The sequence below is a fragment of the Oncorhynchus mykiss genome, chromosome 7 (genome assembly GCF_057628025.1).
Source record: "Oncorhynchus mykiss isolate SJ-2025 chromosome 7, ASM5762802v1, whole genome shotgun sequence".
NCBI classification, from domain to species: domain Eukaryota; kingdom Metazoa; phylum Chordata; class Actinopteri; order Salmoniformes; family Salmonidae; genus Oncorhynchus; species Oncorhynchus mykiss.
The window spans coordinates 4196167-4268053 of NC_143028.1; the positions used below are offsets into that span (position 1 = coordinate 4196167).

At 44.4% G+C, this 71887-nt stretch overlaps 2 protein-coding genes across 3 annotated transcripts in view; one reads left to right on the top strand and one right to left on the bottom strand.

Annotated features, from left to right (window-relative positions):
• Positions 1–1086: 1086 nt before the first annotated feature.
• On the top strand, positions 1087–32014 carry LOC110495521 (transmembrane protein 131). Of its 2 annotated transcripts, none has more exons than XM_090239876.1 (35): positions 1087–1340; positions 2562–2623; positions 3849–3889; positions 11127–11195; positions 13048–13168; positions 14056–14172; positions 14576–14779; positions 14938–15088; positions 15422–15478; positions 15625–15795; positions 15912–16020; positions 16182–16335; positions 16615–16785; positions 17211–17321; positions 17534–17668; positions 18151–18255; positions 18531–18617; positions 18730–18958; positions 19061–19314; positions 19956–20065; positions 20236–20302; positions 20400–20554; positions 21296–21438; positions 22041–22227; positions 22378–22563; positions 22822–22980; positions 23106–23515; positions 23717–23996; positions 24458–24582; positions 24758–24922; positions 25117–25402; positions 25653–25777; positions 27700–27891; positions 30002–30162; positions 30909–32014. In XM_090239876.1, the coding sequence occupies exons 1-35, from the start codon at positions 1217–1219 to the stop codon at positions 31197–31199; spliced, it is 5514 nt and encodes a 1837-aa protein (XP_090096002.1). In that variant the 5' UTR covers positions 1087–1216; the 3' UTR covers positions 31200–32014. The 2 variants fall into 2 exon arrangements, with proteins under 2 accessions (XP_090096002.1, XP_090096004.1); XM_090239878.1 differs by having other exon boundaries at positions 1115–1340; positions 20236–20287.
• Positions 32015–63715: 31701 nt separating this feature from the next.
• The window catches only part of LOC149982218 (sodium/potassium-transporting ATPase subunit beta-233-like), a 12370-nt gene continuing 4198 nt past the window's right edge, over positions 63716–71887 (bottom strand). The window contains exons 2-6 of the mRNA XM_090239879.1: positions 69667–69795; positions 67692–67847; positions 65753–65937; positions 65446–65529; positions 63716–65170 (exon numbers count right to left, since the gene is read on the bottom strand). Of these exons, the coding sequence (XP_090096005.1) occupies positions 64910–65170; positions 65446–65529; positions 65753–65937; positions 67692–67847; positions 69667–69795 (815 nt within the window). The 3' untranslated portion in view covers positions 63716–64909. The remainder of the gene's footprint in view (positions 65171–65445; positions 65530–65752; positions 65938–67691; positions 67848–69666; positions 69796–71887) is intronic.

Below are 71887 nucleotides of genomic sequence, written 5' to 3' on the forward strand. Positions count from 1 at the left end.
TAACCCATCACCATCCTGTGTCTCCAGCAGTGGAGGCTGCTGAGAGGACGACGGCTCATAATAATAGCTGGAATGGAGCATAATGGCTGGAATGGAATGGTATCAAATCAGTCACTCAATTCCAACCATTGTTATGAGCCGTCCTCCCTTCAGCAACTTCCACTGGACTCCAGGCAGTTGTTTATTCTATTGTGTTGTGGGTAAACGCAACAATAATTGCTAAACCCATGTGCATTTCTAATTGCTTAACCATCTTTCGCTTCACTCCATTCACACCACTGGGTCCCTGATCTGCCCTACTAACTGTGCAGTTGTCAAGCTAGAGGAACACCTTTGTGTCCTGGGGGGCCTGTCTTATCTCCCCTATGACCCAGCACTAGGGCATATGGACCTTGCACGGAAAACAATTGGCCTTATATCAGCAAAACAAATTGAATGTCTGCATGCTGATTGTTGCTCCCTTCAAATAAACTCAGGGAAGGAGTCACAAATGATATGAGGTACATTTACTTTAGTGTATTAAAGTCTGTCATACATTATAACTTGGATTTGATGGTGTCATTGGGTTATGGTGTCATTTGGGTCATACAAATATATTGTGAGTGTGTTTTCCCCCATTCTCGCTAATTTTATTTTGGGATATTGAAATTTGTTTGGGAAATTATGTAGCATTGCTGCCCTCTGGAGTTTAAATGTATTATTCCACTTGATCTTCACCCAACAATTTAATGAAAAGTAAAGCGTAAGGATGATAATCAGATATTCATAATTGATTAGTAATGCCTAACCTGTGTCTATAAATTCCTGTCTGTCATGTGAACTGATAGAGATGGTGGCTGCTAAGAGAATAAAGACACGTTATACATAGCGCCTGTCTAGTCTTAACTAAACGTTAAACATTTAACTGCTATAATAAATAAGAGAGAAATGTATGAAGGCTGGAACTGCTGATAAAAAATATGTATGAACATGGAACATAACTTTTATGTATGTTGCATTTGAAATAGAAAATAGAAATGAAGGATGTAAAAACACTAAAACGTGTGATAAGGTCGAGTGTCAAAGACCAAAGTACTTGCTCTTGTTCTGTTGCCAAGTGCCAACTGCACCGTTCACAGTGTCCACAAAGTTTCCTCGTGTCACTGCTTGCCAGTTCTTGCGCTCAATGTTTATAGCTAGGAGCACACGGTCATAGTGATGCAGTCAGAGCAGAAGAATGGCGCAAGCAGAAAGAACACCGAGTTTCCTCCACTTGCCAGTGAAGGGAAAAACGTCTTGTTTCGGATATCTTCGGGTTTTATTTTTTGCACTTTTTCATATAGCTCAGGCAAATAAACAAGGTTTGTATTTTTAGTTGTCATTTTTTCCGCTACATTTAGCCAGCAAGTGTACTATTGCTAGCTAGCAAGCTTAGCTACCGTTAACGACCTAACGTTAGCCTGTGTTCAAGACTAGAGCCAAAGTGTCCAGGTGATTGAGGGGGTGTCGGCTTGTATTTGGACTGGCTTAGTAAAGGACATGGCTCAATAGCTAAATGTAATACTTGGTTGCATTATGACCAAACTAGCTAGCTAATATATTCACACATTCCTAACCAGTCCAGTCGCTTCTTTAACGTATCGGTAACGTCGTTAGCCAAGCTAGCTAAAGTGGCCCTTGAGATATCAAGCGGTAACGTTAGCTAACTAACGTAGTTAGTTCAATTGTTTTGCTAGTTCCAGTCATGTTTCACTAAATATCCTGAACTTAGCTAGCTAACGTAATCATTTTGGATATCTATCGCTAGTCCTGAGTAACTTGTAATCAACCTTCACTAGCTAACGTTAGTGCTTGTCACACTGGTTTAGCTGTTCTTTTAAACCAGGAAATAAGTGGTATTTTTAGTTTGTCAAGACCGACAAGTTCAAGTTAATTTATTTGTCATTTACATATAAGCTACACATTATATACATCATGGACTGGAGTACAGTGCAACGAAATGCATACTCATCATAGGTGTACTCATTTACCAGGTTTGCGTTTTTTCTTAGTGGTTTGCTTTGCTAAGAAGCTAACGTTAGCCATTCTCTTAACGTTATGTTTCATACAGTCAGAATTAAGCCCATTCCTCACTGGGATTCAACAACACAGTAGCTAGCTAGATGGCTACAGTTGTTTAGGGAAGCATTCGTCTGCTAGTACACCTTCCCATATCCAATTAACTGTAACTTTGAAAAATAAAAATGCAGCCTATAGCTAGGGTGAAAAGGAGAACTGTTTCCACCAGCAGTTTCTATGTGTGAAGCAGTGGTGGGTTGAGTTTAAATGCCACAGTTGAAATGCTTCCTGTCTAAAGTATGGCTGTTTCCTGCATTGCTGAACATAATCATGACATGTTTAAGGAATGCACTGAAAATGGGGACCTATATGCACACTTAACACACCCTACCAATAGCAGAGACATGGATATTTTCATCTGTTTTCTGCTCTGTTTACGGTTGTCAAGTCAACTCTGCCACTTCCTGCAGAATGTAATTATGGAGGGGTCTTTTAATAACTGTTGACAAATTGTGTCTCCACAGCATTCATCCAATCAGACACAATCTTAGAGGTACTTCACTTTGGTGAGGGAGGCCTCTTGCAGGTAAGACATTGTTTCCTTACACTCCCCTCCTAGCGACCACAGAAAGGCACATGACCCTCCCTATGCAACATGCACAGCTTAACACACTATCACGCTACTATGTAGTTACTCAGTAAACACGAGGTGAATAGCAGCCTGTGAAATCAAGTATAATCGCTGTAAAAATTAACATGAGATCAGTATCTTCTCAAAGCTGTAACTTTCACTTTCTCTGCTATATATATTGGGTAAAACCAAGTAGTCTGTGTTTAGCCTTTATCAGGTTTCTTGGTCGTGTGCTGTTCACTGTTTCAGACAAGACAAACGACAGAGCGGACTTCTTTGAGATGTCCAAAAGGACATTATTGACAGTGATACTACCCAGATATCATAGTTTACAAACATGTCACTGTTATAGAGGCTAGCTAGCTCTGGTCGGCCCGGCGGGGTCAGAACACTGTCCATCCCACATGTCACTGCTCTGAAAGTCAGTCACCCCTCCTCTCTCCACCTCTGTTCACCTGCGCACCTCGCCTGCCTGTGCTGATTGGCCTTAACAGAGCAGTTGAGGGCTCAACTCATTTAAACCCCCTGTGGAGTGTTTGCATAGTATATAAACATCCCCTCTTTATCTATGATCAAATAGGCCTAGAATTGCAAAAAAGTTGAGGGAATGGTAAGAAACAACAGGTAGACTGCCACCACTTCACATGTTAAATGGGCCTAGATGAACAAGGGCAGTAGTTGTGTAAATAGAGATGCTGCATAAATATGGCCAAGGCCGGTTTGATTGAAGGAGGTCCATAGTCAGAGACGTTAATCTTTTGCTGGTTTTGATGCTTGAATCACTGTAGTGCAAAATATGATTTTTCAATTAGCAGTGAGGTGACTATAGAGTTAATACAGCACATTCTGAATCCAATGCAAATTGGGCACCAGTGTTGTGTTCAATTGATGGGTGTTCCACCTTTGTGGTGGAAACGCATCCGTTTGACTGCTGTTATAAAATAAAACGACATCATCATGTCAGAACTGCTCACATTTGCATGCACCAGCACGTCTTACTTATTTGCCTATGACTTTCTGCATCTAGACCTGGTTTGTTTGTTCTGATGATATCATTAGGGGTGGGATAACTTTCTTTTTGTTCCTATGTTTTGAGCCATGTCATGTCAGACTAGAGCTATGAAGATCGCCTGCTGCTCATCTGATGGTTACTTCACATGGATTTTTCTTTGTTTTACAGATAGAGCCTGACCTTCACCTGGCTTCATATAATCAAAAAAGGTATGATGTATATATTTTTTATTATCTTTGAATGCACCTATGACTCTCTGAGAGAACTGTATATGTTGTTGCAGGCCACAATGACTGTAATCAATTAATTCATTAAACGTCCTTATGTAACACCAGTCGCACCTAGACTCTAAATAGGAGGGTAAACCCTGGCATTAGAATCACATCTCTACTCAGCTTATCTATGGCTGCTAGCCAATTCCATATGTAGCGGCTTTGCTTCGTAGGAGACTGATCCACTGTTTGCCACACCTTGTTCTCATTTCCATCAACATAGTCATGCTCTTGGAGGTGGGGCTGGCTGCTGGGAGGTGGAGCTGGTCGACTGGCTGCTGGGTTTCACTGGAGGTAGACAACGGGAGGGTGTGGGTCTGTGTGTGTCCTAGTCACTATGGAGACAGTGGAGGGATGTTAAGAGTTTTCAGGAGGTTCAGTCAGAGCCCCCCTGCATCAAGGCAGTGTTAGGATCACATCGGGAGGGGACTGGGTTTACATAGCATGTGGACAGACATCATCGTGAAAAGAGAGAAGTGGATTCCATAAAGTCTCACCCTGTGAATACGTTACCCCTTTTAGACCTCGGTTGTGAAGCTTTCAGCCAAACTAGGTGGCAGTTCGCTACACTTAACCTTGGTGGCATTTAGAAGAACCGGTCTGAAACATGTTAATCCTCTTGAATAATCAGTGTGTCCTGCCTTACATTCCTCAGGCCAGGTTAACCGTCACCCTCAGCCAATGAGGTTCCTCCAGATCAGAGGCCTGTCTCTTTCCTTAAGTAAACACACACAGGTGAACTAAACAGGCTTTCCAGGGATTGTTTGGCAATCTGTGTGTTTCTGTGCTAGGGTCACAAAGTAACTCAATCTGCACAGTGCACTCCACACAGGCGGCACACGCCCATCAGGCGGCACACGCCCATCAGGCGGCACACGCCCATCAGGCGGCACACGCCCATCAGGCAGAAGTACATGTGGCGTGACATAATAAGTCGGTCAGATCATCATGAGAACCACATCAGAAAACATGGATGGGGTGGAAGGCCACAGTGCAGCACGTCATCGGGGCGATTGTCAACATCAGCAGGGTATCTTTCCCATTACGTTGTGTGTGCCCTAGGTCTGTTTTGGTGTAAAAATCTATTTGTGTAAAAATAGCTAAAGCACAGGCCTTGGTTACGATATTTGAGTGCTTCTCTCCAGGGCTTTAGTGGCTCCTTTAAAATTAATCTATTTGGTCTGAGTGTCTCGCTCCACCCTTTTCACTCTCTTTCATCTGCTCTGAAAAGGACAGACTGTTATGGTGGATGGGATCATGTGAGTTTTAGTAAGTTTCACAGAGGGATCTCCTCTCAGTATTTACTATTTTGTAGAATAATAGAGAATGTCAAAACTATGAAATAACATGTGAAATCATGTAGTAACCAAAAAAAGTGTGAAAATAATCTAAATATATTTGAGATTCTTCAAAGTAGCCACCCCTTGCCTTGATGACAGCTTTGCACACTCTTGGCATTCTCTCAACCAGCTTCAACTGGAATGTTTTTTCAACAGTCTTGAAGGTGTTCCCACATATGCTGAGCACTTGTTGGCTGCTTTTCTTTCACTCTGCAGTACTCATTTGGGTTGAGATCGGGTGATTGTGGAGGCCAGGTCATTTGATGCAGCACCATCGCGCTCCATGGTCAAATAGCCCTTATACAGCCTGGAGGTGTGTTTTAGGTCATTGTCCTGTTGAAAAACAAATGATAGTCCCACTAAGCGCAAACCAGATGGGATATTGTATCGCTGCAGAATGCTGTGGTAGACATGCTGGTTAAGTGTGCCTTGAATTTTTAATAAATCAGTGTCACCAACAAAGCACCATCACACCACCACCTCCATGCTTCAAGGTGGGAACCACATATGGGGAGATTAGAGGTCGACCGATTATGATTTTTCAACGCCGATACTGATTATTGGAGGACCAAAAAAGCCGATACCGATTAATTGGCCGTTCTATTTTTATATTTTTTGTAATAATGACAATTACAACAATACTGAATGAACACTTATTTTAACTTAATATAATACATCAATAACAAACAATTTAGCCTCAAATAAATAATGAAACATTTTCAATTTGGTTGAAATATTGCAAAAACAAAGTGTTGGAGAAGAAAGTAAGAGTGCAATATGTGCCATGTAAGAAAGCTAACGTTTAAGTTCCTTGCTCAGAACATGAGAACATATGAAAGCTGGTGGTTCCTTTTAACATGAGTCTTCAATATTCCCGGGTAAGAAGTTTTAGGTTGTAGGTTGTTATAGGAATTATAGGACTATTTCTCTCTATACCATTTGTATTTCATTAACCTTTGACTATTGGATGTTCTTATAGGCACTTTAGTATTGCCAGTGTAACAGTATAGCTTCCGTCCCTCTCCTCGCTCCTACCTGGGCTCGAACCAGGAACACATCGACAACAGCCACCCTCGAAGCAGCGTTACCAATCGCAGAGCAAGGGGAACATCCACTCCAAGTCTCAGAGCGAGTGACGTTTGAAACGCTATTAGCGCGCATCCCGCTAATTAGCTAGCCATTTCACATCGGTTACACCAGCCTAATCTTGGGAGTTGATAGGCTTGAAGTCATAAACAGCAGAGCTGCTGGCAAAACGCACAAATGTGCTGTTTGAATGAATGCTTACGAGCCTGCTGCTGCCTACCATCGCTCAGTCAGACTGCTCTATCAAATCATGGACTTAGTTATAACATAATAACACACAGAAATACGAGCCTTAGGTAATTAATATGGTCGAATCTGGAAATTATCATCTCGAAAATAAGACGTTTATTCTTTCTGTAAAATACGGAACGGTTCCGTATTTCATCTAACGGGTGACATCCATAAGTCTAAATATTCCTGTTATATTGCACAACCTTCAATGTTATGTCATAATTACGTAAAATTCTGGCAAATTAGGCGGCCCAAACTGTTGCATATACACTGACTCTGCGTGCAATGAACGCAAGAGAAGTGACACAATTTCACCTGGTTAATATTGCCTGCTAACCTGGATTTCTTTTAGCTAAATATGCAGGTTTAAAAATATATACTTAGGCATTGATGTTTATGGTTAGGTACACATTGGAGCAACGATACGCACATCATCAATTATATGCAACGCAGGACACACTAGAAAAACTAGTAATATCATCAACCATGTGTAGTTAACTAATGATTATGATTGATTGTTTTTAATAAGATAAGTTTAATGCTAGCTAGCAGCTTACCATGGCTTACTGCATTCACGTAACAGGCAGTCTCCTCGTGGAGTGCAAAGTAATCAGGTGGTCAGAGTATTGGACTAGTTAACTGTAAGGTTGCAAGATTGAATCCCCCGAGCTGACAAGGTAAAAATCTGTCGTTCTGCCCCTGAACGAAGCAGTTAACCCACCGTCCCTAGGCCGTCATTGAAAATAAGAATGTGTTCTTAACTGACTTGCCTATTTCACCTTTATTTATTTAACCAGGTAGGCAAGTTGAGAACAAGTTCTCATTTACAATTGTGACCTGGCCTAGTTAAATAAAGATGAAATAAAGGTTAAATAAAGGTTTTAAAATAAAATAAAAAGTTAAATTTTTATTTTTTTATCTGCCAAATCGGTGTCCAAAAATACCCTTTTCCGATTTGTTATGAACTTGAAATCGGCCCTAATTAATCGGCCATTCCGATTAATCGGTTGACCTCTAGCGGAGATCATCCGTTCACCTACTTTGCGTCTCACAGAGACATTGCGGTCTAATGTCCATTGCTTTTGTTATTGACCAAATACTTATTTTCCACCATAATTTGCTAATAAATTCGTTAAAAATCCTACAATGTGATTTTTCTGGATTTTTTCCCCCTCATTTTTGAAGTGTACCTATGATGAAAATTACAGGCCTCTCTCATCTTTTTAAGTGGGAGAACTTGCACAATTGGTGGCTGACTAAATACTTTTTTGCCCCACTGTGTGTGTGTGTGTGTGTGTGTGTGTATATATATATATATATATCTCACACACACACGTTGCCAAAATGCAATCTGGATAACTATTTTTAATCCTATGTTGATAGGATTAATGTACCAATTATATGACAATGGAACAATACACAACATTCATATTTTACTAACTTACAGTTCATTTAAGGAAATCGGTCCATTGAAATAAATTTATTTGGACCAAATATATGGATTTCACCAGACTGGGAATGCAGTTGTGAGGCTTGTTGGACGTACTGCCAAATTCTTCAAAACGACGTTGGAGGCCGCTTATGGTAGAGAAATTAACATTAAATTCTCTGGCAACAGCTCTGGTGGACATTCCTGCAGTCAGCATGTCAATTGCATGCTACCTCAACTTGAGACGTCTGGGGTGTTGTGTGACACACTACACGTTTTAGAGTGCCCTTTTTATTGTTCCCAGCACAAGGTGCACCTGTGTAATGATCATTCTCTTTAATGAGCTTCTTGATATACGTCAGGTGGATGGAATATTTTGGCAAAGGAGAAATGCTCACTAACAGGGATGTAAACTAATTTGTGCACACAATTTGAAAGAAATAAGCTTTTTGTGTGTATGGAACATTTCTAGGATCTTTTATTTCAGCTCATGAAACATGGGACCAACATTTTATTTTTATGTATTCATTCTGATAGACCCTAATAGCAACCGCTCATATTGATGCCAATGGAGTCCCCTCACGCCTCCCTCTCTGTTCACCTTTGTCCTCTTAGTTGACTTGATTCCTCTCCATTGTTTGTGTAAACATCCGTAAGGGCAATTACGTTTATAGCTCTCTTATCTAGAAGTGTTGGGTTAAACCAGTGCTTAGATTGGAGGAAGTTGGTATAACCCAGTTGAAGGAAGTGATGTCCCAAAGGTATAGAAATTTAATATAATTATAAAATGAAATGGAATGGCACTGAATGGTCTCTCTGCTTGAAGAGCAAGGAATTCAATTGAGAGATCAATACAAATGGAAAGCAAGGTGGTGAATGGAGTTTGTAGCGGAAATGTACGCTGTTAGTTATTGTGTGCATGTGCCTTTTTAAAGTCTGACTTGATAATGAAGGTCAATGTCCAGACTCCAGGGCAGCATGTGTGTATGAGGATGCAGGCAGTGCTAAGAGCCTTATGTTGTGGTTATTGTCTGGTACGGCTGCAGCCGTACTACAACGGAGTGTCTGGTCTACTGTTTCTAACAGCTGAGATGCTGTGTTTGCTCTTCGTCATTAATCTCTGAAGATTTTCTCACAAATGGTTTGTCAAGACACAACTTTTCCAGCACTACAGATTTAGCAATTTAGCAAAGTTCTGCTTTGGCTATTTAGATCAGTTTCGATTAAGTCATGGTTAACTTTTATTTAACTAGACAAGTTAAATATGCAAGCCTGGCAATTTTCCTTTCACTTTGACTTGAGGTTTCTGTCCACAACACCAAGGTCTGATTGACCACAAAAGCATGCAATAACACCGCGGCTTATGTATTTTCTCTCCAAATGACGAGTTGTGTTCAGCTTGTAAATAGTAGTTATTCATTGTCTAGTCAGCATCGTGTTGAGGCCAAGATTATATTTAGTAACACGTGGTTAATCTGTTTTCTGCTTAATTTTATATTAGCCTTTCTCAGTTTTATTTTTGTCTTTCCGTTGCTTAGGTGTCACACCAGTTATTATATATAATGCAATAGGTGTCTCATGGTTACACCTCTTCTGGCTAGCAGCCAGTATCATTAGGTTTCTTTTACATTTCTCTACAATATGCAGAAGATTCATTATCAGATATACTTTATCCCCTGGCCAGCATTCAGCAGGTTTAAAGTTCTCTAGACAATCTCTATAATATGCAGAAGAGACTTTTGCGTTGCTTAGTTGGAACAGGAAATGGCTTGTGGCTTTTTAGTCACGATGCTGACTGACGATGCATCTGTTCCTTTTTTTATAGTCTAAACTTCGCACCTCTCCTCCACCCACGGCGAACTAACACCGCCAAGCCTCCCATCTATCTAGCTGCTGACATTGTTTTTTTAAGCATTCAGTCTATCAGAAGTTGGCCAATGCATGCCACGCAGAAAAGCCATGTATTTGCATTTTGAAACCTCAAGAATGTAGTGTTTGATTGGCTGTTACACGGTGGCCTTTTTCAGTCAGTCAGTGGCCCTTTTCAGTCAGTCAGTGGCCCATTATGACCATTAAACAACGCATGATGTGGCTTTGTTTGTACTCTGAAGCTATAGGGGGGAAATTACAGGGAATCTACCTCTGTTTACATTATAAATAATATGATCTACAATTAATATAAGCTGAACACCGTCTGCATTGTTCGCCACCTGCAAATGTGTGTTCAAACACAGTTATAAACGCTGCAAAATGCAGGAGTGGAGGAGTCATTCTGAGAGAGGTCTGGTTGGTTGTAGAGCTCCTCTGTAAACACACACACAGACAGAGGGGTGTGTGTGATTTACCCAGCTGAAGGTCAATCTCCTACAGCGACATTAAGAGCATGTGCAGTTCTTTTCCACCTCTCTCTCTTAGAACACACAAGACCACAGTAGGAGCACAACTAAGTTCTAATGTACAACTATGACTTCATAGAATTCATCTGTATTCCAAGTGTAGGCCTTGGAATAATAAAACATATATTCCTTGTTGTACTCAAATTTAAGAAGCAAATGAGTTCCTGACGTTTCATAACATCGGTCATGGATCCACAGCGACACCTTGCCTGTGTGCTGTCGGCTTATACGTGTTGTTCAGTGAAGTCATACTGTCTGTGGCGTGTGCAGGGAGCGGTTTCCCTTTTGGGTGCCTTGTTTCTCATGGAAAGATCTTGTTTGTCTGAGCTGAATACACATGCAATGACATCTGTCTTAATGCATATCTCTGACTTCAATTATCTTTGCAAAAACTTTTTTTTTGTTGAAATTACTATGTAGTCATAGTCAGTCAAAATGATATAGGGGAAACAACCTTGCATTAGATCACTTGTTTTTGCAAAGCAGGTTTGGCAGGTTTCCTGTCTTGTTTTGGCGGTTACCCTGAGCTTTTACATGTTAACCTGATTTGCTTTACACACACAAGCTTTTATTTTTTTTATATATATTTTTTTACATGTTACACAATAGGAAGTAGGACTGCAGCATGGATGAAAAGTTGTCCTTGTTTCCCTTCTCTTCCTCACTATGGTTCCTCTTTTTTTCTCCCACAGCTCACCCTTACAGAGAGGGAACAGCAGGCCCATACGCTTTGAGCCGCCAATGCTGGACTTCCATGAACAGTGAGTTAACTTCCTCCACCTACAGATACACCTGCAAGTATCCTAGCGCTTAGAGCGTTGGGCCAGTAACCGTGAAGGTAGCTAGGTCGAATACCCAAGCCAACAAGGTCAACCATCTGTCTGTGCCCTTGAGCAAGGCACTTAACTCTAATTGCTCCTGGGTCGCTGTTGATAATGGCAGACCCTGGCCGTGACCCCACTCTCCGAGGGTGTCTCACTCCACTCTCCGAGGGTGTCTCGGGGAGAGTTGGGATATGTAACAGAAACACATTTCCAATTCACACGTGTTTAACATAGGGCTGGGCGGTAGACTGTATTTTACTATATACAGGTATTTATGCACAGACCGGTTTGGGTTCTTATGTTACCTTCTATAACTATTTGAATGTTTGGTTTGTTAAATGTGATGTCCATTTTTATAGTTTACTCCTCTACTTGAGTCATCCCTCTCCTCTCTCTCTCTCCATGCTGCTTTCCACACAGACCTAGTCCCACTCCCTGTCACTCAAGGAGCTCATTTGTTGCTTGACCACGACACTTTCGTTCAGTCTGCATGGTCAACGCGGCAAATGCAACAATGTTGATGACGATGTTGCCACTTTGATTTGAATATAAATCCACAAGCGTTCTATAATTACATTATTTGTTTGTTTCTTACATCTGCAAACAGCTAGTTTGTATTTTCTTAGCAACTTACGCTAAATCGTGTTAGCCAGCTAATAAAAGTACTGAGTCAGAGCAAACGTAGCTAGCTAATACAGCCTGATACCAGTACTGGTGGAGGCTTAAATCAGCATGTTGTTTGTGCAACAGTATCTACTAAATCAAAGAGGAATAGGCTAATAATGAATATGTTGGCTATATGAATACAGATTTAATGTAGCCAAAGATTATAGGTTCCCCTAGGAAACACTGACCATCACTTTGGTTCCTACCCTGTCACAATAACTTGTCCATGGCATTTTCATTTAGTGTCATGTCAAACAACACTGTGTTCAAAGTGCCCACTATTATTTATATTCTAACTATAGAATTATAATAAACATTTCCATGATTCCAAAAGTTTACCCAAGTGTTTTGATCTAAATCACAATTGCAACATTTGGTTAAAAATAAGGCCTAGTATTTTTGCCCATGTCATGGCAGTGTGGAAATGATCTCAAATGAGTCCAGGAAATGCGGAAATTGATGGAAATGCAGGAAATAATTTTAGGTTGAAGTTGAATTGAACAGTATAAAACAATCAGAATGGATAAAGACCCATTTGAAATCATTTAGAATGTATGTGTTGCCACCGTAGGGTGTCACACTACTCATAAAGCAAATGTAGAACTTTTATTAATCAAAAACATTATATACTGTCAAAAATGTGAAAAATACCACTATGATATTTTGGCCATATCGCTCTGCCCTTGTTTAACAAGCATTTCGCTACACCCGCACATAACATCTGCTAAATATGTGTATGCGACCAATACAATTTGATAATATAGACTTGTACATGTGTGAAATGGGACAAATTCAACCATCAACTACTCTGTTTATTTTCTTCCTGTCACGTTGTTGAGATGTACATTCTGTGAATCACCCTCTCAGATCATTTGACAACTTGGCATTGATACTTTTTAAACGTGCTCTTATCTGCTAGGTATTTCCACAGTTAAGAGAAGAGGCCTCCTGGAGCATGATCGTTTTATCAACATCTGTTAGGAGAGACAAGGAAATGGAAATCAACCAGATTTTCTTTGAGACTCCATTTGACCCCATTAGGCCTATATGTTTCTGACGGCTGTGTTTCTGACAGCTATATGTGCGACAGCTTTCACAACACTGTTTCTCTTCCTGTTCCCAGGCCTGTTGGAATGCCAAAAATGGAGAAAGTTTATTTGCACAATCCTAGTGCAGAGGAAATAAGCTTGATATCTATATCAGCAACAACTGCACATTTTCATGCATCATTCTTTCAAAACAGGGTGAGTAGCTAATAAGTATAACCCCATTGCTGTGTCCCATTCCACAAAGATGCAGCATTTCAAGGCAGGACGTCAAAATTGGCGTGTCACATTCCCAAGGCACCTTAAAATGCTGCCTACCAATTTCATCTTAAATGTCAGTTACCTACTGAGGAAAGTGCTACCTACATAGGTCCTTTTGGAGCAGGCAGGTAGGCAGCAAGCTTCCTTTTGGTTTGGGACACAGCCGACGTCTCCTGTTCTACAGGCATACGCACGGCTTGTTCAAAAGCTGAAAGACTAAGCCCTGTGTTTGTCGGTGGACAGAGGCTCATTTATCCGGCCATTCCGATTCCCCTGCCTGTCAGTCTGACTGACCATGTGACCCGGCTGTTATGGGTATCATGTGCTGGTTTTGTACTTTTTGAAAAACAAGAGGCACGTGCTCAACTGTCAACATTCCGCCATGTTGGGCCTTTTAACTGAATTGTGAAACTCATGACAGCTCTGAATCCAGTGCACTCCTGAGCAGAGGAGATGGTGAATGGTGTGACTGTGCTGCTCAGCATGTTTGAGTCCTGAGAGTAGAGCAGGAAAATCAAGTCAAATAAGGAAGAATGTTGGCTGGAGCAAAAACACCCTCTTCCCCCTGGTATTTAAACATTTTTATTGTTAAAGCGATTTGTTTATGTCTGGCTGTCATCCAGTATCTTCTAAAACGATATCGCATCATGACAAGAATCTTCATGTTTACTTCTTTATCACACCCAAGACTGACCTTAATTGGTTGGTTACATTTACATTTCCAAAAGTAGCTCGACCTTTTGATTCCAATCTTTTGATTGGATAATTGTCGTATTCTTTCTCTCGAGTTAATTCACCCCATCCCTTCTCTTCTCTCCCTGTAGATAATTCCACCAGGGGGGAATACGTCGTTTGATGTGGTCTTCCTCGCTCGAGTAGTAGGAAATGTAGAGAATACTTTATTTATTAATACCTCGCATCATGGAGTGTTTACATATCAGGTGTGTATGAATACATATGTTTACTGAATCATATGTCATATCTATACTAATAATTCATCATGGAGTGTTTACATGTCAGGTGTGTATGAATACATATGTTTATGGAATCATATGTCATATCTATACTAATAATTCATCATGGAGTGTTTACATGTCAGGTGTGTATGTTTATATAATGTGTCACTATGTATAATAATTCTGTAATATGTTTGTATACTGGAGGTGTGTTCTGAACACTGTATATAAGGATCCTTTTGTGGGTTGCATTTTCTGCTGGTTTTCTCCCTTGCCTCCTCAGTCTTAGTCCCTGCTGTAGGTCCCTGCTGTAGATCAAGTAGGTCCCTGCTGTAGGTCCCTGCTGTAGATCATGAGTCTTATGTTGTTGGTGTCTTATCCCCTGCAGGTGTTTGGTGTGGGCATCCCCAACCCCTACAGGCTGCGTCCGTTCATCGGGGCCCGAGTCCCAGTCAACAGCAGCTTCTCTCCACTCATAAACATCCACAACCCACACAGTGAGCCACTGCAGGTAGTGGAGATGTACTCTAGTGGAGGAGACCTGCACCTGGAGCTCCCCACAGGGCAGCAGGGAGGAACGCACCATCTGTGGGTGTGTATAGATCAGGACAGTCGGGGGGCTTTTAGATTATTATCCTGTTACTTCTACACCATTAGAATTGGAATTGAGACAAAAACCTGACCAGAATGGAATTACTTGACCCCTGAATAGAATGTATTTTCTGTTCTTTCTTCCTGTGTGGTTGTCAGGAGATTCCCCCGTTTGAGACGAAGGGGGTGATGAGAGCCAGTTTCTCGTCGAGAGACGCAGACAACCACACGGCCTTCATCAGAATCAAAACAAACGCCTCCAACCAGGACGAGTTCATCATCCTGCCTGTAGAGGTGGAGGTCACCTCGGGTACATTTCCAATAGCAACGCCTCACACCATACGTTTCCAATAGCAACGCCTCACACCATATGTTTCCAATAACAATGTTTCCAATAGCAACGCCTCACACCATATGTTTCCAATAACAATGTTTCCAATAGCAACGCCTCACACCATACGTTTCCAATAGCAACGCCTCACACCATATGTTTCCAATAGCAACGCCTCACACCATACGTTTCCAATAACAATGTTTCCAATAGCAACGCCTCACCATACATTTCCAATAGTAATATTTCTATACTTGTATCTGTGACTGGCTGATTGAAACGTCTCCTGTTCCTGTGTGTCTTTGTCCTCAGCACCAGGAATCTACTCCTCAATAGAAATGTTGGACTTTGGAACGCTACGCTCACAAGGTGTGCTGTGTTCACAACACCTTTATACCCTCATTCTCCAATGGGTCAGGCTTTTGTGAAATATTTGAGTGATTTGGACGTTTCAAAATGGTTCTTGGGTGATTTGATGAGTTGTTTATTGTATTTTCTGTTTAAATGTTTTACAGATCGACCAAAGCAGTTGAATTTGCATCTTCTCAATTCCGGAGCAAAAGATGTGCAAATAATGAGCGTTCGAGCGACGCCGTCAAACGATGCCATCACAATAGACTTCAAGGCCGTCACGCTAAAAGCTGGAGAACATAGATACACCAAAGTCGCTAGTATTAGTTTTGATGGTAAGTGAGCTATATTGCTCAGTACTCCCCATACCTTCTGGAATTCCCCTGCATATTGCACCTCTGCCTTTTTGTTCCAACCTGTTTTGACACGGTTTTGTTTTTTTGATTTCCAGCATCGAAAGTTCAAAAAGCTTCCCAGTCCTCTGGTAAAATAACAGTAAAAGCGAAAGAGAAAAGCTACTCCAAACTTGAAATCCCATACCTAGCTGAGGTTCTAGACGGGTATGTTTTTCTGTTTCCTTTACCAATAACAATGACAAGTATTTTATTTAACCAGTGAAAAGAGAAGTATTTTTTATTTTTTTACTGTAACGAATCACCATTACACAATTTCTGAACATTTGAAACGTCTCCACTAACTCTCCTCTCCATCTGTGTGACAGGTATTTGGGGTTTGACCATACAGTCACGTTGTTCCACATTAGAGACAGTGTGCTAGAGCCAGTGGTCAAACCCATCCACCTCACCAACACCTTCCACTTTGCCATCCGCATCCATGACGTGTCCCTTCCAGATGAAGCCAAGACCATGTTCTTAGTGAGTAACTGTTATGAACTGTATCGTGTTCCAGAGGCCTGTTGCTGTCGGCCAACTCAAAGCTTGCAGGCTTTTGTTCCAACCCAGCTTAAATACAACCAACTTCAATCAATTACTAATCACGGTCCTCAAGTCTTAAGATAAGAACTATCTACTTTATTGATCCCTGGGGGGACTTTGGTTTGTCAAGTATTAAACGTGTTGAACTGCTCTGTTGTCCTCTGAGTGTGTCCTAAGGAGGCAGCGTATATATGAACGGTCCCGTGTTCTCCTCCTCAGGTGCAGAACTTCAGTGAGCCGGTGTTGATCCCCCCTCAGGAGTCTCGTTACATCTTCTCCCTCCACTTCCAGCCTGTCCGGCCCTCCAATCACATCGACAGCAACATCCTGCTGGTCACCAACGCCTCCAAGTTCCACCTCCCCGTCCGCGCCTACACTGGATTCCTGGAGGTACTGCAACACACACAAATTAAATCCTTCACACACTCAAGTACATTGTGGGGGAAACACCTGCAAATGCATATTGTTACGAAACCCATAACTAGACCTTGACCTCTTGGTCGCCAGTCCAGGCAGATTATCATTTGTTCAGATGGTGACTAAACATACCTAAACGAAAAATTTCAAATCAAAACGAAAGGCCTCATGGCCACCAAACCAACCAGCAGCCTCACGTCTTGCAAGCTGGGACACTGACTGACGATCACCTGATGTGCATATCAACCTGGCTAAACAAGGTTCCTGCTACCCCCTGGAGGAATGGTGTGTGGAAGTGTTCCCTGGATTGGGGTGTTGGTGCATGTCCTAATACTAACCTGGCCCCCATATCATAACAATATAGTCTCATTTTTCTCTTCCTCCCATCCTCTCAACAGCCCTTTGTCCTGCCGCCCAGTCTGCAAGAGAACTTCCTGGACTTTGGTGTCCTCAGCGCGACAGACACCAGCAGCATCCTGTTTGTGGTTGTCAACAGCAACCCCATCGAGGTGGGCTCACCCTCAACACCCCTCTGCTCTGTAGACATCCCATAATAAAGCAGTACAGCTCTTTTTGAATGCATGCGTAACCATGGGTAACTAATGCTTCACTAGAGGTGGCTACCTAGTATCTCTCCTTCACTTCAACTTGTTTGAAAACAGATTGGATTAGTGTGACGGAAAAGGAGACGAGTCATTTTCTCACTCACTCACTCGTACAGCTGGTGATCCGGCCATGGCTGCTGACAGGAGAGAGTCTGAGTGTGGAGCTGTTGAAGATCGAGAGAGGCAACAGAACCACGGTGCTGACCAAGACCAGAGAGCTACACAGCGCCTCAGCTTCTCCTCACAAAACGGTAACAGCATCACAACTACTACTGTCCCTGGACTGGCTGAATCTAGCGGTACTTGGTTGGAGATAATGGAGGTCATTTAAGCCTGCTATGAAATATATGTTCTCTCCATTTTCTTTTCCTCTAAATATTAGTTTATTTTTTAAACATTTTAGTATTATCCAGAGTGACTCAGGCATTCATCTTAACCTAGCTTGGTGGGACAATCACTTTTTTTCACTTAGTCGGGGATTCAAACCAGCAACCTTTCTGTTACTGGCCCAACCTCTTAACCAATAGGCTACCTGCCACCCCTACATATTTTGTATGTGAGCACTCTCATGGTCCTGTACAGATGGAGTAGAAAGGAGGTGTGTATAGATGACTACAGAATGCTGTGTTCATCTGCTAGGAAACGCCAACAAAGTGGCCTTGTGTCTGAGAGCAGTAGGTAAAGTAGATGGAAATCAGGAGGCTGACTGACGGCTCTGTTGTTCCACCTGCAGGTGATCCTAGCCTCGGGCTACTACGCTGCCTTCCGGGTCACCCTGGTGGCTAAAGACCTGGAGGGGGCCTACGACGGAGCTATCCACATCACAACAGACTACCAGGTATACCTGTCAACTGGCCCGTTGAAGTGCTACTGTCACTAAGTCCTGCTATTTGAGTTGCTACGGCAACTATATACGTTTTACTTTTGTGAAATTGTTCCATTTGGCCGGGGCTCACTTGAAATGGAGATGTCAATCTCAACGTAACTTCTCTGGTTAAATAAAGGAAACACGCACATAAACGAAAATCAATACATAAAATGCATCAATTTGTTCATTGCTCCTGTGTGATGTTCAAGAATTGTCAGTGATCTTCATTCCTCTTCTGTAAACAGATATTAACGATACCAGTGAAAGCAGTTGTTGCAGTGGGCACGTTGACCAGCTATCCCAAACACATTGTCCTCCCGCCATCTTTTCCGGTTAGACTAACTATATTTTACTTGTCGTAGATTGCTATATTGTTTTGAGTGTATCAAACATTTTAGTATTTTGCCTCTCTGCTATTTTCTATGTGTTTTCTGTCCCTCCCAGGGTAAAGTAGTGCAGCAGAGTCTAAGCATGGTGAGCTCGTTCTCTCAGAAGGTGACCCTACAGCAGATCCACTCTCTGACTGAGGACTCACGTTTCTACTACAGGAGACTGAAGAACAACCGGGACGAGCTGGAACCCAAACGCAAGTCGAAGGTCGCCAAGATTTATTTTGACGCCAGCTTGCAGTGTGGCGACCACTGTTATGTGGGAGTACCGTTTGTTCTGAAATGTGAGTCTTTTTGGTTATTGCCGTTATTCTTTAATGGTTTCTGGTTAGTTTGCTGCTGTACCTAGCGAACTTGTTCTTCATTAAAACATCTTGAACTTTCAGCTGAGAGCAGACCGCCTGGGCTGTCAATGCAGGAGGATATGTGGGATGTGGACGTAGATTTGTATCAAATGCTCCGTCGGCGATGGAAAACACTGAAGGAGAGTTCAGGACACATGGCGGAGGCGGTGTTTGAGGCCAACGCTGACCTCCAGAAGAACATTGAGACCAGAGTGTCAGCTCAGCTGAAGTGGCCTTCTATCATGAACTCTTCCCAGCAGGTCCTGTTCCCTCTCACCAGCCTCACCAGCTCATCGGTGAGGTGGATTCATTAACATCAATTCTATGGGAAGATCTCAATTGCATACTCTTCACGTCCTCTCAAAACCCATTGGATGAGAAAGCCAAACCTCCTCCAATGGGTTTTGGGGAGGGGACAGCTATGTCTAGCTTAGAATACTAATTGCGCGCTCCCTTAACTTGAGACATCCGTGGCTTTGCGTTGTGTGACAAAACAGCACATTTTACTGTCCCCGGCACAAGGTGCACCTGTGTAATGATCATGCTGTTTAATGAGCTTCTTGATCTGACACCTGTCAGGTGGATGGATTATCTTGGCTACGGAGAAATGCTTACTAATAGAGATGTAAACAAATTTGTGCACAACATGTGAGAGAGAGAAGCTTTTTGTGCATATGGAACATTTCTGGGATCTTTTATTTCAGCTCATGAAACATTGTACCAGCACTTTACATGTTGCGTTTAGATTTTTGTTCAGGATAGATTGGCAGGCCCAGGGGGGGGTTCCCTGACCATGTGACCAGAGCAACTCTAAACTAAGGCTATAACTAGAGCCAAGAGTTGTCCTGGTCAAGTCACATGGTCAAGAACAACTCTGGGTCCTGTACATGCTACTGTATTGAGCCTTCTGTTATAACCAGCAGTCTTCTGTTGCCAGGAGATAGAGGTTGTCTTGGAGAACCCAGCTGACGTTCCTGTCTATGTCCAAGTTCTGCCATTAGCCCTCTATCCCAACCTCCCGGCTGTCACCCATAAACTGTCACAAATGTGAGTAGCCTTCAATATGCACTTGTAGTTTGCTAATAGTAATTTTGTCTGTCACCCCTTTTGGCAAGATGTTTCATGTCACACTGATGGGGTTTCTCCACGATAGAGTTAGAATGAATGGAAAATAATTCTAGAAGTAATTCTACGGTCTTATTCTTCTTTCACGCCAGGTTTCCCCTGGAGAGGCTCCCACACTTCACCCCTGACACAATGGAGTTCCAGGTACACAGAAACCACGTGAGTTTACTTGGCTCTGTCTTTTAGTCCTGTGTCGTGCCAGTTGATCAAATACAATACCATGTTTGAGACTTGAATCTCTCCTTCCCCTTTGCAGACGCCTGTGGTCAGAGGCAGCGCAGGCTTCGCCGAGGGCTCGACGACACAACCCTACGTTTACAACCTAATGCTGCAGCCAGAGGAAGTGAGGTCGCTACGTTTGAAATTCTCCCCCGTCAGCAACCACACGGTTTCCTCTCTGCTTATGCTAAGGCATGTTAACACTATAGCCTGTAGGACTTAACCAGTTGTCACTTACATAAGTCTCTGGTTTGTGTCACAAATGGCATCCTGTTCCCTATATTGTGTACTACTTTTGACCAGGGTCTATGGGGTTGTGGTCAAATGTAGTGCACTATATAGGGGATAGTGTGCCATTTTAATGTACAGTGTTTATTTATTTTTCATTTTATTTAACGAGGCAAGTCAGTTAATAACACATTCTTATTTACAATGATGGCCTAGGAACAGTGGGTTAACTGCCTTGTTCAGGGGCAGAACGACAGATTTTTACCTTGGCAGCTCAGGTATTCGATCTAGCAACCTTTCGGTTACTGGCCCAACACTCTAACCATTAGGCTACCTGCCGTTTATGCTAACTGCTTGAGGTCAGGATCACTCTGAAGTTCCGGCAAGCTCTGATGTTGCTTCTTGAAATCGGCACCTCCGAGGGCAGGGTGCTGATTTGAGACGTTGAGCTATGAATATCTCTGTTGGACTGAGGAGGACGGGCAGAAAAGGAATATAGTCTCCCAGGTGCTGTAGTAGCTACAGGGTTACAGAGAGAAGTCAGCAGTCAGACCATATATCTTTTACAGCCTCGACTTGGCCATATTGGTGGTTGTGTGGATGAATGCATTGCAATTTGAATCATATGGTTTGTGTGAATAAAATATAAACTGCTGTTTATTGTTCTGTTGATTGTTAACTGTGTATGTCTCTCTGTCTCTACAGGAACAACCTGACGGTGATGGAGTTCCTGGTGGTGCAGGGTCAGGGCAGCTATGAAAGGCTGAAGGTAGGGGGCAAGGCCCCGGGACCAGGGGGATTCCTCAGGTTCAAGATGACTGAGTCGCTACTGAAGGACTGCACAGACAGTGAGTGGTCTAGAATCCAGTTTGTTATAGATGTCCTGCATCCACAGACAGTGAGTGGTCTAGAATCCAGTTTGTTATAGATGTCCTGCATCCACAGACAGTGAGTGGTCTAGAATCCAGTTTGTTATAGATGTCCTGCATCCACAGACAGTGAGTGGTCTAGAATCCAGTTTGTTATAGATGTCCTGCATCCACAGACAGTGAGTGGTCTAGAATCCAGTTTGTTATAGATGTCCTGCATCCACAGACAGTGAGTGGTCTAGAATCCAGTTTGTTATAGATGTCCTGCATCCACAGACAGTGAGTGGTCTAGAATCCAGTTTGTTATAGATGTCCTGCATCCACAGACAGTGAGTGGTCTAGAATCCAGTTTGTTATAGATGTCCTGCATCCACAGACAGGAAACCATTTACTTATCGGCGGGTTGAACTCCGAGAATAGTCTTGCAGAGCCCTTTTGATAGTTTGTTTATGCTTGTGTATTTGTGTAAATTATATATTTGATCTCTAGACACACAAGCCTCTGCAGCTAAAAATAGATATGAATGAAAGAGGAAGTTGTCAGAGGTATGTGACTAATTAACTTTGTGAACCTTGTTTCAGAAATGAAGTCGAAGGAGCCGAACGTCACTCTGAGAAAATCCTTTAAGTTAGAGAACACTGGACAGCTGGAAATTAACATTCAATCCACTGAAATAAACGGACGTCCCTGTGAGGGATTCGGCTTTAAAGTCCTTAATTGCCAAGAGTTTTCACTAAAACCCAATGCTTCGAAAGAAATCGTCATATTGTAAGTAAACCTATAGCTAGCTGTTTAAAGTTAATAGATAAATATCCCATGAATCACTACAATTGTTTTGTGCTTGCTTTGCTTAATCACTAGTACCTCCAATGACCAACTGAAATGACCAACGTTGACGTGTCTCTTCATCTCTCTCAGGTTCACGCCAGACTTCACAGCCTCCAGGGTGATCCGGGAGTTAAAGTTCTTCACCACCGGAGGATCTTACTTTGTGTTCTCCCTCAACGCCTCTCTGCCCTACCACATGCTGGCTGCCTGTGCTGCTGTCCTCCCCAGACCCAACTGGGAGCTGGAGCTCTATGTCATCATCTCTGTCATCATGAGGTGAGAGGGGGAGCCTCACAAATAGAACACATTTGAATTCTATGGGTGGATCCCCGCCTAGAGCGTGTGTTCCCTAGATTAGTTCAGAGGCCAGAACTAGGCTCATAGGTTGCACCCCATATATCATGAATTATCTTGGCATATCAGCCTTTCTACATGTTCAAAATACATTTATTTAGCTACATTTCTTGGACAGATATTTCCCCTGTATCTAAGGCTGTAAGGATTACTAACGTTGCCTCTATCTGTTGTGCCCAGCTCTATGTTTTTGCTGGTGATAGTAGCGGCCTATCTGGAGGCCCTGGGGATCTGGGAGCCGTTCAAGAGACGCATGTGTTTCGAAACATCCAGCACCTCCATGGAGACTGGGAGGCCCTTTGACCTCAGGGAAATAGTACGACTTCAAAGCGATGCACAGTGAGTTTGTTTTCTGAATGTACGTTTTTGTGTAAACTTTGTCTGACATATGTTGACGTTAGTATCTGAAATGGTTTGATGAGTAGATTCTAGAATTACTAACTTCTCAGTATTTTGTCTCCCAGTATGAATGGGTACGGTGGAGAAGCCAACCACAACTCCCTGCGAGGGATGCCAGGCTCTGCCTCCAGGGCTGCTAGCAGGAACACCAGAGGAGGCCACAACCGAGGCCCCACACAACCCCTGATCCCTCCCTCCCAGCCAGGCTCCAAAGTCTCAGACAGCACCTCCTCCTCTGGCCAACAGGCCAGCCGCAAGGCCCGGAGCCCCAAGCAGCCACAGCCAGCTCCAGAGAACCATCAGCACCCCTCACAGGCTGGTCCTTCAGCCCCAGGAAGAAGTCCCCTAGATGGGCCACGCCGGCACAGCTCGGAGGACTCGGACTATGTGAGCCTGGTGGAGACCATGGATAAAGACCTGGACAGACCAGAGTCTGCTGAGGAGGGGGGGAATCAGGATGCAGTTTATGGCAAAGGTACCTACCTGGATATTAGTATTAACCCTGAGAAACATATGCTTTTGTGTTGAGAATTTGGATGGCCCTTAAAATGTGATTACCTGCTTATTTAACAACTGACTCATTCAGGGGTACACAGTACGAACACTCCTATTATTGACAGGATTTGATTCAGTTCACACAGTGTAATGAATCTGTCATCTTCTTCCCTCCTTCCAGCCAGTGCAGCCAAAGGGAAAGTGCAGCAGACCAAAGCCAAGGCCCCGAAGAAGAAGGAAGAGAGGGAGAAGAGGAACAAGGGAAGAGCTCAGGGAGGAGAGGAACAGAAGGAGGACAACGATGACAGCTCCTCCACCACCACAGAGAACTCCAACCCAGACATAATGGAGGACAACAAAGGGAAGAAGAAATATGATACTCCTGAAGCTCACTCAAAGTCCAAGAACAAGAAGCCAGCAGCCATTACAAAGGAGAAGAGCCAAATGGATGCAAAGTCTAGGTGGGGTTTAGTTAATTTTTATTTAACCTTTATTTAACCAGGTACGACCCATTTGAAGTTAACCTATTTGACGAGGGTGACCTGGCAAGAAGGAAAAACAGAAATACAGAAATATACCCCAAAAATACACAATACACACAAGACAGTGTCAGAAGTTACAGATACAGCTGAAGATTAGAAAACAACTGCAGCTATCACAAACCGTGTCGTCGATCAGAGTCTTAAGTTGGGTTCCTCTTTGGTTATTTCGGCTTGTACACATTTTTCTCAATGACCTCCATACAAAATTCTGACATGCTCAGCTCTTAGTAAGTTCTGTACATCTTTGGGCTCTGTAGCCTAGGAGTAATCTGACTTGTGGTAAAAAGGGACAGCACTCACAAATAAAGCATTCCTTTTGTATTCAGACGTGACTGAGCTTCCAGACATTGACCACTTTATTCCATGTTGCTTTTCCACAGCTCACTGGAGCTCCCATACGTTACCCCACTGGAAAACAAGCGCAAGAGCTTCAATTCCAAGGCCCTGGCCAGCAGCTCAACAACAACAACAACCATAACAAGACCCATACCTCCTAAACCAAGAGGTCAGTTACTACCTTTCCAGCTAACTGACCTTTTTGACTTTTCTGTTTTCTCACATTGACATGGCAAATGTCTTGTTTGGTTTTTACCTGCCTTTTTCCCCACTGACTTGGGAGACACCTTTTCAGGACTGTGTAGGGTTATGTTTGAGTCTCGTTCCCTCCTCTCAAACCCCAGTGCCTCGTGTGAAGCTGGAAGACTTCCGCCCCCCTCTCCTGGCTAAGTTCCTGTTCAACGAACCGGTGGTGCAGGAGCTGGGGAACAGCAGCGGCTCAGAAGGGGAGAAGGACATCTCTCCTCCCCCGGAGTGGGACTGTGTTCCCCTCCACATAGCACACAATGGTGAGTTATGTAGTGCACTACCACAACCCCCTCATACCTGCTCCAAACCTGTTTCCCCACCTCTTCTAGCATATTAACTCTTTTTAACTTCCTGAATCAAGCATGTATCAATCCAGTCTTTCAAATAAAAACAAACCAATTGAGTATTGTGATAAAGGCAGCCATATGACATGCATCTCCCCGTTTCCTCTCAGCTGTGGACAGTCTCCAGCAGATCTCCCTGCAGACCATGAACGCTGATCCCTTCCTGAAGAGACCCATCGAAACCCCTCCCCCTCCCTCATCTGATCCCTTCCTACAGAGAACCATCGGAACCCCTCCCCCTCCCTCGTCTGATCCCTTCCTGAAGAGACCCATCGGAACCCCTCCTCCTCCTTCGTCTGATCCCTTCCTAAAGAGAACCATCGGAACCCCTCCCCCTCCCTCGTCTGGCTTCTCTCTGTATGACTCCTATAGCGGCATGGTCAACACTGCTACCAGGTGAACAAACCTACAACAACAGAGACCTGCACAGCTCTTCATCTTAAACTGATCTAGAAGTCATACAACTATCTGTGTAGTTAACTGTGCCAGAGTGACATGAAACATACACAACCTGAGGTGTGATGAAAAGAAGAATGCCAAAAGAATAACTGCAAAATATATGTAGATCAAGATAAAAATGTCATCTACATCCAAGAGTGGTTATTTCTAAATACCAAAGTCTTCTTTGTTTCTGTGTGTTTTCCAGCGAGGTGGGTCTGATGTCTACTGCATCAGGCATAAAGAACAAGCTGACCAAGTTGGTCTCCGTACCTGGTCAGAACGGGAACCCTACCTTTGCTGCTGTGGCGGCTGGATTCGACAAAAGCCCAGGTCAGTCCGATGTCCTGTCTCTGACTACTTCTTCCCCCATGTCCCAAATGGACCCCTCGCCCCTTGACTCTAGCCCCTACACTCTCAGCATCTGTGTAAAATTGAGATGATTGGATGTGTCTAAGCAATATGGCCATCTAGCCAATCAAAATCTAATGTTAATTGTCACATGCTTTGTCAACAACAGGTGTGGACTAACAAGGAAATGCTTACTTATGGGCCCTTCCAACAACGCAGAGAGAGAAATAATAGAAACATAAAAAGCACAATAATAAATACACGATGAGTAACATTAACGTGGCAGTATACACATGGTACCAGTAGTGAGTGGATGTGCAGGGGTACGAGGTAGATATGTACATATAACTAGGAATATAGTAACCCATAATAAATGGTAGCAGCAGCGTATGTGATTAGTCAAAGTTAGTGCAAAAAGGTTAACTGCAGATGGTCCGGGTAACTATTTAGCAGTTGTGGTTTGGGGGTAGAAGCTGTTCAGGGTCCTGTTGGTTCCAGACTTGGTGCATCGGTACTGCTTGCTGTGCGTTAGCAGAGAGAACAGTCTATGACTTGGGTGGGTGGAGTAAACTTTTCTCTGACACCGCCTGGTATAGAGGTCCAGGATGGCAGGGAGCTCGGCCCCAGTGATGTACTGGGCCGTATGCACTTCCCTCTAGTGCCTTGTGGTCGGATGCAAAGCAGTTTCCATACCAAGCGGTGATGCAGCCAGTAAAGATGCTCTCAATGCTGCAGCTGTAGAACCTTTTGAGGATCTCAGGGCCAATGCCAAATCTTTTTAGCCTTCTGAGGGGGAAGAGGTGTAGGCGTGCCCTCTTCTCGACTGTGTTGGTGTGTGTGGACCATGGTAGATCCTTGGTGATGTGGAATTTGAAATGTGGAATTCTGATATGCACTTTGAAGATTTTTGAATAAGCCAACAAGACGAGTACTGAACAGCAAAATCACTAGCAACTGAACAGCAAAATCACTAGCCTATGTCAATGTACTGTCCCCCATAGTAGAACAGTTGACATATTCTATTGGTCAGCTTGTTGAGAAAGAAATGGCCTATTCCATACAGACTCTGTGACAGTTGTGGGACGATAGAGCCCAAATTCATACAAAACACTGTTGCCAAAAGGGCACCGCAATGTGAGAAGGAAATACACGTTATAAATGTAGAAAGAGAGGAGCTCTTATGGATTACTCTGATGCAAGGTAAGACATGCCTCATATGTATTCAAACATTCAGGTTTCAAACAATGAAGTATTTGTTTTCAAACTGCCTTCAGCTCATTGCAAAGTGGTGTGTGACGAGCTGATGAAGCCTGCCTTCCGTTGCTGTTTGAGATGCTGCAGCATCTGACAGATTTTCCTCTCAAAGGCTCTGTATCTGTATAATGTACGCGTGTGACAAATAAGATGCATAACAAATATACCATAACACATGGCAATTGAATTCCACAAAATTATGCAAATGAACCTATAGACTGATAAGCATGACCAGTCAAATGTATTTAGGCTAAAAAGCTTTATTTAGCTGTGGAATTTTTTTCTTCTTGACACCAGTTTTATCTATAGGCATTAAAAAATATTGTCCAACAGTCTGCTATTACCGGCTAACGGAAACCCTGACATAGACATAAAAATGGTATCTGCGAGTTCATTTGACTCTGGGGAAGTAGAGAAAGGGCCTCCTTTCCAAAATCCCGAAGTGTCCCTATTAGAGATTGTGCACCAGCTGTTGTTAACAAAGAGACACGCACCTCCAAGGTGGAGTTCTTATATCGCATCTACCTATCCAGTCCTTTCAGGGGGAAGGGGTTTGGCTAGGGGGTTGATATGGGAGTGAATGAAGAAGCTCAATGTGTCCACTCCTGTAGCTGTTGTGCTAACCTGTTGTTCTCTCCTCCGACCACCAGGGTGCAGTGCAACGAAGGCGGCTGTGGGGAGCAGAGACAGAGATGTCCTCCAACACCTCTCCTCTGTAGAGAGTGATGGATCAGACAGCTCGGGGTTGTGGAGCCCTGTAGGGAACGGCAGGAGACCCAGCCTCAACTCTGTCAACTCCTTCTCAGCCTTCGGACCCAGCAACACCTTCAACCTGTCTGGAGGTAAGCAGTTAGAAAAAGCAGACAGAATAGCTTGTGAAATGCATGAATATGTCTAACTGGGACACAACAACACCTGCACTCTGTACACTCTCTTTAGAGAGAAGATCGCATGGAACAATGTGTTGTGATCTGTTACATGGTGTAGGTCACTGAGTCTTTCATGGACATGTGACCGTACAGGAAAAACATGGCCCTAGACAAGGCTGTTAAATTAACTACACCGAGTGTACAAAACATTAGGAACTTTCCATGACATAGACTGACCAGGTGAAAGCTATGATCCCTTATTGATGTCACCTGTTAAATCCACTTCAGTCAGTGTAGATGAAGGGGAGGAGATCGGTTAAAGAAGGGATTTTTAAGCCTGGAGACCATTAGGACATGGATTGTGTAAGTGTGCCATTGAGGGTGAACGGACAAGACAAAAGTTTCACAGTGCCTTCAGAAAGTATTCACTACTTGTATTTTTTTCAAATTATGTTCTTACAGCCGGAGTTTAAAATTCATTTAATGGAGATTTTATGGTCACTGGCTCACACACAATTCCCCATAGTCAGTGGAATTATTTTTCAATAAAAATATTTTAAGTCCCAATAAGTTGCATGGACTCACTGTGTGCAATAACGGTGTTTAACATTTTTCAATGACTACCTCATCTCTGTACCCCACACAATTATCTGTAACTTCCGTCAGTCGAGCAGTGAATTGAATATCCCTTTGCGCATGTTGAAGTTTATTAATTACACTTTGGATGGTGTATCAATACACCCAGTCACTATAAAGATACAGGCGTCCTTCCTAACTCAGTTGCCGAAGAGGAAGGAAACCCCTCAAGGATTTCATCATGATGCCAATGACTTTAAAACAGTTACAGAGTTTAATGGCCGTGATAGGAGAACACTGAGGATGGATCAACATTGTAGTTACTCCACAATATTAACCTAATTGGCAGAGTGAAAAGAAGGAAGCCTGTACAGAATAAAAAATATTCCAAAACATTTGGCAAAGCAATTAACTTTTTGTCCTGAATACAAAGTGTTATTTTTATGGGCAAATCCAATAAAACACATTACCGAGTACCACCATTTTCAAGCATTGTGGCGGCTGCATCGTGTTATGGGTATGCTTGTGTATGTTAAAGACTCAGGAGTTTTTCAATATACATTTTTTTACATAATGGAGGTAAGCACAGGCGATATCCTGAAGGAAAACCAGACACTGGGAGATGAATTCACCTTTCAGCAGGACAATAACCTTAACCACAAGGACACATCTACACTGGAATTGCTTACCAAGAAGACAGTGAATGTTCCTGAGTGGCCGAGTTACATTTTCAAGCAGATTTAAGTCAAAATTGTATCACAAGTATTGAAAATGGTTGTCTAGCAATGATTAACAACCACTGTGACAGAGCTTGAAAAATTTAAAAAAAGAATAATAGCCAAATATTGTACAATTCAGGTGTGCAATACTCTTAGAGACGTACCTAGAAAGATTCACAGCTGTAATTGCTGCATAATGTAATTCTAACGTATTGACTCAGGGGTGTGAATACGTATGCATTCATACCCCTGAATGTAAATGATGTAAATACATTTTCAGTATATTTGCAAACATTTCTACAAACATTGTCATTATGGGGTAGTGTGTGTAGATGGGTAAGAAAGAAAATACATTTTATAAATGTTTTAATTCAGGCTGTAACACAACAAAATGTGGAATAAGTCAAGGAGTATGAATACTTTCTGAAGGCTCTGTAAGTGCCTTTTCAACCGGGTATGGTAGTGGTACCCAGACACGGGTTTGAGTGTGTCAAGAACTGCAACGCTGCTGGGTTTTTTCACACTCAACAGTTTCCCCTGTGTGTATCAAGAATGGTCCACCACCCAAAGGACATCCAGCTAAATTGACACAACTGTGGGAAGCATTGGATTCAACATGGGAAGGGCACCCCTGTGGAACGCTTTCAACACCATGTAGTCCATGCCCCGATGAATGAAGGCTCTTCCGAAGGCAAAAGGGGGTGCAACTCAATATTAGGAAGGTGTTGCTAATGTTTTGCACACTCAGTGTATATGGAAACCAGTTGACGTTTGACTGTGCTGTGTAGTGTTCAGTGGGATGACCTCGGGAAGGAGTGCTATGGAGCCCCAGCAAAGTTGGCCTGAGTTCAGACATACCACCCCGTCCGTCTGGCCAAACGAGTCCCTGCAGCCTCTACAGCCCTGGCCCATCCAGCCCAGCTCCAGCTCCCCTGCTACCCCCACCACGGTAAGACCTCTTCCACTGCTCCATACTTATGTAAAATGGCCTGCGTCTCTCCTGACACCTTACAGTATTCCTCATGTAGTGCACTACAGAGCCACATTGGAACGTGAAAGTATCTATAGCGTAGGATGGCTGTCAGGAGAGACACAGGCAATTTCCCAGGTGAAACGGGGTGTGATTTGGGACGTTTACATGGGCACCAGAAGTGTCTTCAGTGTTGGAGTCACACTCTTCATTTAGTTAAAGGCCTTTAGTGAAAACAGAAAATCCCATTTTTGTTTGATGTTTCCACACTGAGGTTGGAATAATACTGTGAAATTGTGAAGGTTATGTTAATGTACTTTTTTTTGTGTAAAGCTTTTTGAAAAGAAGGCCTGAAATTTCAGCCTGTTTTGGTAGGAGGGAGTTTTTTCCTTTCATGATGACATCGCCATGTGGTAAATTAGTTAATAGACCAATAAGAAAGAGTTCTAAACCTTTCTGCCAATAACAGCTCATTTTAAATTCCCCCTCCCCACTCCCAGCTAAATTCTTCCTTGAGAAATTGCTCTTTGCTAAGAAGTTGTTTAGTCTTTTTGACCATTTTTAATTGAAAACAATCACTATGTTTAATTGTTACCCAGAAATGATTTGATATTGAGATAAATCTGTCTGCATTGGACCTTTATAACGTCTGTTCCACAAAGACATCAGACTGTACTAGTAGTCCAGGTCCCTAACGGTCAGCCTCTCTCTCTCCTCTCATCCAGTCCATCCTGGGCAGCAGTAGCATGTGGGGCTCCAGCCCTCCATTCAGCCCCTCCATCTGGTCCACCAGCCCCCCCTCTGACTCCCCCCTACACTCCTTCTCTTCTTCCTCTGCTTCCCCCCTGACCGATCTGATGGGTAGCACTGACAGTGGAACCCCGCTCCCGGCCCCAACAAAGCCCTCCCCCACGCAGCTGAGCCCCTCCTACAACCCCTGGAGCATGTGGAGGCCCACCTTCAGTAGACGAAGCTCGGAGCCCTGGCCCAACCAATCGGACAGCAGCACCGGCTGAAGGGGATGCCAGCGCGGTCTCCACCCACTGATAGACTGAGAAGAAGATGAACGCATTTTCCCCTGTTTTGAATTTCACCAAATTCCTATTATAATGTACACATTGGATTTCTAAGCAAATTATGTCCTCAGAATTAGTCTGTTTTTATGACGACTTGGCAAACTTATCAACAAAACGATATTAGTAGAAGAATCATAAAAGAAGAATCCTTATCAGACTGACATAATATGGTTAAATGCAGCTGTTTTTTTTTCCAAATACATCCTCTGTGATGTTTTTGATAGCAGTGACGGACCTAAGTGCAATCAGGAACCATCTGAGAAATAATATTCTGTTCATTATTTAGTACTGCTGTTTTGGCATTACATTAGAGTTACTTATTGGAATCCAGCACAGTGTTTAAGCCTTATCATCGCTCCATTAGAGATTATTATTTAAGGGTTACAATCAGTTATTAAGACTGGCAGTAAAGGGATTTTTTTGGTGAAAAGTCATTTTCATGACTGCTGTGTCAAGTCGATGCCAGTGGCATCAGAAGACCATGACTTTACGTTTCTATGCCATTGCAAGCCTGAACACATTTTGTTTTATTTGTCGAACAACTCACAACATTCATGGCCAATATTGGCGAGAGATGCTTTTTAAGTTATTTTAATTACCATGCTAAGTTTTAAAGTCTGTTAAAAGAGAGGGTTTTCATTTCCTTTTTAAACAGTTTGAAAAATGTTGGTGGATACAAAGCTTCCCCTCATTCTGACATGTTGGAAATGTGGGACATTTGTCACAGCTTCCATATAAAACATATGAGACAGTTATCATGGTGTAAAATGTGCTTCATTTGGTATTATTTATGTATGCCTTTCAATCATTTTTAACTCCTGTTATCTAATCAATGCTACTTGAGTCAATAGCTAAGGGCGTGAAGTAGCCTAGCGGTTAAGAGCATTCGGGCAAGGCACTTGACCCTAATTTGCTCCTGTAAATCAATTTAAGAGCATCTGTTAAATGACTAAATTGTAAATGTCTAACCTCCATTCCTCTGCTCCTCCTTCTCTTCCAAGCTCACCTTTTTGAGTTCTCAGGTCTGCTCCACTAGGTGGCAGCACAGCGCTATAATATAATAATAATAATATACTACAGAATAGACAGGTTGTGTTAAAGGCAGCTTGTATCTGGTCGAGGTCGGTCCCTGATCAAGGTTGTAATCAGTAGTTCAAACAGTTGCATACAAGGGCTTCTATAGTTCAAATTCGGGTATGTTTATCCCCGTTTTTGTTCCGTTTGCTTCCGTTTTAAGAAACATTTTAACAATCGGTGGAATGAATACACACAGTTCACTTTTCATAGCAACCACATACAAACAGCATCATCACTTTGCTTGTTGTATAATTCCTACTTGAATCTACACTCTCCTCCTCACACCTTTACCCTTCGCTTGTGGACTTCAGTGCAGCTGTCTGACCAGGTGGATTTTTTTTTCTCCCAAGCCCAACCTTTATACCACACAACCACTACACACAGCCTACATCGTTATCAATTTCAACCTATTCGCAAACATAGTCAACATGGCTACTATAACTAATGCGTTAGTAAACCAGCAGTGTACAGCAAGCAGTTTAGCAGTTACACGGACGGGCCCTCTTAGCAATACATTTATAAAACTGCAAGCTTACCTTGACTTGGAAGAGTTCCAGTGTTGTATAGCCTTAGCCAGCTAGCTAACATAAGCATTCCTCTGTTTGAGTAGGCTAAATTAGCTCGCTGCATTAGCTAAGTGAAAAAAATACAATGACAATAGCTAGCTAGCTTTCTCTCTGCTGCCTGTCCTTAATTTAGGAAACACATTATTCAAAGCTATTGTCTTTCCCTCTGTCAACTACTTACATTTTATGCACTGCAGCGCTAACTAGCTGTAGTTTATGCTTTCAGTACTAGATTAATTATCTGATCCTTTGATTGGTTGGACAACATGTCAGTTCATGCTGCAAGAGCTCTGAATAGGTTGGAGGACATCCTCTGGAAGTTGTCATATTACTGTGTAAGTCTATGGAAGGGGGTGAGAACCATGAGCCTCCTAGGTATTGAAGTCAATGTACCCAGAGGAGGACAGAAGCTAGCTGTCCTCCGGCTACACCATGGTGCTACCCTACAGAGTGCTGTTGAGACTACTGTAGACCTTCATTGCAAAACAATGTGTTTTATTCAATTATTTGGTGATGTGAATATATTTACTATAGTTTAATCTAAAAAGGTTTACTTTATGTACATTGGCCATATACCACACCCCTCGTGCCTTATTGCTTAATTATCTCTACTATTATCTCCACTATTAAGTCATTTCTTTTAGTGTTAATCCATTCCATACATCGCCACACGTTCTTTCAGCTGCCATTTTATCCATAATGTACTGAACTCGGCGAAAAAAATAAATGTCCCTTTTTCAGGACCCTGTCTTTCAAAGATAATTTGTAAAAATCCAAATAACTTCACAGATCTTCATTGTAAAGGGTTTAAACATTGTTTCCCATGTTTGTTTTAATAAACCATAAACAATTAATGAACATGCACCTGTGGAACGGTCGTTAAGACACTAACAGCTTACAGACGGTAGGCAATTAAGGTCACAGTTATGAAAACTTAGGACACTAAAAGAGGACTTTCTACTGACTCATCTGCGTGAACATGCCATAGGACAGCAGATGTGGCCAGGGCAATAAATTGCCATGTCTGCACTGTGAGACGCCTAAGTCAGCGCTACAGGGAGACAGGGTGGACAGCTGATCATCCTCGCAGTGGGAGTCCACGTGTAACAACACCTGCACAGGATCGGTACATCCGAACAGTACTGGATGGCAACAACCACTGCCCGAGTTACACCAGGAACGCACCATCAGTGCTCAGACTGTCTGCAATAGGCTGAGAGAGGCTGGACTGAGGGCTTGTAGGCCTGTTGTAAGGCAGGTCCTCACCAGACATCATCGGCAACAACGTTGCCTATGGGCACAAACCCACCGTCGCTGGACCAGACAGGATTGGCAAAAAGTGCTCTTCACTGACGAGTCGCGGATTTGTCTGACCAGGGGTGATGGTCGGATTTGCGTTTATCGTCAAAGGAATGAGCGTTACACCGAGGCCTGTATTCTGGAGCGGGATCGATTTGGAGGTGGAGGGTCCGTCATGGTCTGGGGTGGTGTGTCACAGCATCATCGGACTGAGCTTGTTGTCATTGCAGGCAATCTCAATGCTGTGCGTTACAGGGAAGACATCCTCCTCCCTCATGTGGTACCCTTCCTGCAGGCTCATCCTGACATGACCATCCAGCATGACAATGCCACTAGCCATACTGGTCATTCTGTGCGTGATTTCCTGCAAGACAGGAATGTCAGTGTTCTGCCATGGCCAGCGAAGAGCCCGGATCTCAATCCCATTGAGCAGGTCTGGGAGCTGTTGGATCGGACGGTGAGGGCTAGGGCCATTCCCCCCAGAAATGTCCGGGAACTTGCAGGTGCCTACCCTACTGAACACAACCTTGTTCCTGCTCCATCACAGGAGCGATGGCTGCTGACAATAGATACGCTTTGGGAGATGACCTCATCGTGGCTGTGTGTGGAGGACATGGCTATGATGCAGTGGGGGACAAACTGAACATTTGTAATTTCTGAAAAGGTTGAAGTTGTTGAGGATTATTTTGCTGGTTCAGAAATGTTGCTCTGAATCATATCCAGCCTTATGAACTGGGTGGTTAGAGCCCTGAATGCTGATTGGCTGAAAGCTGTGGAATATCAGACAGTACACCACGGGTATGAGCATACCACCATGCATCCCACTGCTGGCTTGCTTCTGAAGCTAAGCAGCATTTGTATTGGTTTTTCCTTGGATGGGAGACCGCATACTGCTGGAAGTGGTCAGATCAAGGCACCCTTTCCTCTGGTCTAAAAAAATATCCCCATTCCCCAGGGCAGTGATGGGGACATTGCCCTGTGTAGGGTGCTGTCTTTTGGATGGGATGATAAACAGGTGTCCTGACTCTCTGTGGTCACTGAAGATCCCATGGCACTACTCATAAGAGTAGGGGTGTTAACCCTGGTGTCTTGGCTAAATTCCCAATCTGGCTCTCATACTGTCATGGTCACTTATTCATCCCCAGTTTACAATTGGCTAATTTATCTCCTCTCCCCTGTAACTATTCCCCAGGTCGTTGCTGTAAATGCGAATGTGTTCTTAATCAATTTAGCGGGTAAAATATGGGTTAAATAAATAAAAAACATTTATTTTGCTGCTCTAATTACGTTCGCAATAAGGCACCTCAGGAGTTTGATATATGGCCAATGTACCACAGTAAGGGCTGTGTTCAGGCACTCCGCGATGCGTCACACATATGAACAGCCACTAGCCATGATATATTGGCCATCTACCACACCCCCTCTGGCTTTATTGCTAAATTATACAACAGATACAATATACTATGGAAGATCTGATGCTGTTCTTCTGGAAGGCTGTGTCTGCATCCCAAATGGCACCCTATTCCCTATTCTGTACACTATTGACCAGAGCCCTATACTGTACACTATTGACCAGAGCCCTATATTGTACACTATTGACCAGAGCCCTATATTGTACACTATTGACCAGAGCCCTATACTGTACACTATTGACCAGAGCCCTATATTGTACACTATTGACCAGAGCCCTATATTGTACACTATTGACCAGAGCCCTATACTGTACACTATTGACCAGAGCCCTATACTGTACACTATTGACCAGAGCCCTATATTGTACACTATTGACCAGAGCCCTATACTGTACACTATTGACCAGAGCCCTATATTGTACACTATTGACCAGAGCCCTATATTGTATACTATTGACTAGAGCCCTATATTGTACACTATTGACCAGAGCCCTATATTGTACACTATTGACCAGAGCCCTATATTGTACACTATTGACCAGAGCCCTATATTGTACACTATTGACCAGAGCCCTATATTGTACACTATTGACCAGAGCCCTAGGTAGGGAATAGGATATGTGCCATTTGGGACGCACAATAATTAAGTGATTATTGAACCCCAACAGAAGGTTACCTATGCTGTGCTATTAGGTAACACGCTCGTTAGCCTGATACGGGGATGGTAATTGTCTTGGCTTTATCAATCACCCGTCCTGTTAGCCGTGAAGGTCATGACTGTCAGGCAGTGAAGGCATCGTGGTGGCTGCTGCATTGTGCTGCTGCTCCATGTCATTCAGTACGACTCATAATAATGTCTGGAACGGAGCGAATGGAACCACCCGTTTGATGTATTTGATACCATTCCACCTATTCCGCTCCAGCCGTTACCATAAGCCCGTCTTCCTAATTAAGGTGCTACCAACCTGTGATGTAATTACCCGTTCTGCTCCTTTGTAGTGCTGCTGACTGTCAGGTTTGAGCTAGAATCTGTGCGAGTGAGAGTGTGCGTGTGAGGGTGGGTACTGAATATTCAGGGACATGCAGCTATAGTAGGTCGTGACTGCCTTGGAAGTCAGTGTGCAGTGCTGTTCATTGTACTTTGAGAGAGGCTCTGAGAGACTGTATGTCTCTGAGAGAGGAGCTGTATGTCTCAGAGAGGAGCTGTATGTCTCAGAGAAGAGCTGTATGTCTCAGAGATAGGCTCTGAGAGACGGTATGTCTCTGAGAGAGGAGCTGTATGTCTCAGAGAGGAGCTGTATGTCTCAGAGAGAGGAGCTGTATGTCTCTGAGAGAGGAGTTGTATTTCTCAGAGAGAGGAGCTGTCTGAGAGAGGAGCTGAATGTCTCTGAGAGAGGAGCTGTATGTCTCTGAGAGAGGAGCTGTATGTCTCAGAGAGGAGCTGTATGTCTCAGAGAGGAGCTGTATGTCTCTGAGAGAGGAGCTGTATGTCTCTGAGAGAGGAGCTGTATGTCTCTGAGAGAGGAGCTGTATGTCTCTGAGAGAGGAGCTGTATGTCTCAGAGAGGAGCCGTATGTCTCAGAGAGGAGCCGTATGTCTCTGAGAGAGGAGCTGTATGTCTCTGAGAGAGGAGCTGTATGTCTCTGAGAGAGGAGCCGTATGTCTCTGAGAGAGGAGCTGTATGTCTCTGAGGGGCTGTATGTCTGGAAGCACTGGTGCATCTCGATGATGAGTCACTGTGTCTGAGAGTGCTGCTTACACCGCTGCTGTGAATACTAAACAGTCCTGCCTGCACCTCTCTCCTCTATCCTGCCTGCACCTCTCTCCTCTACCCTGCCTGCACCTCTCTCCTCTACCCTGCCTGCACCTCTCTCCTCTAACCTGCCTGCACCTCTCTCCTCTACCCTGCCTGCACCTCTCTCCTCTATCCTGCCTGCACCTCTCTCCTCTATCCTGCCTGCACCTCTCTCCTCTAACCTGCCTGCACCTCTCTCCTCTACCCTGCCTGCACCTCTCTCCTCTACCCTGCCTGCACCTCTCTCCTCTATCCTGCCTGCACCTCTCTCCTCTACCCTGCCTGCACCTCTCTCCTCTACCCTGCCTGCACCTCTCTCCTCTACCCTGCCTGCACCTCTCTCCTCTATCCTGCCTGCACCTCTCTCCTCTATCCTGCCTGCACCTCTCTCATCTACCCTGCATGCACCTCTCTCCTCTACCCTGCCTGCACCTCTCTCCTCTACCCTGCCTGCACCTCTCTCCTCTATCCTGCCTGCACCTCTCTCCTCTACCCTGCCTGCACCTCTCTCCTCTACCCTGCATGCACCTCTCTCCTCTATCCTGCCTGCACCTCTCTCCTCTATCCTGCCTGCACCTCTCTCCTCTACCCTGCCTGCACCTCTCTCCTCTATCCTGCCTGCACCTCTCTCCTCTATCCTGCCTGCACCTCTCTCCTCTACCCTGCATGCACCTCTCTCCTCTACCCTGCCTGCACCTCTCTCCTCTACCCTGCCTGCACCTCTCTCCTCTATCCTGCCTGCACCTCTCTCCTCTACCCTGCATGCACCTCTCTCCTCTACCCTGCCTGCACCTCTCTCCTCTACCCTGCCTGCACCTCTCTCCTCTACCCTGCCAGCACCTCTCTCCTCTAACCTGCCTGCACCTCTCTCCTCTAACCTGCCTGCACCTCTCTCCTCTAACCTGCCTGCACCTCTCTCCTCTACCCTGCCTGCACCGCTCTCCTCTACCCTGCCTGCACCTCTCCCCTCTACCCTGCCTGCACCTCTCTCCTTTACCCTGCCTGCACCTCTCTCCTTTACCCTGCCTGCACCTCTCTCCTCTACCCTGCCTGCACCTCTCTCCTCTACCCTGCCTGCACCTCTCTCCTCTACCCTGCCTGCACCTCTCTCCTCTACCCTGCCTGCACCTCTCTCATTTACCCTGCCTGCACCTCTCTCATTTACCCTGCCTGCACCTCTCTCATTTACCCTGCCTGCACCTCTCTCATTTACCCTGCCTGCACCTCTCTCATTTACCCTGCCTGCACCTCTCTCATTTACCCTGCCTGCACCTCTCTCCTCTACCCTGCCTGCACCTCTCTCATTTACCCTGCCTGCACCTCTCTCCTCTACCCTGCCAGCACCTCTCTCCTCTACCCTGCCTGCCCCTCTCTCCTCTACCCTGCCTGCCCCTCTCTCCTCTACCCTGCCTGCCCCTCTCTCCTCTACCCTGCCAGCACCTCTCTCCTCTACCCTGCCAGCACCTCTCTCCTCTACCCTGCCTGCCCTGGGTAATCACTCTGTGGATGGGATGCATCCTTCCTTCTCTACCTCTTTTGTTGATGTGTTCAGAGATCGGACATGACAGGATTGTTTAAATAAAGCTATGCACCAGGATTTTTGATTTCATCCATCAGAGATTATTCCAAAGGGAGAAAGACATTATTACAAAGGGAGAAAGACATTATTACATCTCAGACAGGATCCTTACTCAGCCATGGTTTATCCCACATAGATTCTCTCTCGTCCTCAAGTCCCCCTCTTTCACTCCTTCAACTCAGCCTCTCATTCAACTGGCAGACAGAGAGTTCATGGCAACACTCCCGTGGCTGTGGAGTTGATCTCAGTTAATAGCTGGAAACAGATGGTGGCAGCACCAGCCCACTCAATGTACATTTCATAGACGTCAAGAGACTGCAGCCTTTGTGGAAAGGAAGGACTTGTGTTCAAAGAAACTCCTTGGTATGTATATGTATATATATATATATATATATAGAGAGAGAGAGAGAGAGAAAACAACAAAAAAAAACAGGGTATTTAATCATGTTGGAGACTAAAAAGCTTTTTAACTCCGCCTCCCTTGGGAGACTGTTGTGGTTTAAATTCTCCCATCTTGCATGTTCAGCAAATAGCCTGAATCCATCTGTCCTTAACTTGGAGATTGTTATCTTAAAGCAAGCAAACCGCTTTTTTCTAATGGTGGTTAGCAGTATAGAGTTTAAATGTTACTGATGAACGGCACAAGATTAGTAGAGTAATACAATCCATGAACATACTGTAGTTCCTAGTATGACCTGTTACTACGGACAGGCTACAATCACGTTTATAGATAACTGATCATCTGTGCTATTCATATAATGGTGCCTTCCTCTCATTGTCGTTCCACGGTTGACTAAATGTGCTGTGTTGTGAGGAATTTATCAGCACTATATCTACTTAGTTAAGCTTAACGTGAAAAGTGCTGATTGTAGTTGTAACTTGGAAGTCTTTCCAGTTATCATGTAAGGTGGTGGCCATACAGTAGCAGTTAAATAGTTGGATGGGAAGTTAAATTGAATAATTATTACTCATATTTTATTGGATACAGCAGATTGTGAATGACCCACTTTTAGTGATGCTTAAATATAGGAGTTCCTGATAATCAAAGTGTTAAGGAAGGGTATCTGAGTTCTGTGGACGATGTAGATCTGAACATAATGAACCAGGGGAGCGCTACCTCACGTACCATCTTTCTCTAGACATGTCGGAGGTCATCAAGTCTTAAAGGAGCATCCATCCTCTTTTGCTGTTTCATCAACACTGCTCATTACAAGTCAAGGTCAAAAAGCCTCTGTCACTCACTCACTCACTCACTCACTCACTCACTCACTCACTCACTCACTCACTCACTCACTCACTCCCTCCTGGTGAGTGGTTCTGGATCCGACACCTATGGTAGTGTTAGGAGAATCATGCCTAGAACATATTTCCATGGAATCTGCTGAGGTGAGGTCGGCTTACAGCTGGGAAAGCAGGGAAGTGTGACCTTCGGGTGACCTCTACTTCCCTTAACTGTACTGAATGATCTATGAGAGGTGCAGAGTCGACCAGCACAAGGCACTGACGGACCATGCAGAGGGCATATTTGTCATTTACCTGTCTGACTTTTCAGCACACTGTTCCTGAAAGAGGACTCGGGACAGGTCCCGGATCTGTGAGATCACATCAGAGCCATGTTCTCTCTTCTCTCTCCTTGTTGAAGGACTGACAGTTGCGTTCAGCCCGGAGGTTGTGTGTTTCAAGAATTCTGAGAGAGAGAGAGGAAGAGAGGTAGGCTACTGGCATCAGCATTTTCCTGCGACATTGCAGTGACTTTGCAGTACGGTTACACTACACTAGCCAGAGCAGGAAAGGCGAAGTGCTGCCCCAAAGCTTTTGCTGTGAAATCAGTGTGATTATGAGCCGTCAGAAAAAATACATCTAAAGGAAGTGCTGAGTAATCATATGTGTTTGAGACAATGCAGTCTTGTATGTGTGTCTGTACTGTTAACACGTGTGTGTGTGTGTGTGTGTGTCTGTACTGTTAACACGTGTGTGTGTGTGTGTGTGTGTGTGTCTGTACTGTTAACACGTGTGTGTGTGTGTGTGTGTGTGTGTGTGTCTGTACTGTTAACACGTGTGTGTGTGTGTGTGTGTGTGTGTGTGTGTGTGTGTCTGTACTGTTAACACGTGTGTGTGTGTGTGTGTGTGTGTCTGTACTGTTAACACGTGTGTGTGTGTGTGTGTGTGTGTGTGTGTGTGTGTGTGTGTGTGTGTGTGGGAAATATATTAGAGGAATTTGAACGTATCACAGGCTCCTTTTTCTGACTGTGTTCTGTTAGTTGGTCCTGTGTTCTCATAGTTCTCTGTTAGTTGGTCCTGTGTTCTCATAGTTCTCTGTTAGTTGGTCCTGTGTTCTCATAGTTCTCTGTTAGTTGGTCCTGTGTTCTCATAGTTCTCTGTTAGTTGGTCCTGTGTTCTCATAGTTCTCTGTTAGTTGGTCCTGTGTTCTCATAGTTCTCTGTTAGTTGGTCCTGTGTTCTCATAGTTCTCTGTTAGTTGGTCCTGTGTTCTCATAGTTCTCTGTTAGTTGGTCCTGTGTTCTCATAGTTCTCTGTTAGTTGGTCCTGTGTTCTCATAGTTCTCTGTTAGTTGGTCCTGTGTTCTCATAGTTCTCTGTTAGTTGGTCCTGTGTTCTCATAGTTCTCTGTTAGTTGGTCCTGTGTTCTCATAGTTCTCTGTTAGTTGGTCCTGTGTTCTCATAGTTCTCTGTTAGTTGGTCCTGTGTTCTCATAGTTCTCTGTTAGTTGGTCCTGTGTTCTCATAGTTCTCTGTTAGTTGGTCCTGTGTTCTCATAGTTCTCTGTTAGTTGGTCCTGTGTTCTCATAGTTCTCTGTTAGTTGGTCCTGTGTTCTCATAGTTCTCTGTTAGTTGGTCCTGTGTTCTCATAGTTCTCTGTTAGTTGGTCCTGTGTTCTCATAGTTCTCTGTTAGTTGGTCCTGTGTTCTCATAGTTCTCTGTTAGTTGGTCCTGTGTTCTCATAGTTCTCTGTTAGTTGGTCCTGTGTTCTCATAGTTCTCTGTTAGTTGGTCCTGTGTTCTCATAGTTCTCTGTTAGTTGGTCCTGTGTTCTCATAGTTCTCTGTTAGTTGGTCCTGTGTTCTCATAGTTCTCTGTTAGTTGGTCCTGTGTTCTCATAGTTCTCTGTTAGTTGGTCCTGTGTTCTCATAGTTCTCTGTTAGTTGGTCCTGTGTTCTCATAGTTCTCTGTTAGTTGGTCCTGTGTTCTCATAGTTCTCTGTTAGTTGGTCCTGTGTTCTCATAGTTCTCTGTTAGTTGGTCCTGTGTTCTCATAGTTCTCTGTTAGTTGGTCCTGTGTTCTCATAGTTCTCTGTTAGTTGGTCCTGTGTTCTCATAGTTCTCTGTTAGTTGGTCCTGTGTTCTCATAGTTCTCTGTTAGTTGGTCCTGTGTTCTCATAGTTCTCTGTTAGTTGGTCCTGTGTTCTTATCAGTGGTGTAAAGTACTTAAGTAAAAATACTTTAAAGTACTACTTAAGTAGTTTTTTGGGGTATCTGTACTCTACTATTGATATGTTTGACAACTTTTACATTTACTTCATGAAATTCGTAAAGAAAATAATGTACTTTTTACTCCATACATTTTCCCTGACTCACAAAAGTACTCGTTACATTTTGAACGCTTAGCAGGACAGGAAAATGGTCCAATTCATGCACTTAAGAGAACATCCCTACTGCCTCTGATCTGGCAGACTCACTAAACACAAATGGTTTGTTTGTAAATGATGTCTGAGTGTTGAAGTGTGCCCCTGGCTATCAATACATTTTAAAAACAAGAAAATTGAGATTTATACTTTTGCTTTTTGATACTTAAGTATATTTCAAACCAAATATTGTTACTACTCAAGTAGTGTTTTACTGGGTGACTTTCACTTTTACTTGAGTCATTTTCTACTAATGTATCTTTACTTTTCCACCTCTCTATTTATTGGTCCTGTGTTCTTATAGCTCTCTGTTAATTGGTCGTGGGATCCCACTGTATATAATATGATGCTGTGGTGATTTTCATACTCTGATGCATACAAGACATTAGAGATGTTCTCATTATGTTAGCTCCCAATCAACAGCACAGCATACCGTAGTTAAGTCACTACTGGCCCAGAATATCCTATTGTTATTCTGTGTGTGTGTGTGTGTGTGTGTGTGTGTGTGTGTGTGTGTGTGTGTGTGTGTGTGTGTGTGTGCCGATGTGCGTCACTCACATGCTAAAGCCACAGCGTTTTTTTGACCCACGTCCCCTTCGGATTGTTCCAAATCCCTGGGACCTGATCCCCCCGCCTCGGAGCATACCACGAGGCCAGCGACCTGTGAAATCCCAAATCCAGTGTATAGCTATGACCGCGAGACACTGAGGAGACAGGACAGTGTGTGTTTGTGTGTAGTGTGTGTGTGCTAAACACATGACCCCGTCCTGCCAGGCCGCCACCCATCTGTTCTCTTCTGATGAGATCTATCTCCTATGAACTTTAAAGCTACAGCAGCTGGGTAGTGTCTGTCACAGTGCAGTGGAGGGCAAGGTACTCTCACTCCCTCACTCACACACAGGGGTCACTGGGGTCATATATGTGTATGTTATGGGCTGTCATTGAGCTGTTTAGTAGAAACGTCTAGAGGCTGTGATAATGTTGGATCATTTGAATAATTGCTGCTGTATTACTTGAACTATAGATACATAGATTAGTGTCTGGGACACAATCATCGTCTGTTCAAAGCTAGTGCTTATCAGCTAAAGAAATACCAAACTTGAAGTAGAAAATGTCAATTGAAGGCCGGTATGTTTTCGCGAGCTTCTAGATGCAAAGCTTTGGAGAGGTCTTAGATAGATATCTTTACCTTGCTATTCTTGTTGTAGTAGGTCATCAGAAAGATGGAGCAGAACTCACCACCTCAACTCAACAAAGTTTTGGTGAAAAGTTGACGAGCTACACAGTGCTTCCACTTCTGCCCAGCGGGTGTATTTGACTCACACAGCTCCTCAGCAGAGTTTATTTATAGAAGGTCTCAGTGGCTGGGTACCATCTCTGTCTGGAGAGGATGAGGTAAGTGCTCAACTCTTCCCTGATTTCCAGCTTGACCTGTGGGGGTGTGTGGCAGTACACTGAATGCTTCAACATGTGTTTGGTGCTCCTCATATTCTGTGGGATGGATGAGTAGTCTGTTTGTTTAAGAGCTGTTCACTTTTAATGGGCTCTCTGCTCTGCTGCCCCAGCCACTAGGACTCATCAGGCCACTAGATCTACAGAGTTCTCTTGACGTGCCCACACACACACACACACAACAGTACTTTAGTATTTTTTTGACTCCAACTAAGTCATATTTCGGAATACATTACCCAGCGAGCACACAACGTTCTGAGAACCATATGTTTCTTAGAGCACGGTGAGAGAGGTTGTGCTCTGATTATTTTGTAAACAACCTAACACCTTTCTGGGAATGGTGGAGGTCAGTTGCTTGGTTCTGCAACATTGTCAGCACATTTAAGGCATTTTACAAAAAAACAACTATTTTCTTGGTATTTCATTCCTTTAACAGAATGTTTCCTAAAAGGTCAAACATGGTTCCATTTAATTAAACGTTTTATTATTTTTTTGATTACCTTGAATGTCACTTCTACTTTTTAAAGTTATTTTCAATTGGAAATTACATTAAGTACTGAGCTTGAACAGACAGTTTCATGTCCTGTAAATTAAGTCCATTATCATCGTTCTAAATTACCAAAAGTGTCATCATGGAGTCCCACGCCGCTGCCCAGAGTCCCACGCCGCTGCCCAGAGTCCCACACCGCTGCCCAGAGTCCCACACCGCTGCCCAGAGTCCCACGTCGCTGCCCAGAGTCCCACAGCACTGTCCAGAGTCCCACGCCGCTGCCCAGAGTCCCACTGCACTGTCCAGAGTCTCACTGCACTGTCCAGAGTCCCACTGCACTGTCCAGAGTCCCACTGCACTGTCCAGAGTCCCACTGCACTGTCCAGAGTCCCACGCCGCTGCCCAGAGTCCCACTGCACTGCCCAGAGTCCCACGCCGCTGCCCAGAGTCCCACTGCACTGCCCAGAGTCCCACGCCGCTGCCCAGAGTCCCACTGCACTGTCCAGAGTCCCACGCCGCTGCCCAGAGTCCCACTGCACTGTCCAGAGTCCCACGTCGCTGCCCAGAGTCCCACTGCACTGTCCAGAGTCCCACGCCGCTGCCCAGAGTCCCACTGCACTGCCCAGAGTCCCACGCCGCTGCCCAGAGTCCCACGCCGCTGCCAAGAGTCCCACGTCGCTGTCCAGAGTCCCACGTCGCTGTCCAGAGTCCCACTGCGCTGCCCAGAGTCCCACTGCGCTGCCCAGAGTCCCACGTCGCTGCCCAGAGTCCCACGTCGCTGCCCAGAGTCCCACGCCGCTGCCCAGAGTCCCACGCCGCTGCCCAGAGTCCCACTGCCGCTGCCCAGAGTCCCACGCCGCTGCCCAGAGTCCCACGCCGCTGCCCAGAGTCCCACGCCGCTGCCCAGAGTCCCACGCCGCTGCCCAGAGTCCCACGCCGCTGCCCAGAGTCCCACGCCGCTGCCCAGAGTCCCACGCCGCTGCCCAGAGTCCCACGCCGCTGCCCAGAGTCCCACGCCGCTGCCCAGAGTCCCACGCCGCTGCCCAGAGTCCCACGCCGCTGCCCAGAGTCCCACGCCGCTGCCCAGAGTCCCACGCCGCTGCCCAGAGTCCCACGCCGCTGCCCAGAGTCCCACGCCGCTGCCCAGAGTCCCACTGCGCTGCCCAGAGTCCCACTGCGCTGCCCAGAGTCCCACGCCGCTGCCCAGAGTCCCACGCCGCTGCCCAGAGTCCCACGCCACTGCCCAGAGTCCCACGCCGCTGCCCAGAGTCCCACGCCGCTGCCCAGAGTCCCACGTCGCTGCCCAGAGTCCCACTGCACTGTCCAGAGTCCCACTGCACTGTCCAGAGTCCCACGTCGCTGTCCAGAGTCCCACGTCGCTGCCCAGAGTCCCACTCCACTGTCCAGGGGGTGGGTGAGCAGCCAAAGTGAAGGTGTTAAAGCAGTCCTTTCTCATCCATCAGAGGAAGAAACACACCATTTATCTGTTACTAGGCAGCCAGAGATAGTGTCTCCTAGCAACCTGAGCTACCTGCAGCAGGGGGAGGTGAGTGATGCAGTGGTGAGGCCCATGTGATGGCTGCTGCAGCTCTTGGAGAGCTCAGAACAAAATCTCTGGCTTGGCTGGAGCAGGGAATGATGACATCACCGCAGCAACGCTGTATGAGATGGGAGGAGGAAGAAGCAGAGGAGAGGAAGGACACATGAAGGTGGACTAGGGATGCTGGTGGTAGGGAGGGAGACATCTCTTTGTTGATCCAGTACTGTAAAGCTTAGCAGCAGCTGGGATACCAGGGAATAATTTCTTCCAAAAATAGTTCTGGTGCTCCTGTCCTCATACTGAGCTTATTTAGATCATTGGATGTGCATTGGACACTGTATCCTGTGTTTGATTAAAGGGATATGATATGATGCCATATGAGTGGGGATGCAGAGAGGGGCTAAGGCCTACTTCCTCTGTCAATTCACTATCTGTTCGAATAGGTTACTATTACTATACTAGAGCAGGGGTTCCTAAACTTTTTAAACTTGTGACCCAAAATGACCTTCCCCTGTGACCCTAATCGTTCTTCAATGACCTAAATTAAGAGATATACAAATAGTGTGTGATTATAGATTATTCCTGTAACTCGCGACACACCTCAGATGCCCAGGGCCCACTTTGGGTCCACTCATGGTTTAAGAAACCATCCTCAAGAGGATGGGCACGATTCCTTTATCTCTCTTGTACTTTCCTCTGTGTTAATTGAGGACAATGCAGCAGCTCTAAGAATAGCAAAGTGAAATCAGTGGAGGTCAGCTTTAGCTCAGCGCATTAGAGGAGCCGCAGTGTCAATAGAGCTGACCTCTCTGCTCCGTTGGGATCTTGGATGAGTCAGTGTCAATAGTGCTGACCTCTCTGCTCCGTTGGGATCTTGGATGAGTCAGTGTCAATAGTGCTGACCTCTCTGCTCCGTTGGGATCTTGGATGAGTCAGTGTCAATAGTGCTGACCTCTCTGCTCCGTTGGGATCTTGGATGAGTCAGTGTCAATATTGTTGACCTCTGCTCCGTTGGGATCTTGGATGAGTCAGTGTCAATAGTGCTGACCTCTCTGCTCCGTTGGGCTCTTGAATGAGTCAGTGTCAATAGTGCTGACCTCTCTGCTCCGTTGGGATCTTGGATGAGTCAGTGTCAATATTGTTGACCTCTGCTCCGTTGGGATCTTGGATGAGTCAGTGTCAATAGAGCTGACCTCTCTGCTCCATTGGGATCTTGGATGAGTCAGTGTCAATAGTGCTGACCTCTCTGCTCCGTTGGGATCTTGGATGAGTCAGTGTCAATAGTGCTGACCTCTCTGCTCCGTTGGGATCTTGGATGAGTCAGTGTCAATAGAGCTGACCTCTCTGCTCCGTTGGGATCTTGGATGAGGCAGTGTCAATAGTGCTGACCTCTCTGCTCCGTTGGGATCTTGGATGAGTCAGTGTCAATAGTGCTGACCTCTCTGCTCCGTTGGGATCTTGGATGAGTCTGTGTCAATAGAGCTGACCTCTCTGCTCCATTGGGATCTTGGATGAGTCAGTGTCAATAGTGCTGACCTCTCTGCTCCGTTGGGATCTTGGGTGAGTCTGTGTCAATAGAGCTGACCTCTCTGCTCCGTTGGGATCTTGGATGAGTCTGTGTCAATAGTGCTGACCTCTCTGCTCCGTTGGGATCTTGGATGAGTCTGTGTCAATAGTGCTGACCTCTCTGCTCTGTTGGGATCTTGGGTGAGTCTGTGTCAATAGTGCTGACCTCTCTGCTCCGTTGGGATCTTGGATGAGTCAGTGTCAATAGTGCTGACCTCTCTGCTCCGTTGGGATCTTGGGTGAGTCTGTGTGACGTCTCCTTCCCCTCAGTCTTTTGTTCCACTTGCTGCAGAGAAAAGAAGAGAACCAGCTCATGGATTTGAATATCCACTGTTGAAATGGGAAACCAAATCTGGTGATATGACACCACTTTTAAATCCCAATGACACCCTCTACCCTACTGTTTGGTGTACTGCTTTTGACCAGAGCCCTACCTGGTCCTATATGGGCTATGTGTACCATAGGGGGAGCCCATCTTGTTGGGTTCAAGAGTTGGACTGTGTATATTACCTCCCTTCAAGTAGTCTCGTTGGAAGTAAATCGAGTAGCTGGCTAGCATGGACGCAAAATGTAGTTCTGGGTGAAGAGATTACCCTTCTAGTTCCCAAATCTCTTTCTAACACATCTGAAACCTCTCACTTTCCCCATGCCTGTTGCTTAAGCCCTTTTCTAGACTAATCCACAACTAGAGTCTAATGTAATGTATCTGCCCTTCCCTGCTGTGCTGCAAGTGGATTTATGAGAGCTGGATCTGTAGCAGCCATGTCTAGCTACATACGTTTCCATTCTTTTTTTGTTGTCATACAGTGATTATCTCCACACAGGATTTACTAACTTATGGTTGCCATCTACGATGCTTTGCTCTGAGCCAAGGTGCTTCAAGTCAATGTGGGCTTGAAGCTGGAGCCCACATCACAAGGTTTGACACATTCTATAAGGAATCTAAATGACCATTAAAATGTTACCTGTGGGAGATGTTGAACTTAATCAGATACCTCATGACATCATCAGATCAGCCCATCCCAGTAGAGACTAGATTATGTTTCAGGAGGTGCTGCATTACAGCTGCCTGCTTCAATCGGTATGTGCCCAATGTGTGAATTGGGAAAGGGGGATACCTAGTCAGTTGTACAACTGAATGCATTCTACTGAAATGTCTTCTGCATTTAACCCATCCTCTCTGAATCAGAGAGGTGCAGGGGGCTGCCATAATTGACATCCACGTCTTTGGTGAACAGGGCACAGGGAACAGGGAACAGGATATAGCTGCCTTGCTCAGGGGCAGAACGACAACCTTTTGGTTACTGGCACAATTGGTAAAGCTATCCAGCAGATTGTCAGATGTTCCTTCAGAGAAACATTTGTTTGCCTTTATATTGTCTAACGATTATATCTGTGACATTTCCTGGGATATGACATTTATGGATCATTATGTGAAACGTCCAGCAGCAGAGAGACAGACTAGCAGGATGTATTTTCCCCTCTAATATCTCTGAGAAGACGAGTCTGTCCAGGACAAGCTGTCAAACTCACTGAGCTGTGTCATAGAATATTACTAGCGCAAATTGCCAATATGCTGGACTGTAGAGAGAGCATGATGAGAACTCTGCTGCAGCAATCTTGATTCCCTGTCTTGTCTATCCACCAAACCTAGTCTCTGTCCACCAAACCTAGTCTCTGTCCACCAAACCTAGTCTCTGTCCACCAAACCTAGTCTCTGTCCACCAAACCTAGTCTCTGTCCACCAAACCTAGTCTCTGTCCACCAAACCTAGTCTCTGTCCATCAAACCTAATTTCAGCATTACCGCACAAATGGAAGATGTGGAAGGGGGAAAGAGTAAGGAACTTTCAGCTCTGCATTAAAAAACTAAATTGGTTAAAGAAAATTGTGATAAATAAAAAAGTATACCAGTTTCATTTAAGGACCAAAAAAATAACAACTGTGCCATATAGATTGTAAAAGAGATTTTCTATGTACCGATTCCAGCAGATTCTGCTGCGAGGAGGCAGAGTCATTAGATCATTTATTTTGGTACTGTCCATACATAGCTTGTTTTTGATCACAGATCCAGGAATGGCTAAAGAATTGCAACATTTACCTGGAGCTAACTCTGCAGATAACACTACTGGGTGATTTGAAGTCATAGTGTAATGTCTGCTTCCAACTCACACTCTCAAACACGTAGATCCCCTGAACACAGCTCACTTTCCAGCCCACTTTCCAGCTCACACTCTCAAACACACAGATCCCCTGAAGGCCACTCACCCTCCAGATCCCAATCACCTGAATTCTGATCACCTGTTCACACACCTGTATGTCATTATCACACCTATTTAGTTCATTTCTTTGCACCCCATCTTTGTCAGGTATTGTTTGTTTTATGACACGGTGGTTTGAAGCGCTGGGTATCCCGTGATTGACTCCTCCCGGCGTATGATCGTTTTTGTCTGCCTCACTAATGACTCCTTTTGCCTATTCCCTGCCTGTACTTTAGCCTATCGGATTTCCTGTTATCAACCTATTGCCTGATCTCCCGGACTATGTTACTAGGCTTTTCCCTGCCTGTACTCTTGCCTTTTTGGACCCCAGCTCTCTGCCTCCCTTCATGTTCATTACACATAGTCAACTGATCAATAATATAATAATACTTTCAGCAGAAAATGCCATCTCTAATTTACATTCTGAAACTATGAGAATGTGAAACATCACAGCACAGTTGAAACATATATGGCAAATAGATATCCAATATGGATGGTGTTAAGAGATAGATGGGAGGGGTTGAATGGAGCTGGAGGGTGGGACTAATAACAAGATAACATGTCAAATATACTGTGTCTGTAAAATGGATATAGATTCAGAACTTTTGTTAAATATTACAGTAAAAAATGTATGGCAAATATAAATCAAACTGGATGGACATCAGAAATAGATGAGGTTGAGGGGAGAACTAAGAACAAAACATAACTATTGTAAAATAGATTGTGTCTGTAAAATGTATATAGTATGTATAAACTGGAAGTAGAAGCCTAAGTGTTGTTATTCATTAGTTTACTCAGATTAGGAGAGGGAGGGGTGGTAGGGTTAGTGGAAAATAATAAAGGAAAGTATATTTAAAAAATATATGTATATAAACTCAGCAAAAAAAGAAACGTCCTCACTGTAAACTGCATTTATTTTCAGCAAACGTAACATGTGTAAATATTTGTATGAACATAAGATTCAACAACTGAGACTAAATAAATAAACTGAACAAGTTCCACAGACATGTGACTAACATAAATTTAATAATGTGTCCCTGAACAAAGGGGGGATCAAAATCAAAAATAACAGTCAGTATCTGGTGTGGCCACCAGCTGCATTAAGTACTGTAGTGCATCTCCTCCCTATGGACTGCACCAGATTCTTGCTGTGAGATGTTACCCCACTCTTCAACCAAGGCACCTGCAAGATCCCGGACATTTCTGGGGGGAATGGCCCTAGCCCTCACCCTCTGATTCAACAGGTCCCAGACGTGCTCAATGGTCCCAGGTCCCAGACGTGCTCTTCGCTGGCCATGGCAGAACACTGACATTCCTGTCTTGTCTGGTCCAGTGATGGTGGGTTTGTGCCCATAGGCGACGCTGTTGCTGGTGATGTCTGGTGAGGACCTGCCTTACAACAGGCCTACAAGCCCTCAGTCCAGCCTCTCTCAGCCTATTGCGGACAGTCTGAGCACTGATGGAGGGATTGTGCGTTCCTGGTGTAACTCGGGCAGTTGTTGTTGCCATCCTGTACCTGTCCCACAGGTGTGATGTTCAGATGTACCGATCCTGTGCAGGTGTTGTTACACGTGGTCTGCCACTGCGAGGACAACCAGCTGTTCATCCTGTTTCCTTGCAGCGCTGACTTAGGCGTCTCACAGTACGGACATTGCAATTTATTGCCCTGGCCACATCTGCAGTCCTCATGCCTCCTTGCAGCATGGCTAAGGCACGTTCACACAGATGAGCATGGACCCTGGGCATCTTTCTTTTGGTGTTTTCAGAGTCAGTAGAAAGGCCTCTTTAGTGTCCTACAGTGGAAGTCAGAAGTTTACTTACACCTAAATACATTTAAACTAATTGTTTCACAATTCCTGACATTCAAACCTAGTAAAAATTATCTGTCTTAGGTCAGTTAGGATCACCACATTATTTTAAGAATGTAAAATGTCAGAATAATTGTAGAGAGAATTATTTATTTACAGTGCCTTGCGAAAGTATTCGGCCCCCTTGAACTTTGCGACCTTTTGCCTCATTTCAGGCTTCAAACATAAAAATATAAAACTGTAATTTTTTGTGAAGAATCAACAACAAGTGAGACACAATCATGAAGTGGAACGACATTTATTGGATATTTCAAACTTTTTTAACAAATCAAAAACTGAAAAATTGGGCGTGCAAAATTATTCAGCCCCCTTAAGTTAATACTTTGTAGCGCCACCTTTTGCTGCGATTACAGCTGTAAGTCGCTTGGGGTATGTCTCTATCAGTTTTGCACATTTTTTCCCATTCCTCCTTGCAAAACAGCTCGAGCTCAGTGAGGTTGGATGGAGAGCATTTGTGAACAGCAGTTTTCAGTTCTTTCCACAGATTCTCGATTGGATTCAGGTCTGGACTTTGACTTGGCCATTCTAACACCTGGATATGTTTATTTTTGAACCATTCCATTGTAGTTTTTGCTTTATGTTTTGGATCATTGTCTTGTTGGAAGACAAATCTCCGTCCCAGTCTCAGGTCTTTTGCAGACTCCATCAGGTTTTCTTCCAGAATGGTCCTGTATTTGGCTCCATCCATCTTCCCATCAATTTTAACCATCTTCCCTGTCCCTGCTGAAGAAAAGCAGGCCCAAACCATGATGCTGCCACCACCATGTTTGACAGTGGGCATGGTGTGTTCAGGGTGATGAGCTGTGTTGCTTTTACGCCAAACATAACGTTTTGCATTGTTGCCAAAAAGTTCAATTTTGGTTTCATCTGACCAGAGCACCTTCTTCCACATGTTTGGTGTGTCTCCCAGGTGGCTTGTGGCAAACTTTAAACAACACTTTTTATGGATATCTTTAAGAAATGGCTTTCTTCTTGCCACTCTTCCATAAAGGCCAGATTTGTGCAATATACGACTGATTGTTGTCCTATGGACAGAGTCTCCCACCTCAGCTGTAGATCTCTGCAGTTCATCCAGAGTGATCATGGGCCTCTTGGCTGCATCTCTGATCAGTCTTCTCCTTGTATGAGCTGAAAGTTTAGAGGGACGGCCAGGTCTTGGTAGATTTGCAGTGGTCTGATGCTCCTTCCATTTCAATATTATCGCTTGCACAGTGCTCCTTGGGATGTTTAAAGCTTGGGAAATCTTTTTGTATCCAAATCCGGCTTTAAACTTCTTCACAACAGTATCTCGGACCTGCCTGGTGTGTTCCTTGTTCTTCATGATGCTCTCTGCGCTTTTAACGGACCTCTGAGACTATCACGGTGCAGGTGCATTTATACGGAGACTTGATTACACACAGGTGGATTGTATTTATCATCATTAGTCATTTAGGTCAACATTGGATCATTCAGAGATCCTCACTGAACTTCTGGAGAGAGTTTGCTGCACTGAAAGTAAAGGGGCTGAAGAATTTTGCACGCCCAATTTTTCAGTTTTTGATTTGTTAAAAAAGTTTGAAATATCCAATAAATGTTGTTCCACTTTATGATTGTGTCCCACTTGTTGTTGATTCTTCACAAAAAAAATACAGTTTTATATCTTTATGTTTGAAGCCTGAAATGTGGCAAAAGGTCGCAAAGTTCAAGGGGGCCGAATACTTTCGCAAGGCACTGTATGTGTGTATTTATATGTATGTATATGTACAGTACCAGTCAAAAGTTTAGACACACCTACTCATTCAAGGGTTTTTCTTTATTTTACTATTTCATACGTTGTGGAATAATAGTGAAGACATCAAAATAGTGAAATAACACATATGGAATCATGTAAAAAGCAAAAAAGTGTTAAACAAATCAAAATATATTTTAGATTTTAGATTCTTCTAAGTAGCCACCCTTTGCCTTGATGACAGCTTTGCACACTGTTGGCATTCTCTCAACCAGCTTCACCTGGAATGCTTTTCCAACAGACTTGAAGGAATTCCCAAATATGCTGGTCAAACTCATCCCAAACCATCTCAATTGGGTTGTGGTCGGGTGATTGTGGAGGCCAGGTCATCTGATGCAGCACTCCATCACTCTCCTTCTTGGTCAAATAGCCCTTACACAGCCTGGAGGTGTGTTGGGTCATTGTCCCTTTGAAAAACAAATGATAGTCCCACTAAGTGCAAACCAGATGAAATGGCGAATCACTGCAGAATGCTGTGGTAGCCTTGCTGATTGAGTGTTCCTTGAATTCTAAATAAATCACAGACAGTGTCACCAGCAAAGCACCCACACACCATCACATCTCCTCCTCCATGCTTCACAGTGGGAACCACACATGTGGAGATCATCTGTTCACCTACTCTACGTCTCACAAAGACAGAAGTTGGAACCAAAAATCTCAAGTTTGGACTCATCAGACCAAAGGACAGATTTCCACCGGTCTAATGTCCATTCCTCATGTTTCAAGGTCCAAGCAAGTCTCTTCTTCTTATTGGTGTCCTTTAGTAGTGGTTTCTTTGCAGCAATTCAAACATGAAGGCCAGATTCACACAGTCTCCTCTGAACAGTTGGTGCTGAGATGTGTCTGTTACTTGAATTCTGTGAAGCATTTGTTTTGGCTGGTAACTCTAATGAACTTATCCTCTGCAGCAGAGGTAACTCTGGGTCTTCCTTTCCTGTGGCGGTCCTCATGAGAGCCAGTTTCATCATAGTGCTTAATGGTTTTTGCGGCACTTGAAGAAACGTTCAAAGTTCTAGACATTTTCCACATTGACTGACCTTCATGACTTAAAGTAATGATAGACTGTCGTATCTCTTTGCTTATTTGAGCCGTTCTTGCCATAATCTGCACTCAAATCAAAAATAAAATAATATAAAACGTTATTTGTCACGTGCCGAATACAACAGGTATTCGCAAAACACAAAATAACAGCAGTAAATAACAATAGCGGGGCTTTATAAACAGGGGGTACTGGTAGATCTTACAGTGAAATGCCGAATACAACGGGTGTTGATCTTACAGTGAAATGCCGAATACAACGGGTGTTGATCTTACAGTGAAATGCTGAATACAACAGGTGTAGATCTTACAGTGAAATGCCTACTTACGTGCCCTTAACCAACAATGCAGTTTTAAGAAAATGCCAACAAAAAAAGTAAGAGATAAAAATAACAGCAGTAAATAACAATAGCGGGGCTTTATATACAGGGGGTACTGGTACCGGCTGCCTGTGGAAACACAGCTTTAAGTGACCACTGTGGGTATCAAACCCACAACATCAGTAATGTTACAAACACCAATGAATGAAGCTTCATGGGCCAGTTGCTTATTTTTTTAACTATTTTACCTGGAAACAAAGCAGGTCAAATTCATATGGTGGTTTTAGTATGACAAACAACTCTGACTTTCTCTGCCGACTCAAATGTTTAGTTGCAGACCTGGGTGTGTGTGCGTCCTATTTTTCCCTCTCCCCTCTGATAATACCTTCTCATATATATAAAAAACGAACTGGTAAACAGTCCAGTCAAAAACAAAAGACACTTATGACCTGTCCTAGATGGTTACCACCCCTTCTCTAACCCCACAGAGCACGCCCACGTGTGAAGTGTCAACACAACGCCTTCCATAAGAATACATTTTCCATCCCCTTTTTCAAGTTAACCTGCTGGTCATTTCAACGGATCAGAGATCAGAGGAGTATGCTACAAAGCAGGATGAATTACTTTGTCAGTTAACTTTTTAAACAACCAGAAATAACTATAGATTTTTTGGGTGAATTAAGAAAACTAAACTCAAGTATGTGTTTTGGTTGTTGAGGCAATTAGACTATGCCAATTTCAGGCTTATCTTTCAATTTTGCCAAGTTATCTGGCTAAGTTATTGATCTTGCTTTGTAGTATACCCCTCCGATCAGCTCTGGGTAGTTCACTCCTTGTTGATCACAGGGTTTGTGTTGAGTTCCTAATCCCTGCTTTTGTTTGGAGGAGATTGGGACAGCTACGGGCCAGTGCAGATTGATCCGAGGGATTTTCCAACTCCTCCTTATAGGGCACAATAAAGGCTTTATCCCTGCAGATGCCAGACCAGAGCTATGCCCCACCAACAACAACTAAATACCAAGCTATCGGGTGACGGACTGGAAGGGCTAGAAACAGCCATTCTGAAAACCATTTGAGTCTAAAAATCCCTCTGTTAAAATCAAATGAATGGTTTCGAAATGAGCGCTTGTGAAACGAGTTGTAATTAAAACTCCTCTGAATTGAATATACACGTTACATTTGAAGGACTTATAGGAAGGGAGTGGTGAAGGAAATAAACCAACTGGTGGTTTCAAGAACCACAAAACTGCAACAGCTTAATTTGACTCCTCAGAAACAAGCCAAAGCTTTGCATCAACACCGGTAACCACAGGCCTACTAGAGAGCTGTAGCTTAGATATGACTCTAGAACACTGGGCCAGGAACGTTAGCTTACATTTTCATTGTATCTACTGTACATAGCCACCGTATAGATTTAGGTAGGGGGTGATTCAACCCGGTTGAAGGGCGACATGTTGAGAAAGTCTTGATGGAAGAACACTATCAATGCACAAAAACAACCTCACACAGTAGGCTACAAATGTTAGATCTTAATTTGACCAGTTTCTAACAGCAGGGAAATAATCCTGCCGTAACAGGAAATGTGAATTATTGTGTGGATTATAATTAATGGACATTTTTGTAAGGGTTGATACATTTTTAGTTAGGGCAAATCAAGTCAGACATTTAAAGTGGAAATTACAGACTTTAGAATCCTTTTTAAACCTTGAATACACTACAAGTTGCATTTCCTGCTGTGTTGTACATTTCCTGCAACAACAGGGCGATCAAATTAAGATCTTACATCTGTACTTAGTTTACATGGACGTCCTCCAGGGCACTATCTGTAAAGTGAAACACTATGCCGTCTAACCAGGGGTCATGGAGATAGTTGCCAGGGCGACAATGATTGTTATCATCTTGATGGTGTTTCATTTCGGGGTGCTCTAAAATGACTTCTGTCACATAGCACTTAGCATTGGGTGCATGTTTGCGACACAATTTTTTTGCAGCTAGCTAGGGGACACTCAACTGCTCTGCTGTAGAGGTAGTTCTTCACCCCCTTATTTGAAACTGACAGCTTGTTAACATTGTACGGGTTCTGCAGTAACAGACAGTACATCTCCCGCTCTGCCCTTCCCCCTTCCAACCAACTGAAGATGGGCTATCATCATGTCTGTGGGTCACATGATAACCTCTAATCAGCAGGGATGACATTATTCTGGTTAGCTCTTCTGGTTAGCTGTATTTCATAGATTAGTTCTTCCTACTACACACAGAGGTCACACTGCTCCAATCCACCATTCTCCTCACAAAACAGCTCTCATGTGGCTACCGCAAGTTCACTCTTCACGATACACATGATGTCATAAAACTACAAATACAATAAAACTATAAATACATAAAACAACAATACCTCCACTAGCTTTCTCCATTATGGCATGGATGTCATTTATGTCCTCTTTATGGGTTTGTCAAATAACACACTGGGATAATCTTGGTGTGGGAGTTCTCACTTTTAGTGTGGTTTACTGTTTGTATCAACACCCAGGAGGGATTTTTCTCACCACAAAGTAGTGCAGCAACGACTCACAGCTGCCCCTTGTCCATCCGCTGTCCGTCAACATGAGGGATACGCCCCAGGTCTGACACTACTGGGAATCCAAGCCACAGCAGCATCTATAGGATACAAAGAGCAGCAGGATTTTGAGTTGGAAGCTGCCCATAGGCACAGGTCTGAAATCAGTTTAATCTCCCCAAAATCCTGACCTTAATCACTAGGGAGGGAGATGTGAAACTGTCCTTACATCAGCATATTGGGGCAACTTTGTCATACTCCTGAGCCAAGCTGACACGAGTGTGGTTTATGTTTCACCTTGAGATATCTTGCAGCTGGACGTTTTCTCACTATCAAATACATTTCATGTGTGCATGTATCTCTACCAGCCTTCACTCTCAAAGCTTTAAGCCCCCTTGAGTACCACTCTAAAACTGAGATTGCTTGTTGCCACGTAACGCTTCATCCTATTTAAACATTCCGTCCCCCACCCCCCTCCAACCGTCTCATGTCAGCCAACATTGCCTCTCTTCTATGCAGACTCTGAGGAGCATCCGTGTTGTTATCATGCTCCCTGGCTGGCTTTATTCTTAGCTCTGCTCAGATGTGATAAAAGCCAATTGGCCAATCAGGTGGAGCCTCTCCCCTTCCGAGCCCAGTGATGTCATCAGACAACCCCCACCTCCTGTGACGGACAGGGACCACAGAGATCTCCCAGCCATGTTGCTACTACTAGCATCTGTAGGAGGTCACATGACCAGTGATGCTGTAGGAGACCCATCCCCGAAGCTGGGAGGCCGGGATGAGGTCTAGGGGTTATGTGTGAGGGGGATAGGTGGGGGGACCAGTGTAGCACATTCACGCCCATGTGGCATGTGTGCAGCCAGCCTGGCCTGTTGCCATGGTGCCTGTTTAGCTCCTGTCTGATAGGTCTGTGGGGAGGCGGGCTGCTCTTCTCCTCTCCTGGTTTCAGGCTTCGCTAAGGGATGGGACACACAGACCCATTCTCCTACCTTTCCCAAACTAGAGCTAGCTAGTAAATACAATAATGCTTCTCTCTCCATAAATGCTCCATGTGTGAACCTACAGTGTAAAACCCATCCTACCCCAGAAAATGAGTGTCTATTCTCCACTTATACGTTTGACACAATTCTGTACACATTTGACAAACCACTTCAGGACATAGGCATGCTACCTTATTACGTGGGACTGTTCTGTTCCTCCTCTAATAGTTGTTACATACTAACCTGAGAAGGACGCTATTTGAAGCTCGGACAGAAAATCTGAAAACCCTTCAGCACCTGGTGAACACTGATGACACCTCAGTGTGAAGGTGGTCTTCCCAGAGAACCCACAACTCTCATCTTCTCGGCCAATCAGGTTGTGTGTACTCCTTTTGCAGCCCCTCCTCTCAACTCTCTCTGCAGGGATGCAGTTCTTACGTAACGCTAGTAGGGTATTGACTTGCAGGTACATGGGGCCTCCTCTGTTGATGTCAATGTCCTCTCTCTTCAAGGTGTCCTGACTGTCAGCGTTGTGATGAAATGTAGGCCTATGTGCCATTACACTCTCTTGTAATAGACCTCCCTCTGACTTACTCTCTCATGCTCTCTCTATTTTCCCTCTCTCTCTGCTTCATTTTATGCATAAGACCCCAACTCTTTATAAGACTCCTTCTCTCTCTCGTAACCTCTCCTTCTCTCTTTCTCTCCCTGAATAGCCTCGTTCCCATCTTGCGCTAACATGTGAGTTTCGTGATCTGATCAATGTGAGTTGCGTATAATGTGTCTCTTATCTGTCCACTGTGTCTGCATTGTGGCCAGATTAGCTGGTACCAGATAGGCCGGTGTAATGATGATTTAAATGGTTTGACCAGCTAGATCTGTTTCCACTTGATTAATATCCTGACACAATGCGTGTCTGACTACCGTCTAAAAATGTGGGCACAATCAGAATGTGGGCAAGGTCAGGACAAAGGGTGCATGTTAGAACCAGGTATCAACTGGGCTTCTCTTTCTCTCTCTCTTTCTCTGGCACAGAACACCTTCCTTTGAAACACAAAGCGCAGTACTTAAAACCAACTTGTGGGAACGAGGCCGAGCCTTTCAATGCAGACAGTGCTCTCTGTCTCAATAGAACCTAGGATGGTTGTACAGTAATGATGATTGTCAGTTGTCTATCAGTGTGTAAAGGTTTCCACCACCCCATAGTCTGTGAAACAGGGAGTAGAGCCAGGTGAGAAAGTGAATCCAGTGGTGCTGCTGCGTATGTCTGCCGTGCTCAGTTCTCCCTGGGGATCAGGTCTCAGTGTAGCAGTCAATGAATAAGTCATGATGATAGACAGACGCAATACGGTGGCAATAATCAGCCAGATATGGGCCTCTGGAGTCAGGTTCAACATCAGAAACACTGCACTGAGAGATGTGTGTGTGGATACTGAGAGGTGTTTGTGTGTGTGTGTGTGTGTGTGTGTGTGTGCGTGCGTGCGTGCGTGCGTGCGTGTGCGTGCGTGCGTGCGTGTATTTAAGAGTGCTGTGGTCTAATGTATGTGCATCAGTGAATAGTATGTGTGTTGTGATAATGATGTTAAAGAGAGTGTGTGTTGTGATGAGGTTAGAGAGAGGGTGTGTTGTGATGAGGTTAGAGAGAGTGTGTGTTGTGATGAGGTTAGAGAGAGTATTTGTTGTGATGAGGTTAGAGAGAGTGTGTGTTGTGATGAGGTTAGAGAGTGGGTGTGTTGTGATGAGGTTAGAGAGTGGGTGTGTTGTGATAATGATGTTAAAGAGAGTGTGTTGTGATGAGGTTAGAGAGAGTGTGTGTTGTGATGAGGTTAGAGAGAGTGTGTGTTGTGATGAGGTTAGAGAGTGTGTGTGTTGTGATGAGGTTAGAGAGTGGGTGTGTTGTGATAATGATGTTAAAGAGAGTGTGTTGTGATGAGGTTAGAGAGAGTGTGTGTTGTGATGAGGTTAGAGAGAGGGTGTGCTGTGATGATGTTAGAGAGGGTGTGTTGTAATAAGGTTAGCGAGAGGGTGTGTTGTGATGAGGTTAGAGAGGGTGTGTTGTGATGTGGTTAGAGAGAGGGTGTGTTGTGATGAGGTTAGAGAGAGTGTGTGTTGTGATGAGGTTAGAGAGAGTGTGTGTTGTGATGAGGTTAGAGAGAGTGTGTGTTGTGATGATGTTAGAGAGGGTGTGTTGTGTTGTGGTGGAATGAGAATCTAGATAGTTTCCCATGCCAAGACCATGGGCCTCAGGTAAGCTAGACTCTAGTGTTGTCTGTCATGGCTCTGTCCTCTGTGCCCTCTGCTCTTCTCCCAGTGTCCTCTAAAGGCCCCTCCTCTCTGCAGTGCCCTGGCTCCTGGCCCACAACAGGTTCCCCGGCCACTCATCTCACACACTGTCTCATTAAGCTATCACCTGCCTGCCCGCCTGCCCGTCGCCTAGTTGGCTGCCACTGTGCTGGGACCTCCGTCCGCCATGCCCCCGAGGCTAGCGCCTGCTCCCGCCACCGGTCACAAGATACGCCTCTGTCTTCGTGATGTATCTCCATACAGGAGCCTGAAACAGAACCCCACTGTTGGGCCGCTGCCTCTCCTGTCCTGGTCACCCCGGCTACTTAATGCAATTACAGAAAGGGAAGCTAGCCAGGTCTCAACATGCAGTCAGGGACTATGTTAAAAATGATACCCTGTACCCTATGCAGTGCACTACTTTTGACCAGGGATAGTGCACTATATAGGTAATAGGGTACGATTTCAGATGCAAGCAGGCAGTCAGTTCACCAGTCAGTCTACGCTGCCTGGACACCCTCACCCTGGCCCTGTCACAGCATTACTGAGACGGTTGGAAAATGCACCGTCACTCCACTCCTCATTTGAGGTCCCGGTGGCAAACACACAGGGCTCCCATTCATGAAAGCCTTTCTGATGGAAAACCCAAATAGAGTTGCTGGGATTACGTTTCAGCTGCTGCGTGTGTTAGAGACAAACTCCAAGAGGAGGAACCTGCGGTGGTGGAGTAGCTGACAAATGAGGAAGGTAGGCCTGAGGAAGGAAACACTTCAGCTACTCAACATGGCTATCATCCCTCAGATTACTGTGTTGTACTTGACTTGAAGATTGCTCACAACAACCTCAATGTTTATTTAAGACAAGCTATATCCCTTCTGATAAAACTAGAACCAGAGCCAAACTGTATCAGGGCCCAATTCAATCCCCAAAGTTCAGCTTTATAGCGTGATTGAAATTTAAAGGCAATGTTCCCGCTTTAGCGGAGACTGCATTCGCGGGAAACGCTGCACGTCGGCTCAATCGGAAATGACCTTCACATTTCTATAGCTGAATCAGCTTTCCATATTGAATAGTTCAAAGCTAGCCTTTCTGTAGTCCAAGATGAACTCTTAATTAAGGAGCCTACCTTTTCTCCTTCAGGTCCCAGGACCTTCTGTTATCTTCTGAGGTAGACTGGCTCAAAACAGCCAAATACTCCATTTAAATGTGAATGGATTATTAATGGCGATCCGGTTCTAGAAACATTAAGTCATTTACTTTCTCATTTCACAAATACAAAATATAGAATTACTGTACATCACAGGAGGCTGCTGAGGGGAGGTCGGCTCATAATAATGGTTGGAACGGTGCGGATGGAATGGCATCAAACCCCTGGAAACCATGTGTTTGGTGTATTTGATACCATTCCACTTCAGCCATTACCACAAGCCCGTTCTCCCCAATTAAGGAGCCACCAACCTCCTGTGCTGTACACTGTTTTAACAGGCTTTATGACAGTTGCAGCCGACAGTATTTGTCAGTTACAACACGTTTCTGGAGGACTTCTTCCAATACACACAGGTGTTCGGCGCATGCTAGATAGCTCATTAGCACAGGTGGTCCCTCTGTCTTCCATCATTTCTTTGGTAAACACGCGCTGTAACCTGGCGATATGGCCATGTGGGAACACGAATCCTAACCCTATAAAGGTGTTAATCAATTTACCTTTTTGTTTTTATAAAATAATTTCTTGCTGATATGAAAGATGAGGTCCTGATGAGTGTTAATGTTCAGACCGAGTGTTGGGGCTCTTAAAACTCCCAAATACAGAAGACACCTTCGTCCAATGACTTATGTGTACAGAAATGGACCTGAGAGTCATGACCAAGGACTAGTCCTTTCCACATTGGCTCTCGAGTGGCGCAGCGGTCTAAGGCACTGCATCTCAGTGCTAGAGGTGTCACTACAGACCCTGGTTCAATTCCAGGCTGTTTCACCGTGATTGGAAGCCAATTGGCCCATCGTCGTCTGGTTTAGGGTTTGGCTGGGGTAGGTCGTCATTGTAAATAAGAATTTCTTCTTAATTGACTTTATTTAACTAGGAGCCTAGTTAAATAAAACATTTTTTTTTAAAAGAATGAGCAGCATGGTTTTAGTCAGTCACCCAGGTGATGTGTCTTAAGCCTGGAGGCTAGCTGAGCTGTGGTAGCCATGGCAGTAGTCTCTCAGGAGAGGAGCTGCGATAACCACAGCAGTCTCTCAGGAGATGAGCTGTGGTAACCATGGCAACTGAGGCTAGTAGTGAAAAAAAACATAATATCCCTTACTTAGCATTGACAGCTCTCTGTAACATCTTTGATTTGTAGGTGGTTTGTAGTCTTTTCCAAGCCGACAACGCAACACAAAAAAATTATCATTTGACAAGCAGTTTCTCTATTGTCACGTTGTTGCAAAGAAAAAAAAAAACACAAAAACAGGTCAAATCAAATCTTCTGAAATTCACAGAGTTGACCTTGACAGTCATTAGCAATAGGAAAACAGAGGAAGGGCAGATGCACCAAGGGGAGCTGGTTTGGCAGCACTTATTCCTCCCTGATCTGTTAGCATCTGGTTAGAGTTGATAAGGAGTCCGTTTGGATGAAGATGTTCTCCTTTTAATTAAGGGCATTTCAAATCTAACAAGTGTTTTTGCAGGGTTTAAAATACATAAACAACCCTTTTCCTTGCCAATCCTCACTACTCTCTGAACATACAACGGTCTGATGTGGTTCCATTTCCATCGTCACTGATCTGAAAGGACAGGGAAGGTCACAGCAATAAAGCAGAGGTCATCGCTAGGGGGTTGTCCTTTCACCTGTGCTGTTCTTTCAGATCAGTGCATATTGAAAGGAAAGGAGACAAGGAGGGGACTCCACTTTAGACTAGTGCGGTGTGTCCTTACAGCGGAGTATTGGTCTTGTTTGAGAGAGACTGGAATAAAGAAAGTTGTGTTTTCATCATTTTATTTCAGGTTTTTTTCTTACTGGGATTAAATAAATGACAAGAGCGGATGAGAACTCCTGATAACGTGACTGATGTTAGACATTGACGTTTAGCACTTAACATCGACAAGAAATCCTAAAAACACGGGGTACAGCACTGCTTCTGATAAGATTCTCAACTTGGACCAGTGACTTTGGTATTGTATTTATACATTACACTTTTCTGCAGAAAAAAATTAAATTAAAAAAAGTACAACCACATAAATATAAAACTCCTTCCACCATGTAAAATGGTTAACACATTCATCAGAAAGTTACACCACGTTGTGAGGTGACGTAATTGAGCAAAACAATCATCTTTAAAAAGCAGAGTTAGCACCGTTGCCGTACAACAGGCAAAAGTAGCCCAACAACCCGGAGACACAACTCGACATTAAGAGTGAATCAAACAGAACGAAAGGAAGTAAAAGCCTGAAACAATAGCGTAATAAAACCCTTATCCCACATTTAAATGATTCTAAAAGAAAAGCCATGTGAAAATTCTCACAATCAATCAGACAAAGGCAAAAATAAGGAAAGAGTAGGCCTAGTTCCCTGGAGTGCAGCCTTTTTCCTCACACGGGTCAGAAGAGATCAGAGAGTACCGTGTCAATATTTTAAATTATTAAGTATTCATATATAGTATATACACATCTTGGACTGCTAAAGCTTGCTCACATAAGTAAACAGGTTACAACATGGCTTGGAAAGGACCAATGTATGCGACTACTGCACTGTACACTCCAAAAATATGTATAGAAACCACACAAGGCAGCAATACGGAGGGGGACAAAACACTGCTCGCTACACATCAGTAGTGGAATTACAATTTACAGTCATAAATGAAACATGTCCCCATGGCTCAAGGAATATTATTCATTTACAGTAGAATAAATACTTGATGCTATTGCTACTCCTCCTGCGACTTACATTCTAACCCTAGACAGAAGCAGAGAAGCCAGTGTAAAGCAGACAGATGAAGTGTCGTCCCGTATGTTATGACTTTTGTTCAAGACTAGTTGTGATTTTTTATTTTTTTTTAAACTTAACTTTGTATTTCCACCCCAACTCCCTTTCCTAAATTATTTTGTTACTTTTGAGAAATGGTTGGGGAGGGAGAGGGGGCTGGAGAGAAAAAGTGCTATGAACCTAACTGTGGTCATAAGTTGGTGACAGTGAATTTAACGTCAAATTTTCCTTGGAACTTGTCCTTCTCGCTGTAGCCAATGTTCTCTCCGTAGGCTCTGCACTCGATGCGCAGCTCGGTGTTCATGGTGAGGTTGACGAACTGGAGGGCCACTAGGGGCTGCAGGTACTGGGGGTGAAGCAGCTTGCCGTAGTAAGGGTAATACTGGAGGGGGAAACCTTCCCCAATGCCGTAGTACTTCACCTCACCCATCTTACCGGCGTCCTCCTCTCTCTGCAAAGAGATTGGGTGAGACAGTCAGAAGGAGAAAGACGGTGCTATTTTGGTCATTCTGACATCTGACCTTCACCCAGAAACACATTTACAATGCCTGGTTTAGTGACGGAACAGGGACTATTCCTCGAAAGCAATTCTAGAATTGCTAGAATGAACATTCCCCCATTCAAGTAAACATTCCCTTAGGCTTCAATGTTGCTTTACTGACTACTGTCAACTGACATTGGAATGATCAATTGTGATTTGATGTTGTTCCATCTAATTCTGTCTACCTTGTTGGTGCAGAAGATGGGCATGACGTTGGGCTGGACCTTGGTCTGGGCTCCCTCAGGGATGCTTTCATTGGAGCTGGGGGGCTGAAAGAATGGAGGCCAGGTACACAGTGAGGAAGGAGGCAAAACAATCTGCTAAAAACAGTAACACTTTTACCTAAGAAAGTTTATGTAGATTTTGTATTCAATAATGTACTACTACTTTGCCGGGAAATATGCATAAACTAACAACCAGGGGCCACTGGAAATATCACAGTGACCAGTTTGTACAAGAGGTCAACTTTTTATATGTCCTTAGGATATTTACCCGTGGCCTGAAGTTGACGATCCTGTTGAGCTTGACGATCAGGCAGGGTTTTCCTTCCTTGAAGCCAAAGTCTCTGTCTTCCATGCCGGAGCAAGGCCCAAGCCAGCTCCTCTGGAAGCGACAGGCCTTCCTGATCCCCACATCACTCTCCAGGTCACCACGGTTCTTATAGTCTTCCGGTTGCTCTGAAGGCAGGAGGAGGAGAAATCAAAAATAAACAACTGAGCACAGGAAGCCACAGCTGCTCGCTTCAACTAATTCATCAAAAACAAATTACAAAAAAACACCTTCTCTCTGAAGCCAATACACAATTCCATTCCATGTCCTGGACACTTAGTTCCTATCCCACCTGATGTTAGACCGTCAGAAAGGATTCAATAAGCAAAATGCTAGAAGATGATAGTACCACCTCCATCTAAGTAGAGCTTCCACCACACCGAGCACCTCTTAGGTCTGTGTCATGGCAGGCGGTAGGACTAGGAGCTAGGGCTAGGACTAGGAGTAGGACTAGCAGCTAGGGCTAGGACTAGGAGCTAGGAGTAGGACTAGTGGTAGGACTAGGAGCTGGGGGTAGGACTAGGAGCTAGAGGGTAGGACTAGGAGCTAGAGGGTAGGACTAGGAGCTAGAGGGTAGGACTAGGAGCTTGGGGGTAGGACTAGGAGCTGGGGGTAGGACTAGGAGCTGGGGGTAGGACTAGGAGCTAGGGGTAGGACTAGGAGCTAGGGGTAGGACTAGGAGCTAGGGGTAGGACTAGGAGCTAGGACTAGGAGCTAGGGGTAGGACTAGGAGCTAGGGGTAGGACTAGGAGCTAGGGGTAGGACTAGGAGCTAGAGGGTAGGACTAGGAGCTAGGGGTAGGACTAGGAGCTAGGGGTAGGACTAGGAGCTAGAGGGTAGGACTAGGAGCTAGAGGGTAGGACTAGGAGCTAGGGCTAGGACTAGGAGCTAGGGGGTAGGACTAGGAGCTAGGGGGTAGGACTAGGAGCTAGGGGTAGGACTAGGAGCTAGGGGTAGGACTAGGAGCTAGGGGTAGGACTAGGAGCTAGGGGTAGGACTAGGGGTAGGACTAGGAGCTGGGGGTAGGACTAGGGGTAGGACTAGGAGCTAGGGGTAGGACTAGGAGCTAGGGGGTAGGACTAGGAGCTAGAGGGTAGGACTAGGAGCTAGGGGTAGGACTAGGAGCTGGGGGTAGGACTAGGGGTAGGACTAGGAGCTGGGGGTAGGAGCTAGGGGGTAGGACTAGGAGCTGGGGGTAGGACTAGGAGCTAGAGGGTAGGACTAGGAGCTAGGGGTAGGACTAGGGGTAGGACTAGGAGCTAGGGGTAGGACTAGGAGCTAGGGGTAGGACTAGGAGCTAGGGGTAGGACTAGGAGCTGGGGGTAGGACTAGGAGCTGGGGGTAGGACTAGGAGCTGGGGGTAGGACTAGGAGCTGGGGGTAGGACTAGGAGCTGGGGGTAGGACTAGGAGCTGGGGGTAGGACTAGGAGCTGGGGGTAGGACTAGGAGCTAGGGGTAGGACTAGGAGCTAGGGGTAGGACTAGGAGCTGGGGGTAGGACTAGGAGCTGGGGGTAGGACTAGGAGCTGGGGGTAGGACTAGGAGCTGGGGGTAGGACTAGGAGCTGGGGGTAGGACTAGGAGCTGGGGGTAGGACTAGGAGCTGGGGGTAGGACTAGGAGCTAGGGGGTAGGACTAGGAGCTAGGGGGTAGGACTAGGAGCTAGGGGGTAGGACTAGGAGCTAGGGGGTAGGACTAGGAGCTAGGGGTAGGACTAGGAGCTAGGGGTAGGACTAGGAGCTAGGGGTAGGACTAGGAGCTAGGGGTAGGACTAGGAGCTAGAGGGTAGGACTAGGGGTAGGACTAGGAGCTAGAGGTAGGACTAGGGGTAGGACTAGGAGCTAGGGGTAGGGGGTAGAGAGCGGAATGGAACAGTTCCTGTACCTCCACAATCCTCGTATTTCATCTGGTCCCGCTGTTTGTCGTCGTCGTACATAACCAGGAACTCTCGCATGGCCTTGGTGTAAGTCAAGTAGGTCTCCACATCATTCAAGTTGAAGGCGATCTCGGATTTGTCGGAGCGTGGGGTGTGTGACAGGCCTGAGAACAGACAGTCACCATCAGTTTTAATGTTACAGAAGTGAAGTACTATTAGCAATACACACTTATAATAGGACAATAATGTTTCAGTGGACTTGTGGCCATTCTATTTACACTAACTCACAACAGTACTGAGTATGAAACCAGTTAAGAACAGTCAGTGTAATTTGCTTTCTAATGAAGTCTTTCAGTGAGGCAGTCATCCATCGAAGAGTCCACACTTTGGAAAACAGTCTTGAAGAGGAAGACAAGGTGAATCCCTCTCATTGTTCTTAGCAGGAAAGACGGGTCAGTAAAAGGGAAAAGCCCATTTCAAACAAAAGACAACTGTCTCTACGCTACGACACAAGATCCAAAACACGTCCACCCCCATTCTCTTCTACTTCCTTATTTACAACCAGCCCAGCCCCCACACTAAGTTCCATCTTTCATGACCAGAAAACTAAAGAGAACTAACTGGACTGAGTGAGGTGAGGAGTCTGAAGAGAGTAATGCTTCTCTTCTCTTTCTGCTTGTTAGTGTCCTCTTCGTTGTGAAGACATGGCCCAGTTATCAGGCCTCCTGTGGAAAGTAACGCACTATCAACGCCTAGCTACCTCTCCTAATGGAGGTTCCCCGAGCAGACCATGGCTATATATACACCCAGACAGACATGACTGGGATACTAGCTTTAGACCCAATTCAAATGCAGCTTACATGTCTTTGACAATGTCATGGTTGAAAACACCAACAGGAAAGGGTTAATGCTCTGTGGAAGGGCACTGGTGCTGTGGGATTGGGTTGTGTTGTGTAAGGGGAGAAAATAAAGTAGAGAATAGCATCTGCCGTTGACAGTTTACCACAGAGCTCTCCCTGGGAAAGGAAGCAAGCAACGTCTACCAGAACTTCACGGTCTGTTTTAACTCTAGTCAAAGGCATCAGGAGAGAGCTCTGTTAGGGGACCACACTGTAAAGTTCACAATTAGCACTTCTCCCTCCATTTCACACCCACGTAATCAGAACAGACTCCAGCGAAACTGACTAAGCCTCTCAGAAAGAGGAAACTGTGGAGAAAGACATGAAATATGCAACGTCCAATAATGGGAAACGGGAACAGTTCTGGAACAGTTCTCGTTCTTTAAACACTACACTCCCTAACAAATTGGGAAGAGAGGCCTCTGCCCATGTGGGAGGCCTTTAGGGGAATTAATTGCGACACTTGACCGACCCACTACCTACACCAAAATGTCCAATACATCATGAGCATTTAAACAGTAGGAAAACAGTAAAACGTCAAGGATTCAGTTCACTACTAGACCCAAGTTAATTTTGACAGAAGCACTTCTGTACATCTTTGTTATTGGATGTAAGCATACTCCTGTACAAGCTAGCCTAAATGAGCCAGGGCCATAAACACTGAACCAGTACCAAAATAGTTCCACATGCTGCATGCATGGATGACACCCACCGTTTACTTGAAAGACAAGAGTCCTCTGTGTCGGACCTCAAAACAGTACTGTGCCGGCCTGCTCTCTGGCCCATACAGTGCTAATGTCAATTCAGCTGATATCTCACAGTGGGACTCCCTTAACGAGTTAAAGTGTGAAATTCAATAAGAGGATGTTTGACGGACATAACCCACCCCTCTGAGATACACAAACATGCATGTTAGACTCTGGCTGCAGCCCAAATTGCATCCTATTACCTACATAGTGCACTACTTTTGACCAGTGGGTAGGGAATAGGGTGCCAATTCAAACAAAGCCACTGTGGTTGGACACCATCTCTTATCCCCAGGCAGCAGTAGTGGCTCAGTGTCTAGTGTTCAGTGATACCTTACCTGGGGGAGCAACTCTGTCTTGCCAGGTGGGTTTGTAGTTACTGAGGGTGAGAAGCAAGGCCTGGATGGTGCCGATGAATACTCCAGCCAGAAAAGCATAGAAGATTAAGTAGAACCCTAGAATCTTAACTGTAAAAGGAGAGAGAGAGAGAAATGGGTCATCACCATGCAAAAGATGTGGAGGACAGATGATTGTGACATACCTTTCTTTCCTTTAAAAAAAACTACAAACACCAGTGATGCCATGAAATTAAGATCTGGTTGTTATGTTGTTGACAAGGTCCATTTCCACTCATTTAATTGAGTCATACAAAAAGCACATACAGAACTCCAGCATTCCGCAATTGTAGAATGTTAAATCTGCCCTGAAAAACAAGGAACATTCCCCATAATGAAGTCCTAAGTCCAACCTTAGTATTACTGCAGTAGTTAAGAATCTGCTCTAGTTATTAAGAATCTGCTCAAGTCAACACAACCCTGCCACCCTAACCAGCCCTGCAGAGCCAGTGTGTACAGTACGCTAAACACAGCAGACATGTAGACTGTGGATCCCCACTTTCATTTTTTGACTGTAGTGTTTGTGGAGTTGGGGACTTAAAATGCATACCATTTTAATATAAATACATAACCAATGTCTTGCACCACAAAGTGAGACAAGAAGGGTACAGCTTAAGAAAGAGAAACAGCAAGTCTGCCTACTGTGTCGTCAGAAGAGTGTTTCCTCAGTGTTCCAATTCCAACTGGACCAATTCAATCTCATGCGTGTCTATCCTATCGTCAAATCGCAATAGACTGCCCAGTCATTGCCCATTGCACCACAACACATTAAAAATTAGATAAATAGATTGGCTGGCTCTACTACTAATCCAAGCCCACCTGATTTCTACTTTAAGCTTCCTGGTCCGTACACAGACTATCCATAACTGGAATGAGTCCCAAATGGCACCCCATTCCCCATGTAATGCCCTGGTCAAAAGAAGTGTACAATATAGGGGAAAAGGGTGCCATTTGGGATGCACACCTGGGCTCAGTGACACCTATACAGGTAGAATGCATGCAAACAGAGCAGCCTGTGTCTCCTATGGAGGGAGCAGGAGGTGACCTAACCACAAAGCTCCTGTTCCAAATAGTAATCCACCTATAACAGTAGACATTGTCTTGACTCTTCACTGAGGGCAGGAAAATGAAGTGTAACCAGTAGATCATACAGTAGTAGCCAGGAGAACAACAACTTCAGGCTTCAGAGTAAATCAAATTGTCAAAAATCGCTTTTGGTTGCTCTTAAACTCAGAACCCAGAAACAAATCTCAAGCTAGCTACTCAGCTTTAATTGTTAGGCCTGTCACAAGAGACTAGGTTGCTCTAAAAATAGTGCCCACATCGCAGATAATTTATTGGTCTTAATACATTCAGGTCCCAATAACAATGGGGGCAGTCTGCATGCTCAGCTTTTATACAAAACCGAGATACTACCAAGCTAGCACATAACGTCTTGAGAACCATACAGTATGTTTCTTAGAGCTTGGTGAGAGTGTGGTTGTGCTATGGTTATTTTGCATACAACCTTCCACAACATTCTGGGAATGGTGCAGGATACCCAGCTAGTATAACATTCTGAGAACCATATGTTTCTTAGGTGGGAATTTCAGTACCTCAGTTGAACTTTTCCTCATGGTTCTATTTAAAGTAATGTTCTCAAATTGTTTAGAGAATGTTAAATTTAGGGGCACTGTTGCAGAAATCACATCGCCTTTTCCTGGTTGCTAAAATAGTTTGCTACGAAACAAGCAAGCATAGTGTAGAGAATCATTGTACCATCTAAACCACTGTGAAATATATTTTCCACAAACAAAAATACTATCTTTTCAGTTGGTGTACAAAACTGACAGTGAAAACAAAACTTAAGAACAGAAAGCATAGAAATAGCACACATGGAACAGATCTAACACATCTTAGACTTGCTTTCAATGAGAATGACAGATCTATGTGAATTTGGTCAGGTTGCCCAAAAAGTTACATATTGCAGCTTCAAGAAATAACGTTCTTCTGTTGGAAATGTAAGTACTTATAAAAGTAAATAAAACGTATTCTACAGGTTCTCATAGTTCTATTTTAAGTCATGTTCCCAGAACATTAAGAAAACTTTAGTAAACGTTCAAAGAAAGTTATTTAAAAACATACGTTCCATTCTCAGCATAAACAAAACTATCCTCTATCTTGT

What these genes read in the sequence shown, in the direction of transcription:
- LOC110495521 (XM_090239876.1), top strand. Translation starts at nt 1,217, where the DNA reads ATGGCGCAAGCAGAAAGAACACCGAGTTTCCTCCACTTGCCAGTGAAG. An exon ending in TCAACAGCAACCCCATCGAG is followed by an intron (nt 17,322 to 17,533) that starts GTGGGCTCACCC and finishes TCACTCGTACAG; the next exon opens with CTGGTGATCCGGCCATGGCT. An exon ending in ACTGAAGGACTGCACAGACA is followed by an intron (nt 21,439 to 22,040) that starts GTGAGTGGTCTA and finishes ACCTTGTTTCAG; the next exon opens with AAATGAAGTCGAAGGAGCCG.